The sequence below is a fragment of the Uloborus diversus genome, unplaced genomic scaffold (assembly GCF_026930045.1).
Source record: "Uloborus diversus isolate 005 unplaced genomic scaffold, Udiv.v.3.1 scaffold_1118, whole genome shotgun sequence".
NCBI lineage: Eukaryota > Metazoa > Arthropoda > Arachnida > Araneae > Uloboridae > Uloborus > Uloborus diversus.
In genome coordinates this window covers 1-63,464 of record NW_026557786.1, presented here as the reverse complement: position 1 = coordinate 63,464, position 63,464 = coordinate 1, and the positions used below count along the sequence as shown (strand labels likewise).

The following is a 63,464-nucleotide window of genomic DNA, read 5'->3' as shown; positions in this document are numbered from 1 at the left end:
GTGCTATGCAACAAGATATTATAATCCATCACTATACTTAAGACAAGTAATAGCGTACTTACGGGGTCTGGTACCCCTGGTGAACTTAAGAAATTTCGCCGCCCCCCCTCGCCAAGGTCACCCCGAAGGGAAGTCACAGGAGGTCACTGTGACCTCTTCAAAAGAATTTTTCGGGGAACATATGATTAATTGATTCAACAAACTGGGAGACAGTATAGCAACTTTAATATTCATATTGCCTTTTCTTGAATTGTTTTCAATGACGCCAACATTTTTCAGTTCCATTTATAGCAATGTATTGATTTATTGATAGATTTTTTTCAAAACAGCTTTAACTTTCAACAAAATTTGTTTCAAACCATAAGGAGAATTTGCAATAAATATAATTAACATTTACTAAAAAAAAGGAAGAAGCCTTAAAATTTTTTTGAATAAAAATCAATGCATTTAAAATTTTTTATTGCAGTTAGGAAAGCAAAGCAAATACAAAAAGCACTGCTAATCTGAAATTGACTAAAAACTTCGACCATTTGCATACAGGCAAAATAAAAGTACTATATATTCGCTAATTAAGGCCTCCCAATATTTTGCTCAAATAAAATATTTTATGCTGACATTATTTATTATGATGAGAATAAATACTTAACTTCAAACTACACACGACTAAATATGTTGCTCCCCCCCCCCCCCTGAATGGAATCATCCGGCATAGAACGCCCTCTCCCACCAATCCCTGTTACACAAATTGTGTGTTGTCTTTAGCTAACTCAATGAATCAGAACAGAATTTCACGCCAAGGGTTATATTCACTTTTTCGTTTGTTTTTTTGAGAAATAAGTATTGTTTCATTTTCCTCTATAGCTCTTTTTCTTGCGAGTTTTGTTTTAATTTTTATCCAAAAACCCTTTTTCTACTTATGCGATCAATTTTTTAAAAAAAATTTAAAAAAGTTTTCTCTCTTTTTTTTTTTAACCAGTCGAAATGCCGCCCGCCTGGCTGCTGCGCCCCTGCCGAGAGACACTTCTGCCAACCCCTCGTACGCTACTGGAGACAAGCCTAACCTGGCAGCATTGTAAAGGCTACGCAGATCCCAATCACAGCGTTATGATGCTGCTAGGCTAGGTTAGTCCCAACTAGAGTTGTGTTGACTTTTCTGTAAATAAACACTATAAGTATAACTTAAAAAAATGAATTTATTTACAATAGGAAAAATGTACAAGCCAAAGTTTTCAGTCTAAAACATCTTGGCTTTCTGCTGTTTCAAACTTGACAGCACTATTATCTGAAAAGAAAAGGAACTGAAATATAACTGCAAATTATTTATAACTGCATTTTTTGGAACTTCATTTTATAAACATTTATCAAGGACAAAACAGAGCCTTATCCTTTCACTTAGGACTTCAATTTCGGAAAATTACCAGGGTTGTGCACTCGAATTTCTCTTGATTTAACATCATCTAAGATTGTATAAAATCACGTTCTTTACGACTTTTAGGTTAGAAAAACTTGAAGACTTGAATTTCGAAAAAATATCTGGGAGAAGGCCCCCCAAACCTACGCTCTCCAAAATATCACAAAATAGTGCAATTAAATTTCGATGATTTTCATTAAAAATATATGTACAGTTTCTTTTTTTTTTTAATGCTAAATCTCTTACACGTATCTCAGAAGATACGCCGCTTGCTGATATATATATATATATATATATATATATATATATATATATATATATATATATATATATATATATATATATATATATATATATATATATATATATATATATATATATATATATATATATATATATATATATATATATATATTGTTTCTAGAAATGTTCAGTATCTAATTGCACGTGGACGTAGAGTCCATATTCTTCATAAAGTTCATACAATGAAACAATGATCTAACATATTTGAAATCTTTGATAGGTATTTTGAGCAGTTGCTGATCAGCCTCTGAAAATTGCTCCTCTCCGGTAGACACAGAAAAGGACAACAATTTCGGATTTTTTAACCCCCCCCCCCTCCCCCCAAAAAAAAGCTACAGGGGTAGTACTTTGTTCTCTCTAACAATCATGGATGGAAGCAGCACAATTTTCTTTTCTTTCTTTCTTTCTTTTTACTTTCTTCTATATCTAATATATAGAAGAAAGTATTGGATTCGTGCGAATTTTCGAATTTCGAATTTTGACGGATTCGAACGTTTTGAGGTGTGCTGAGTTCATTTCGACTATTTTTGGAAAATGTCTGTCTGTCTGTATGTGCGTGTGTGACCAGTTTTTTGTGGCCGCTCTACAGCAAAAACTACCGCATGAAATCGAACGAAATTTGGTACACATATGTGCACCTATGTGAACTTGTGCCCATTGGTTTTTGGCGCGAATTCCTCCAAGGGGGGGGGGGTGGAGCAATGGGACGTTTTTTGAGTTACGCGTGTTTGCTATTCCTCAGGAAGTAACTGGCGGAATCAAACAAAATTTGGTCCATATGTTGCCATCAACAGGAACAGATGCTGATTCAATTTTGGTGTCAATAACTCAAACGGGGGTTGAGCTATAGAACGTTTTTGTCGTCAATTGTGACTGCTGTATCTCAAGAAATAATGAACAGAATGAAAGAAAAATTTATCGGCAAGTAGCCCTTAGTGGGTATAAAAGCTGATTTTATTTTGGTGTCAACAGCTAAAAAGGGGGTAGCGCAATCGCCCGTTCTTTTTTTCCATTGTGAGTGCCCTATCTCAAGAAGTAATTCTACGTTCTGGTTGAAATTTGGAATATATGTGAATCCATATGTAAACAGGCTTTGGTTCAATTTTGGAGCCAATCGCTCCAAGAGGTGCTGATTTATTTTTATTATCATTATTTTTTAGCGAATAAAAATAGCTTTATTAATGCAACAATAAGAAAGATAAATCGTAATAGATTATCGTCTGCGTATTTCTCGTGATTTTAATTGTATGGAAATGATCGGAAATATTATCTCAATGATTTAAAATTTTTAACTGTTGCCATCTTATGTTTGTTAACAAATAAAATATTTGTAATTAATTCAAGCAAGACTTTTAAAATAACTTTCAATTTTAGCTCTTTGCTTTGCTTTTGCAGTAATTCAGACATTGGGATGGTCGCCAAGTATTTGCATGTGTAATTTTGATTTTGTTGGGAATATTGCTTCCTCGTCAAGCATGGGGAGGGATCAGAAAAAAAAATATATATATAGAGAGAGAAGAAAGTTTCGTGATGGCCACAACATACTAGTTTCTATTGTAATTAACTATTTTCATGTATTTTTATAAAATCAATGAACAAGTTATTTTCGTTTTCATCATATTTTTAATAATGTGCTATAGAAAAGTTTCAAGGATTTTCTATTATGCAATTTTTTTAAATTTCAGCAAATTATTGTTAAATTGTAAAATTTAATTTGAACTTGTTTGTAGTGCTTCATAAAAGATTTTAAACAATCAAATTGTTCAATATTATGTGTGCGAACATCAGATCAAGTAGTATATGTATTCAGTTATTATTAACTTGGAGTAAATATCGAGTTTGTTTATTGTAGCTGCGTTTTAAGAACCTCACTCTTTTCATGGCTATTTCTTTTTTCAGAAAAAATTATATCACTGTTATTCGGAACTCCAGCGCTCGAATGCGCTACCTTGAGGTGATTTACAAAACTGCAAATGAAACTAAAACTTTGCCACGTTGCGTTCCACATGTGTATGTTGACGTAAACACAGGCAGTTTGTTCTGAGTATTTATTAACGCAATCGATGTGTCTTAGTTTGCTTTCAGCTACAGAAATTAACTCGTCCCTTAGTTGTATTCTCGAGCTTCTCAAAATAATGTTAGTTTTCATTATTTCCTTAATAATTGGTGAAAGCGAAAATTCTGGATTAACAAACTTGGATAACGTTATACAAGGTAAAAAAATTTATTGTTTTGTATGAATTTGTAAGAATATGGGTTTTTTTAACCTTAAATTAATTAAACTTACCATATTTTACAGCAGCATTTAGTTGGAATGGACAGTATGCAAAATATTTTCTTGAATATATTATCGTAGAACAAAATGAATAACCGAGAAAGAATTTACTTTATTCCTTTTATTCTCAGCTGAAAGGTTTCGCCAAATTTGTTTAGGGTTATAGTTTTAGTATAGTGCGAGCAAAGTAGCCTTGGCGAGATTTCGCGTTTTTAGTTAAACCATTTTTAATTTTTATCATGAGTGGAATAAAATGGTAGTAAGATTACAGAATTCGATAAGTGAAAAGAAATAATGGTCAATCAACTGAAAAGAAAACTACCACCATATATCCGTGAGAATTTTGTTGATGATTTGCATAACATGACACAATTAAATCGTAACTCAGAAATTAGAAAAATCAAACAGAAAATTTTTAAATTAACCGATTCGGGAATTCGAGAGAAATAACTCAGCCACAAATGGAAAACAATAAGCGCTAGCCAAGCAAGGCAAAAAAGTATCATCTTCTTTCGATAACAATTTGTAATGTCATATTGAATTTTCTAGCATTAATTGTTATTCTTGTCAGGCCACAATTATTATTTAGTTTTATCAAGAATTGATAAATATCGAATTCAACATCGTGGAAATAGCTGCTTAGAACTACGAACTACGTAGTTTGCATTAATCTTTGACGTTTAGTAATGCTTCTTGAATTCTCATTTCTTTCTACGTGGGCCAGAATATCCACAAGACTTTGAAAATTAATTTAAAAAGAATAAAGCGAAAAAATCATACGTACGAACAAAAATCACAACACTTTTAGCATTTTCTTCGTTACCATGTGCGTTTGTTTTAGTTTTTAAGTCCGCCATTAGACAGTGACTTCAGTGCCCCCTATAGTTCGTTGGAGTTGCGAATAGCTTTCATGAAAAATGCAAATTTTTCTATTCATAAATTTTAAATAAGTACAAAAATATTCCTATTATGATTTAATATTGTAATTTATTTCTTACCTTTATCGTTTGATTTCATGACTAAAAAATGTCTCCGTGCAATCTTTCCACTTTAATTGCGTAATTTGTTGACTGTTTCATATTTTTTTCTTAAATTTTTTTTTGAATGAATAGACAACATAATTTAAAGTTTTTTTTAACTATGTATAATGTACATAATTCATACATTATTATTACTGAAATCTTAGTTATATGTTCAATTTAAAAAAAAACAAATCAGTTGGTTATTAAACAGTGTCTTTGTTATTCTTCCTTTTTTCCTTTTTTTTTTTTTTTTTTGGCTGTTGTTCTTTCTTTACCATTATACAACAGTCAAAAAAAAAAAAAAAAAAAAAAAACAGAAGCATAACTACATTCTATATAGATTGTATGTAGTACGATCCAAAATTTCGGGGAAAAGCTGTATAAAATTTTACCTAGAATAGTTCACATTACCGAAGCACAGCCACCTTCAAAGGGTCACCTTGAGGGACTATGTACTTCTGCCAGTGTTCATATAACTTTTGGAAACACTCCTGGAAACCTTTTTCGCAACCTACTATGATGCAGCTTTATGTTCTCCTGACGGAAGAAAGCGGCGTGCATACAAAGGTTTTTTTCGCTGGGAACAGGTTAGAGTCACGCGAAGCTAAATCCGACGAAACGTTATGTTATTTGTTTGTCATATCAGAGCATTGATCAATCAAACCGTGCATCCTCAACATGCAAGTTGCCTTTTTCCCCACGATGAAGTTAAAGTAGCAGCGCAAGAGGCCTTACAGGAGGTTGCGAAAAATGGCTGCCAGGAGTGCTTCTTAAAGCTATTGGCAGAAGTGCATAGTCTTTCAAGGTGATTATTTTGTAGATAAATGTGCTTCGGTAATGTGAACTATTCAGGGTAAGGCTTTATACTGCTTGTCCTCGAACTTTTAGATCATACTACGTACGTATGAGTTTTCAACTTACTATTTCATAACGTTTCTGAGTGACGCACGTTTGCGTGTATGAAGACATCACAAGAGAACTTGCGATAATTAACTGAGGAGATGTTCAAATGGATATTTTGGTAATCTATATGTTCTTGGGTACATATGCGTGTCCAGATGTGCCGAAAAAAATTGTGAAGTTTAAACTGAGTGATCGTAAAATAGAAATTAGGTAGACATTTGATTTTTTTTTTTTTTTTGATTACAATTCCTTATCTCAGAGCAGGAATATAAATGGAGGTAGCAATTCCAATCACTGGCTTAGCAAAAGCTGACCCAAGGATCCCAAGTCACGTGACTCACCAACGACGAATGGTTGGCACGTTTTGCGTGAAACAAGTGAATGAAACCTGATTTCTTCGAATGATTTGCTTTAAATACTTCACGTGACTGGGGGTCTGGGTTTCATGAATGAAAGCCTTCACTCCCTCCATTTTATCTCTTCTCAGTGGTCCTTATTCGTAGAATGGAAGTAAAGTGAAATGAATAAATGATCCGTTAAATCCCTGACAATCTTATCAATTTATTTCCGTTAGATTTTTTTTTTTTTTTTTGTGCCATCGGCCAACGGCATCCGCCATCGGCCATCGGCAATCGGCCATTTGGAGGAAAACAATCGGAAATCGGCCATCGGCCATCTTTGAACAATCGGCATCGGCCCATCGGCCAAAAAGTGCCATCGGTCGAGCCCTACAACATAGGGGAGAGGAGATAGGAATGGGACAGTGGGAGGAGTGGGACAGCTAAAATTATGGGAAAATAAATCACTTTATCTTATTGTCAGTTTGACCACTAGAGGGCCTGTTTATAGCTTCTTTTTGTTTCATACTTGCAGTTTATCCAGCAGGAAGTTTCAGTTAATTGTTGGAAAAAGTTAAATTTATCACTTCCAAACTAAGTTTCTAATCTATTTTTAGTTTTATTTCTTTATTTATGTAATTTGTAAAACTAACATAATATATTATCATTGTAATTTTAAGTATATAATGTATGCTTATCTGCAATTTAATTAAGTCTAAAACCAGCATGGTTTATGTGACAAGTTATTTTTTAGAAGCAATGTGTAGAGGGAGGAATGGGACATGCCCCATAAATATGTCCCTTCTGTAAAGGGGCTGTTCAAATATTACGTAAGCATGTTTTTATCAATTTTTGACCTCTCCTCCCCCTTGTCAGCAGAAATAAGCAAATCGCAAACCCCCCTTAATAATAACATAAGGCACTGGGCCATATAATTCACCAAACCAACAGTTCAAAAGATAATCCAATTTTGTTAACACTGGACAACCATGACAGCCATGTTACAGTTGAAATAATCAACAAGGAAAGAGACAATGGTGTTTTTTGTTAACGTTTCCGCTCATTGCAGTCATAGGCTTCAACCACTAGATATATCGGTATATTCCTCATTTAAAAGCCGGTATAATGCAGCTTGCAATGATTGGTTGATAAACAATCCGGGAAAAACTATTAACCTCTACCACACAGCAAAGCTTGTTGGGATTTCCTACCAGGCATCATTCACACTAAAAAATATTACTTCCGAGTTTAAAAAACCTGGAATATATCCATTTAACAGCGAGCCGTTTGGAGATGAAGAGTTTTTGAAATCGTATGTTACAGACCATCCCTTGCCGGTAAATAATGATAATAACAGTAGTTGTCTTCCTTCACCATCTAACCCACCTGACAATCCTGTTAATATCGTTGTTAGCATGCCATCCTCATCTCATATTTTGTCGCTTAGTCCTGCAGACATACGGCCATTTCCCAAAGCAGAACCCAGGAATCCTCTGAAGAAAAATAAAGGAAAGAAGAAAGGACGCGCGAACAAAGATATTGACAGATACCCCAGAGAAGATAGAAATTGAAGAAGCAGAAGCTGCCAGACTAGAAAAAAAAAGCATCAACTAAAACCTGTATGCAAAAAAAAAAAAAAAAACTAAAAGTTAAAAAAACATTTGAGTTTAAAGATGAATCCAGTGATAGTGAAGGGTCAATTTCTTTACACGACACTTCAGATGAAGAAATATTTTATCCTCATATGCATGATGACGTGGAAACAGCACAAGAGATTGACTGGATGGAAGACAAATCTAACATAGGAGAAAATGAATTTGTGCTTGTCAAATTCTTTACCAAACGGTCAATTGTTTACTATGTTGCAAGGGTGGAGAGCATTTCTGATACTGAAAGCTACAATGCAAAAATTTATGAGAAAGGACCTGAAAGGAAATTTTAATTTTCCTCAACAGGATGAATGTAGCATTATAGATAAAACAGATATTATCATGAAATTACTGCCACCACAATTGGTTGGTGGGACTAGTAGAGCACAGTCTTGTTTTTCTTTCAATGTGGACCTTTCTAATTATGACATTTTTCTGTAATTTTCAAATGTGTCCCACTCCTCCCACCCATCAGGAGGGAGGAATGGGACAAAGTTCTTGAAATTTGTAATTAGTCAAGTGGGAAAATAATAAACTGTTTAAACATTGTGTATATTTTTAAAATGTAGTTATAGTATGCAAGTTTATTGTGTGAATTTTTGCATTTATGTATAAGAGAGAATTATGAATAAGAATCATTTATGTGAAAAGTGTCCCAATCCTCCCTCCTCTCCCCTAGTAGTTTTTTTAATGAACCCAAAAATAGGACTTTTCGTAACATTTAAAATTTTTTAACTGGTTTTAAAACATTCTTAATTTTTCCTTAGTTGTTCAATCATATTTTTGCAAAAGATTGAAACTCATTTTTGAACGAATAAACATGTTTGTGCTGTGCCAACAAATGGGGACACCAAACACTGCGAAAAAGAATTAAAAGAAAGGGGGAAAAAATGTTGACCGCAAAACCTGCGTCTAAATGATCAATTACACTCACTCATAGTGCTTTTTACTTTCTTTTATATCTAATACATAGAAGAAAGTATTGGATTCGTGCAAATTTTCGAATTTCGAAGGATTCGAACGTTTTGAGGTGTGCTGAGTCCATTTCGACTATTTTTGGAAAATGTCTGTCTGTCACGTCTGTGTGTGACCAGCTTTTTGTGGCCGCTCTACAGCAAAAACTACCGGCTGAAATCGAACGAAATTTGGTACACATATGTGCCTCTATGTGAACTTGTGCCCATTGGGTTTTGGCGCGAATGCCTCCAAGGGGGGTGGAGCAATAGGACGTTTTCTCAGTTACGCGTGCTTGCTATTCCTCAGGAAGTAACTGGCGGAATCAAACAAAATTTGGTCCATATGTTGCTCCTAACAAGAACAGGTGCTGATTCAATTTTGGTGTCAATAACTCAAACTGGGATTGAGCTATAGAACGTTTTGTCGTCAATTGTGACTGCTGTATCTCAAGAAATAATGAACGGAATGAAAGAAAAATTTATGGCAAGTAGCCCTTAATGGGTAGAAGAGCTGATTTTATTTTGGTGTCAACAGCTAAAAAGGGGGTAGCGCAGTCGCCCGTTCTTTTTTTCCATTGTGAGTGCCCTATCTCAAGAAGTAATGCTACGTTCTGGTTGAAATTTGGAATATATGTGAATCCATATGTAAACAGGCTTTGGTTCAATTTTGACGCCAATCGCTCCAAGAGGTGTTGATTTTTTTTTTTTTTTTTTGAGCAATCACGATTGCTTATTGTTCTCACTTGACTGTTTTGATGTCCTATCATTTTATTTTCCCACCGCCACCTTCCGCACCATCACCGTCGACCGGGTCCTCACGATGCTGCTCCTATAGCGAAAGCCGTCTCCAGGTTGCATCCATGTCCTACACACGCGCATACATACACAACTACACACTCACACACACGCACGCTCACACACACACACAAACACATACACACAACTACCCACACATTCATGCCTGCACACAGACACAAACACATATGCCTACATACACATACCCCCCCCCCCATACACACACGCACACACATTCATATACACAACTACCCACACATTTATGCCAGCACACAGACACAAACACACATGCCTACACACATACACATACCCTTACACACAAACACACATACCCCCCACACACAAACACACACGCCTAATACACACACTCGTGATTACGAAAAACATAATTTGAATTCAAGATGTCAAAATTCAAATTATTATTATTATTTTTTTTTTTTGCGAATAAAGATAGCTTTATTAATGCAACAATAAGAAAGACAAATCGTAACAGATTGTCGTCTGCGTATTTCTCGTGATTTTAATTGTATGGAAATGATCGGAAATATTATCTCAATGATTTAAAAATTTTAACTGTTGCCATCTTATGTTTGTTAACAAATAAAATATTTGTAATTAATTCAAGCAAGGCTTTTAAAATAACTTTCAATTTTCGCTCTTTGCTTTGCTTTTGCAATTCGCAACTCCAACGAACTATGGGGGGCACTGAAGTCACTGTCTAATGGCGGACTTAAAAACTAAAACAAACGCACATGGTAACGAAGAAAATGCTAAAAGTGTTGTGATTTTTGTTCGTAAGTATGATTTTTTCGCTTTATTCTTTTTAAATTAATTTTCAAAGTCTTGTGGATATTCTGGCCCACGTAGAAAGAAGTGAGAATTCAAGAAGCATTACTAAACGTCAAAGATTAATGCAAACTACGTAGTTCGTAGTTCTAAGTAGCTATTTCCACGATGTTGAATTCGGTATTTATCAATTCTTGATAAAACTAAATAATAATTGTGGCCTGACAAGAATAACAATTAATGCTAGAAAATTCAATATGACATTACAAATTGTTATCGAAAGAAGATGATGCTTTTTTGCCTTGCTTGGCTAGCGCTTATTGTTTTCCATTTATAGCTGAGTTATTTCTCTCGAATTCCCGAATCGGTTAATTTAAAAATTTTCTGTTTGATTTTTCTAATTTCTGAGTTACGATTTAATTGTGTCATGTTATGCAAATCATCAACAAAATTCTCACGGATATATGGTGGTAGTTTTCTTTTCAGTTGATTGACCATTATTTCTTTTCACTTATCGAATTCTGTAATCTTACTACCATTTTATTCCACTCATGATAAAAATTAAAAATGGTTTAACTAAAAACGCGAAATCTCGCCAAGGCTACTTTGCTCGCACTATACTAAAACTATAACCCTAAACAAATTTGGCGAAACCTTTCAGGTGAGAATAAAAGGAATAAAGTAAATTCTTTCTCGGTTATTCATTTTGTTCTACGATAATATATTCAAGAAAATATTTTGCATACTGTCCATTCCAACTAAATGCTGCTGTAAAATATGGTAAGTTTAATTAATTTAAGATTAAAAAAAACCCATATTCTTACAAATTCATACAAAACAATAAAAATTTTTACCTTGTATAACGTTATCCAAGTTTGTTAATCCAGAATTTTCGCTTTCACCAATTATTAAGGAAATAATGAAAACTAACATTATTTTGAGAAGCTCGAGAATACTACTAAGGGACGAATTAGTTTCTGTAGCTGAAAGCAAACTAAGACACATCGATTGCGTTAATAAATACTCAGAACAAACTGCCTGTGTTTACGTCAACAGACACACGTGGAACGCAACGTGGCAATGTTTTAGTTTCATTTGCAGTTTTGTAAATCACCGCAAGGTAGCGTATTCGAGCGCTGGAGTTCCGAATAATTCAGACATTGGGATGGTCGTCAAGTTTTTGCATGTGCAATATTGTTTTTGTTGGAAATATTGCTTCCTCGTCAAGCATGGGGAGGGATCAGAAAAAAAAAGAAAACTATAGAAGAAAGTGTCGTGATGGCCACAACATACTCGTTTCGTTAGATTTCAAAAATTTTAATGACTCGCGTCGGAAAGGGCTGAATAAAAAATTGACCAAAGTTATACTTCTTTTTTTGATTCACGTAATCGAGTTATTATAAACAAGGTCAGAATAACTCACCACAGTAAGGATATCGCATTGCAGTGTTGAGATAAAACTTTCGGGGCAGCTTTGAGTTCGTAATATTCCTCTTGCTGTAGTAGTCTTCATGGTTCATACCCATAACTGCACAATTTTCAAAGTCTTTATGGCAGGCCGTGCACCTTCCTGATGAGAAGCTCTCGTAGTCTGGACATTGAACTCCAACGAACTCACAGCTCTTAGGATTTATGCTTGCTTTGTAGTATTGCACTGCTTGCATATGACTGCATATCCTTGGCACTAAGGATATCGTGGCTACAAAAATATTAAATTGTGCAATTAAAATCTTAGATGAGATGAAGAGTATTGCGAAACTTTAAAAATAAATAGGGAAAAAAAACAGTATAAACTTGAACTCGCTTCTGACAAATTATCTGACAATCTGGTCTGCCTGTCTGTCCTCCCGTAATAACCCTTGAAGAAATAAAGTAAGATAACGTCAAAAGAACAACTTGCAGATTACTGCAGACACGTGTTTTGGCGTTACAAAGAACGTCTTTTTCAATGCAAAAGAAATGAGCATACGGATGAAAAAACATCCGGCATTTATTTATATTTATCTTATCTTTGAAGCCTTCGATTTGAACGAATTTTTATATTTATTTATTCACAACATAGTTTTTTCAGCTTACCACTTTGCTTTTACATTCCCGAACGAAATGAAAACATTTTATTTTATTTTTGCTGTTTCCATAGTAACTATTTATGTTTACCCTTATTTTGTTTTAGAGAATGCAATAAATGAATAAAACACTAGTGACATTAAAAAACGCGTGAATCAATATCCCATCGCTATTTTCCCTTCTCCCCTGCCAGATTCATTCAGATGGAATCGTCTTTACTTGGCCGATTGCCAAATTACATACAATCCGTGGTCAAACAGTACATCAAGTTTTGCAAGGGTTATTATTAGCAGGAAGGTTTTATGGCGCCATTTCGCCACTCGTCTGCTTTCATTTGTGCAGTCGTCGCGGTTTTCCGAACATGTTAAGCTTCCCTTGGAAAAATGAGACGCGCCTTGTTACTATAGCAGTAGACAGGCGCAGACATTTTGGCGGTGACTTTTCTCGTGATGGTCGGACAGTAATTCACAGAGTTAATTTTTTGATTTGAACAATTTTCCGCTCAATTTTTAACAGTTCAAATAAATAAATAAATAAATAAATAACATTAGCGCATACGGGGAATTTTTTGGCAAATATAGAAACATAGATCTCGAGCTTAAAGGCGGGTTTATCAAACAAACTTTGTTGGAAGAAGAGCATGTACAAAAAGAACCTTCTTTCTTGACTAAGGAACAAAATCTGTCTAAAAATCATTTTTTAGTACCAGAAAATTGAGCAAACTCTGAATATACTCTTAGTTTTTGTTTTTGAGAAATAGTAAAGTTATTTATAAAAATCAAAATACCATTTCTCGTAGACTTAATATTGACGCAAGTCAGATGAATGAATAAAATGAAGGGAATTTAAAGCGCAAAGTTTTTATTGTGAAATAATGATTGTTAAAATTGGAAATTTTTTATTTAAATTACTTTTTGGCAACCAAAAATAAAGGAAATTCGAAGTGCTATATTCTTTACCCGAAGGAATGAACAGCAAATGATTTTACTTTTCATAAAAATTATTTAACTAGGCGGACCTCTTTTTTTTTTTTTTTCTTTTTTTGCAACGGGGGAAAAAAATCCGAGGCGTTATTTTTCTACCTATTCGCGTGTCACATATGAATCGTTTTTTGGTAAAAGGGTAAACATTGTTTGCAAGTTGTATTATTATGTTTACTTTCAGCGAAGTTGATTCATATGTCCCAAGGGCCGTATTGGAAATTTTTTATTTAAATTACTTTTTGGCAACCAAAAATAAAGGAAATTCGAAGTGCTTTATTCTTTTTCCCGAAGGAATGAACAGCAAATGATCGAGATGGAATTTTTTGTTCTTTCATTACTAATTGGTTCGCACAGAAGATAAAATTCAATATAAAAAATCAAAGAAGAAGAGAAACAGTTAATGATATTGATTGAGGATAGCCTTTAGAATTCATGTTAAACCATTTGTAACTTTACTCCCAGCTATCTCAGAAGTTCAAGTGCGACTTACGCAAAAAAAATCTGCTGATTTGATTGATATCGACGTTTTAGATGCGCAAATACGTTATCATTCCCAAATTTGCGAAAGAATATTAATTGCTCATTTAATTAGCAATTTAATTAACATAATTGTCAATTACAGTCCTATACAGACAACTGAGTTTTTTGAAAAGTTCTGAATTTTTTGATACCTTATTTGTTTTGTAACTCTCTATCAATCCCAACAAAACAGCATAGAAATTTGTTTTTACATTTGTTAATTTTTACGTGATTTGCCTTTATCGTAATCACGAAGACAATGGTTTAAAAGACGTTTACCGGGTGAAGTGAGATCAATAAGCATTTTTGATTGCTCAACAATGAATTCCTCAAGAAAATTAAGTGTTTAAGTTTAGTTCAAAGTACAACTTTGTCTATAGCTACCTTTCTCAGAACTATTTTCAGTCTTCAGATTTATTGTTCTTTGAGATTCGTCAAGGAACAATTCACTGCGTAACAGTTAAAATGATGGAAAAGGCAGGATCTTTCTTTCATAAAAAAATTCAGGTTTTCAATACAGAAATTTCAGTAGAATTTTTTAAGTAATTAACTTACCATAAAGAAAATCTAAAGACAAGTAAGACTTTACAATGAGTCCTCTGCAACTTTCTTGCTTCGTTCCACCGTTTGGGTAAAAATCTGCATGGCCCAGAGGGTTGATGTCGCCGAGCACTTTTCCTTAAAAATTCATATTAATTTTCTATTAAATAAAAAATAATCATAAGTACTTTACGAAGCTAAGTCTACAAATCATATAATTTCATTTAATTTCGAAGAAAATTGTGTTTGACTTTTAATGAATATGATACAAATGGTAATTAGAAAGAAACCATCATGTTCAGCCTCATTATAAAACTTTCTTCTATGCTTTCGGTTTTATGTATTCTTGCAACGACAACTCAAATTTGCCTATTAGGGCAACATAGTAGGCAAGATCTGCTGACATGTTTTGTCTTAAGTTCAAATTTTGTAGTATTATCGTTGCCAAGTTGCTGCGATTCTTGTCTTTAGTTCAAATAAAAGGAGAAAAAATACGATTGCGCAACCCTTTTTTCAGTGGTTGATATCAAAAGCGAATCAGCTCCTTTTCCAGGAGCCCTGATGGGAGGTTACGAGAGGTCACTGTGACCTGCCCAAAACTTACTTTATTCAGCGAATTTTGCTTGACGATTTCGAATTTTTATAGTTGAACCCAAAATACTGGTTAACACAATTTGTTATGTAGGCAAAGTTTGAAATTTTTTGTAATATCATAAGTCGGTGAGATCCTTGACATAAGCTCAAATAAAAAGCTGTAATTAGCGCAAATATTGCAATAATGAACAATAATTCTTCCATTTTTCCTTTGACGGCGATAAGGACGACAAGCAGTGACTACCAGTTAATAGAATCAGAAAATTTGTCAACAATTATATTTAAAAAGCATTATTGAAAAAATGCGTGTTTAAAAAAAATATTGGCGTCCGCTATGTGGCGTGGTGGTAAGAAGTTGCGCTGACCTCGTGCGTCTTTAGTCCCGGGTTCTGACACAAGTGGCCAGTCAGTCGATTTTCGAGATGCAGAAAATCGACAATGCCCATGTCGTATGATTATGCGGTTTTTAAAAGATCTCTTGGGTATTAGTTTGGCTTCGAATATCCTGTGCAAAATTAAATTCCCCAGTTCAGTTTCGCATCGAAGAGAGCACAGGTGCCGCCATCTGGTGTTCGACTGGACGTCAAAACATTGACAACCGCTCCTTAATGGTGCATATGAAAGGTTGGATGCCATATGGTCATACTAAGATTGCTCGTACTAAGTCTGCATAAGGCAAAAAAAACTCTAATACAGCAACCTCCTTAGAAAGAAAGAAAAAAATCTTGGTGTTGCTTATTGAAAACTGCTAGATTAGAAATGTATACCTATGCAATATACCGATAGCCCGGTTATGCCATCAAGAGACTGCAGTTTTGTCCTTGTTATGGATTCATCAGACTGAAATAGACAAGAATCGAGGTGTAATCGTTCTTGCAACGATTAGAAAACTTGCCCCACCCAACCACTCAAATTAAAAGGACAGAGTAAGAACAAGTAAAAGCTTTTAAAAAGAAGTCATCATGAAAAGTAACATACCATATTCAGTGCCCCCGTTTGTATGGATGACGTCCACAAGATGTGCGTCTGAGGAATCCAACCTCTCTTCTTTTGATTTATTTTGAAATGGAGACAAAGCTGGATCTAATGCTATTTGGCAAAAGAAATGAATGTTACTTACTGGAGTTAACTAGAACCATTGTTACTGTGTGCTTCTAAATTGAAAGATTCAGAACGATTAGCAGAGAAATCACTGTTCCTAAACGATAAAAATATTGAATATTTTTGATAGATTAAACATTTCGCCATCAAGGATTACTTGATAGAGTATTTTGTTCATATTTTTCGAAACGATTCCATGTTCCATGGTTAACGAACTGAAATTTAACAAAATTCATGATTGTAGAATTGAAGGTCCCCAAAATTTATTAGTCCTCTATCAAGAGCATAAAGGTATATAAAGCGAGCCTTTCTTTTCAGAACGAAAACTTTACAACTGTTTCCATTTGTAAAAGAGGCGTCGTGTCGTGCTGCAACAATTTTTCATAAGTATGAAATTAACACGTGTTTCAAATTAAATGTTTTCGGCAACGTACGAAAAGTTACGATAAGTTTTTTCTGCAACTTTTTCTAAAGTATTTCACTGTTTTTTAAAATAAAAAAAAATGTAGCACAATTGAGGACTGATTTATCAAAAGGGAACATATCCATTTTCCAAAAATTTTCAGGGGGTGAAAAAAACGAATTAGGATAAAAGCGTAATAGTTTTGTCATTTTTTCTGTACACAGAATTGAGCACAAATGCACAGCAAGAGTACAGAGTGAGAAATGTTTACATGAAAAGAAAAACAAGGAGATATCGCCATCTTAATTTTGGATATGTGAACGAAAACCCTTTTGAACGAAAACCTAAATGTTGACAACCTCAATTTTACCAAAACCATTAATACTTCACTTTCTCATATTCTCTTATCAAAGTACTTGAACCCAAAACTAGTGGATTAACATTTGAAGATTTTGGACATGTAATCTTCTGAACTAAAATTTTTTCGAACTACAGATTCATTCAGGATATGTCCCCTTCTGTTAAAAATAAAATGTGTAGAGGACGGATTTGTTACCTTTTGATCAAAAAGTAAAACTTTACACTGAAGAATTTGAAACGTTTGGACTTCTTGAAAGTAAGTGATTCGATTAAGGTCATCTGAAAGATTTAGAAAATGTCACAAAATGAGTTTTTCCAAAAAGTGGATATGTTATCTTTTGATAAATTACTCCTCAGTTAATATGGGATGTATATATATATATATATATATATATATATATATATATATATATATATATATATATATATATATATATATATATATATATATATATATATATATATATACATCCAGTATCAGTTTGATACAATACCGATAAAAATTTCGTTAAAATGAAATCCCAGGTGTTGTAGTCTATCTAAAGAAACCAAAGCTACATAGAGATGGTGCAGTCTGATGTTGAACGATTAATCAGCCGCACCAAGGGCTCTGTGCTGAAATGGTAAAAAACTACTCTAATGAAAAATCAATGTACAGTCCGAGAAAAGAAAGTATCGCGCACTGATTTTTCTACCGGTAGAGTATAGTTTTTACCATAAAAACTTACAGCCCTAGGAACTATAAGCTAAATTTTCAGTAAGTTACCGCCCTTTAGCCCGGGCTAAGGCAGAAATACATGAAATACACCTCCAACTCAGTCATTCCAGCCGAAAACTGCAGTTTCGTGCTCATTAGCACTCATCAGCCCGGCATAGGAAGTGACTAAGCTGGAGGTGGAAAACCTCTTAAAGAAGCCAAAAGTGCCAAACAAACTGGTAGCTGATATAAAATTATCACTGACCAGACGAGTGACCGAAGCAATGGTTCGGTTCAACTCTAAGATTGAAGGCAAGGGAGTGGTATTTTCAGTAAGTTATCACCCTATAGCCTGACTTGAAATTAAAGGAACGGAATTATTAGTATTCGCAACTCCAGAGCTCGAATACGCTACCTTGCGGGGATCAACAATACTAAGCAAGTTATAAGTTACGGCATTTGTTTGTTTTACTTTTTTCATCCGACATTAGACAGTGGCTGGAGCGCCCCCTATAGTTTATTGGAGTTGCGAATACATTTTTTTAATTTTAATGTTGATCGAGTAAGTAAATTTTAAGTTGCCTTAAATTTCTGGCTTAGACGAATTAGATCACATTTTTCTAGAATTAGGTAAATACTTTTTTTTTTAATTTTATAATTAGATATACCAAACAATAGAACTTTATGTGAAAATTGTAATTAATTTGTTGGTTTAGAATTTTAGCATAGCAATTCTTTTTTTTTTTTTTTAATGTTAAAATAACTGTTTATTATTCACAGAGTTAGCTATTCAGAGTGAATAATATGAAGAAACCTATATAAAGGGAGTGGGACTCGAAGAGATGTTCGTTATTTGGGAGAGTCCGTTAAATGAGGTTTTACATAGATTTTGTTTTGCCATGCATTAAACATACTTTTTGATTAAGGTTACAGTTCTTTCTTTATTACTAAAAGTTAAATTTTAGATAACCTTTGATGAAACTCCTTTTGTCACGCTCCTGGTGCTGCTTCTCACACTGGTGCGTGAAAATTTGGCGCTTGGTTTTGAGAGGTGTAGCAAAGTTGATGAGAGTTCCTATTTTCTCTCAATAAGTTCCTAACATAGAGTAAGTATAATTTTTTTTCAGGTATTTTTAAGCATTTTTATTTTTACTAAATTAATTTGAAATTAAATTTGTCAAGTTGATAAAAAGTTGTCGATACCGACAGGGCTCGACCGATGGCATTTTTTGGCCGATGGGCCGATGCCGATTGTTGGCCGATTGTTTAAAGATGCCCGATGTCCGATGGCCGATTGTTTTTCTTCAAATGGCTGATTGCCGATGGCGAAAAAAAAAAAATCAAACGGGTATAAATTGCTAAGATTGTCAGAGAGTTGAAGGATCCTTCTCCCTTCTTACTCTTGCAAACATTTTCCTGATATTAAACAAGAAGTTCCGTCTAAAACTAAACGAGCCTACTTTCCCGTATGCCAATATCAACTTTCTAGTATCTTATCAATATTCTCAAAATTGGCTAAAAGCGCAAATTATTTCAAACATAATTTTTAATACTTAAGGCTGCTTTCTAGGAATAAACTATGCCTCGCTCATCTAAAGAATTAGATGTGTAAAAAATAAATAAACAAACAAATAAAGTAGAAGCCACTTTTCAACAAAGCAACTAATAAATTTTTTTTTCCATTAAAAGAAATCTTCAACCGCTTTCAAAAAGAAAAAAAAAAGAATTAAAATTAATATGCTCATTAAAATAAATACGTCACACCAAAAAAAAAAAAATCGTTCGTTTTTTTCCCCTGCTACCAAAAAATAAATAAAAAAAGGAATAAATGTTTTTTCAAAAATATATAAACAACAATAAATATTTCAATTTCTTTATCTTTATCTTTACTAATAACTAGTGGTACCCGCACGGCTTCGCCCGTAATAGCAAATTAAAAGGTCTTCTGGTTCGCCTGTATATTTACAAATGATGTGTGGTGAATTTTCTCGCCAATTGGCTAGTGCCCACGTTACGGTTCCACGTTATGATCATTTCGTATCTCGCCCATTGGCTTGTGCCCATGTTACGGTTCCACGTTATGATAATTTCGTAATTGACTCGTTCATCTTATGATATTTTTTTGTTCTTAAAATTGGAATAGAAAAAGAACAAAATCGAATTTTCGAAAAATCACTTCGAGGTGCACACCCCCATGCTACATACTAACTTTGTGCCAAATTTCATGAAAATCGGCCGAACGGTCTAGGCGCTATGCGCGTCACAGACATCCTACAGACATCCTACAGATATCCTACAGACATCCAGACATCCAGACATCCTCCGGACAGAGAGACTTTCAGCTTTATTATTAGCTAGTGGAACCCGCACGGCTTTGCCCGTAATAGAAAAATTAAAAGGTCTTTTGGTTCGCCTGTATATTTACAAATAATGTATGGTGAATTTTCTCGCCAATTGGCTTGCACCCACGTTACAGTTCCACGTTATGATAATTTCGTATTTTATCATATTTTTTTTCTTAAAATTGGAATAAAAAAAGAACCACATCGAATGTTCGAAAAATCGCTTCGAGGTGCACACCCCCATGCTACATACTAACTTTGTGCCAAATTTCATGAAAATTGGCCGAACGGTTTAGGCGCTATGCGCGTCACAGACATCCTACAGATATCCTACAGACATCCTACAGACATCCAGACATCCTCCGGACAGAGAGACTTTCAGCTTTATTATTAGTAAAGATAACTAGTGGCACCCGCACGACTTCGCCCGTAATAGAAAAATTAAAGGTGTTTTGGTTCGCCTGTATATTTACAAATAATGTATGGTGAATTTTCTCGCCAATTGGCTTGTACCGACGTTAAAGTTCCACGTTATGATAATTTCGTTTATCGCCAATTGGCTTGTGCCCATGTTACGGTTCCACGTTATGATAATTTCGTAATTTATGATAGTTTTTTTCTTAAAATTGGAATAAAAAAAGAACCACATCGAATTTTCGAAAAATCGCTTCGAGGTGCACACCCCCATGCTACAAACTAACTTTGTGCCAAATTTCATAAAAATCGGCCGAACGGTCTAGGCGCTATGCGCGTCACAGACATCCAGACATCCTCCGGACAGAGAGACTTTCAGCTTTATTATTAGTAACTAGTGGTACCCGCACGGCTTCGCCCGTAATAGCAAATTAAAAGGTCTTTTGGTTCACCTGTATATTTACAAATGATGTGTAGTGAATTTTCTCGCCAATTGGCTTGTGCCCACGTTACGGTTCCACGTTATGATAATTTCGTATCTCGCCAATTGGCTTGTGCCCATGTTACGGTTCCACGTTATGATAATTTCGTAATTTATTCGTCCATCTTATGAAATTTTTTTCTTAAAATTGGAATAGAAAAAGAACAAAATCGAATTTTCGAAAAATCGCTTCGAGGTGCACACTTCCATGCTACATACTAACTTTGTGCCAAATTTCATGAAAATCGGCCGAACGGTCTATGCGCTATGCGCGTCACAGACATCCTACAGATATCCTACAGGCATCCAGACATCCTCCGGACAGAGAGACTTTCAGCTTTATTATTAGTAACTAGTGGCACCCGCACGGCTTCGCCCGTAATAGAAAAATTAAAGGTCTTTTGGTTCGCTTGTATATTTACAAATAATGTATGGTGAATTTTCTCGCCAATTGGCTTGTACCGACGTTACGGTTCCACGCTATGATAATTTCGTATCTCGCCAATTGGCTTGTGCCCATGTTACGGTTCCACGTTATGATGATTTCGTCATTTATGATAGTTTTTTCTTAAAATTGGAATAAAAAAAGAACCACATCGAATGTTCGAAAAATCGCTTCGAGGTGCACACCCCCATGCTACATACTAACTTTGTGCCAAATTTCATGAAAATCGGCCGAACGGTTTAGGCGCTATGCGCGTCACAGACATCCTACAGATATCCTACAGACATCCTACAGACATCCAGACATCTAGACATCCTCCGGACAGAGAGACTTTCTGCTTTATTATTAGTAACTAGTGGCACCCGCACGGCTTCGCCCGTAATAGAAAAATTAAAGGTCTTTTGGTTCGCTTGTATATTTACAAATAATGTATGGTGAATTTTCTCGCCAATTGGCTTGTACCGACGTTACAGTTCCACGTTATGATAATTTCGTAATTTATGATTGTTTTTTTTTTCTTAAAATTGGAATAAAAAAAGAACCACATCGAATTTTCGAAAAATCGCTTCGAGGTGCACACCCCCATGCTACATACTTACTTTGTGCCAAATTTCATGAAAATCGGCCGAACGGTTTAGGCGCTATGCGCGTCACAGACATCCTACAGATATCCTACAGACATCCTACAGACATCCAGACATCCTCCGGACAGAGAGACTTTCTGCTTTATCTTCTTTACTAATAATAAAGCAGTAAGTCTCTCTGTCCGGAGGATGTCTGGAGGATGTCTGGAGGATGTCTGTAGGATGTCTGTAGGATGTCCGTAGGATGTCTGTGACGCGCATAGCGCTTAAACCGTTCGGCCGATTTTCATGAAATTTGGCACAAAGTTAGTATGTAGCATGGGGGTGTGCACCTCGAAGCGATTTTTCGAAAATTCGATGTGGTTCTTTTTTTATTCCAATTTTAAGAAAAAAACTATCATAAATTACGAAATTATCATAACGTGGAACCGTAACGTCGGTACAAGCCAACTGGCGAGAAAACTCACCATACATTATCTTCTTCTTTACTAATAATAAAGCAGTAAGTCTCTCTGTCCGGAGGATGTCTGTAGGATGTCCGTAGGATGTCTGTGACGCGCATAGCGCTTAAACCGTTCGGCCGATTTTCATGAAATTTGGCACAAAGTTAGTATGTAGCATGGGGGTGTGCACCTCGAAGCGATTTTTCGAAAATTCGATGTGGTTCTTTTTTTATTCCAATTTTAAGAAAAAAACTATCATAAATTACGAAATTATCGTAACGTGGAACCGTAACATGGGCACAAGCCAGTTGGCGAGATACGAAATTATCATAACGTGGAACTGTAACGTCGGTACAAGCCAATTGGCGAGAAAATTCACCATACATTATTTGTAAATATACAAGCGAACCAAAGACCTTTAACTTTTCTATTACGGGCGAAGCCGTGCGGGTGCCACTAGTTATTAGTAAAGAAGATAAAGATAAAGAAGATAAAGATAAAGCTGAAAGTCTCTCTGTCCGGAGGATGTCTGGATGTCTGTAGGATGTTTGTGACGCGCATAGCGCCTAGACCGTTCGGCCGATTTTCAGGAAATTTGGCACAAAGTTAGTATGTAGCATGAAAGTGTGCACCTCGAAGCGATTTTTCGAAAATTCGATGTGGTTCTTTTTCTATTCCAATTTTAAGAAAAAAAATTTCATAAGATAGACGAGTAAATTACGAAATTATCATAACGTGGAACCGTAACATGGGCACAAGCCAATTGGCGAGATACGAAACTATCATAACGTGGAACCGTAAGATGGGTACAAGCCAACTGGCGAGAAAATTCACCATACATTATTTGTAAATATACAGGCGAGCCAAAAGACCTTTTGATTTTTCTATTACGGGCAAAGCCGTGCGGGTATCACTAGTAAAGAAATAAATTTGATTATCAAAAAAAAAAAAAAAAAAAAACGTCTATGCATATCTTTATGTAGAAACATAAAGGTCTTATGTAGAAACATAGTCTTTATTGGATCCAGACTGAAAAATTATTTAAAATAGCATGGACAAATTATATAATCATCTTTATGTACAATTTACCATTGAATATCATTTACGAACTCTTTAATCATTTTTTACACCACTAATAACTTCATGAAGGATCTATCTTAATTTGTTTTTGGTTTCCTTTATGTTTTTTCTCTGGTAAGATAGTATTTTCAATTTTTAAAAAAATTCTTGAGTATTTTTTACTCATCAGACGATTTTTTGCTGACTTAGTTCAAACTTTTTTTTTTGGTAATAAAAATATTTAAACTTGTTTAAACGCAAAATTATGAAAAAAAAAATCACTTTTTTAATTTTTTTCGTATTGTTCCACCACTTCAAAAAATTCGAAAAAATTCCTGAGGGTAGATGAGCATAAAAGACATTTTCTGACAAAATTTAGTGAGTGACACTTTTTAGAAAGGCATTGAAAAAAGATATTTAAATGTTATTTCCGTCGCCAAAAATCGCGTTTGAAAATTATGACTATTACAATTTTTCATGTAATTTATTCCTAAGAATAAGGAAAAAAATACCATTCATTAATTTTGAATTTTACTTTGAAAAAAAAATAATTAAAATCGAAAAACAGGTTTTTTTGAAAAACTCGAATGTGGTTTGAGATAAAGAGCTGAAAATTTGGCTAAATTATTTTTATTCGACACCAAAATGATCCCCCAAACGGCCGCAAGGGCAAATTTAACATAGAAACCCGGCTACGGCCCTTTATTCGCCCAAAACTGAATGCATAAATTAAAACTTTTAGTCCTAATTATATTAAAAATAATTGTTTCACAGTAAAAACCATGGCTGCGGAGTCGGAGTCGGAGTCAATCTGATTTTGGGACAAAAGAGTCAGATTCGAGAGCCGAAAGTTTTTAATTCAGACTCGGAGTTGGAATCGGTCATTTTCCCTCGAAGTCCGCAACTCTGCCAATATTTGCGGAGTCGGAGTCGGACTTATTTTTTGATACATAAATTAGAGTCGGAGTCGAATTCCAAGAGTCAAAGTGTGTCATTTTTTCTCCGTATATAAATTTTTGCCAAAGCTACGAAGTCGAATTCAAAGTCAGCGAGTCGGAGTATGGAGTCAAGTGCCCCAAAATTCATGGAGTCGGTGTAAGTCGTCAAGAGCTATTTCCAACAAAATTTTCTTGAAATAAATCCGCCTTTAAGTTCGGAATCTATATTGACTTTCAGTTTCCTCGTAGGTGCTTATGTTAAGAGATTTGATCTGTTCAAAATTAAACGGAAAATTGATCAAATCAAAAAGATATTTTCAATACAAGTTCTTCATCAAACTATTTTCCCTACAAAGTTTGTTTGAAAACATTTCGCCTCTAAGTTCAAGATTTATTTTTGTTTGGAATAGGCGCTAATGTTAAGTTTTATTGACCTGTTCAAAATTGAACGAAAAATTGTTCAAATCAAAAAATGAAATGTGGGAATGAAATGTCCTCGCCGAGATCTTTAGAACAAAAATAAATTTGTTCGAATCGAACTAATCACTCGAAAGTTATTAGGGGAGAGGGGCAGAAGGGACAGACCGATGGATCGACATACATTTTCCCTCTTCTCAATAACCTACTTTCCAATTTTTAAATTTTCAATATTTACTTAATTATTTCATTTATTTTTGACTTTACTTTTGGTTTTCGCGAAATTTTAAAAATACATTAAGCTTTCTTTCATGCTTTTTCCTTCTTTTTCTAACTTTTACTGGGAAAGTAGGCTAAAAAGGGAAGTTTTTGTTTTATTAGGAGATTTTCAAGAAACTCTCCTATAATCAAGTGTTAACTTTTTCTTATAACAAAATTAGGAAAATTTCATTGTTTTCTCCCCCCCCCCTGAGTTAACCTCTACAGTAGAAAAAGCATTGATTCCATGATTTTCCTCTGCCATCCCCTCAGAGAAAAACAAGGAATTGTACTGATATGCTATCAAGAAAAACTCTCGTTTGGTATGTAAGTAATTTTATTCTGGTAGTGATACGAAAGACTTCAAGACAATTCTAAGACAAGAGATTTTCTTTTTGCCTGCAAATACAGATTAAAAATATATTATCCTTTTTGGGAAAATACGTTTGTTTTTCCAAAATATTGAGGGTAAATTGGCCGCCCCTAAAAAAAGTGCCGCCCGGGGCAAACTACCTCCTCCGCCCCACCCTAGCTACGTCACTGATCTCACGTATTCCCCCCCCCCCCTATCACTTTAACTATATTTGGTCAATACAAGTATAGTGCAATCGGAAAACCGGAGTTTGAAACTGAAAAAGGCTATTAAGTGAAAGTAAAGTAAGTTCGTACGCAAAATGTATATATTGTTACAAATTCTGTAAATAGTAATTATTGTAGTAACGTAACCTGTAAATAGTTTCCCGTAATGAATATACAACCCCTTTTCATTCGGCTAAAGTATACGACCCCCCTATTTCTTTTTTTGTTCATTGATAAAATTTGATAACGGTTTACTATTTTCCAGAAGCGTTTGGAATATTTGAGAGATTTCTTTCGATGTTTATAAAGGCGTCCCGCATGATAAAAAGTTGAGTTTCGATTGAGATTTCGAACTGAGAGCGTATTTGCTCTGTTTATAGCGAGGCATTTCGCTGTGTTGTTTTCGTATTTGGAAGTAAATACGTGTGTAACCGTTAAGTTTACGGTGTTGAGTGATATTTGCTTAATTGCTGATGATTAATTTAGCAGTTGTTAACGATTTCTATTGTACATAGTGTAAATAAAGCTCCTGTGTTTTTATCAAGAACTGTGTCTTCATTTCAAGAAAGTGGGAGTCGCACCGAATCCGTTACAATTTGGCGCCCAACGTGGGGCTTCTTCTGGACTTTCTTGGAGTAAGTGTGACTTTGGACATTTTTTTCATAAAAACTTTTTGAATTTGGACTTTATTTTTATGGTGATTATTCGCGCAATGGATGAACAATTAAAACAACTTCTTGACGCAATCAACTCTGTGAAGGGTGATATGGCGGCTAATCAAGAACAATTAAAAAATGATATGGCGGCTAATCAAGAACAATTAAAAAATGATATGGCGGCTAATCAAGAACAATTAAAAAGTGATCTGACTGCTAGTATGTTGGCAAATCAAGACCAGTTAAAAAGCGATTTAACGGTGCTGAAAAAGGACTTAACGTCTAACCAAGAAGAAATTAAAAACGACCTTATTTCGGTAAAGACTGTGATGGAAAATAAATTTAATGACATAGAGCATCGAGTTGATGCTATTGAAGAAAAATTTGATACCGTTGAAAGCCGATTCAATGCTGTAGAAAATAAATTTGAAAAAGAAGATAGAAGATTTCATCTACTTAAAGAAGAGATCTTTAAGGACGTGGAAAGGAGATTGGCGACCGCGGAAAGCAGCTCTGCACAATTTGGCGCTCCCACATCGGTTGTTCGACCGTCCATTAAACTTGCCACATTTGATGGGAAAACTTCGTGGCAGGTTTACAAAATTCAATTCATGATAGTGGCGGAAGTGAACGGATGGGACGCTGCTACCAAGGCCTGCCATCTTGCAGCATCCCTGAGAGGTGACGCAGCGGACATTCTTCAGACCCTTCCGGACAGCCAGCGCCTGGATTTCGCCGCCCTCACATCTGCGTTGGAGCTTCGCTTCGGCGAGAAGTGCCAGAAAGATTTCAGCCGACTCCAGTTGAAGTCCCGTTTCCAGAAAACCGGGGAAACCCTGCAAGAGCTAGCGGCGGACGTCGAGAGACTGTCTCATCTTGCTTTTTGCGACTGTCCTGCGGATGTTCGAGACAACCTGGCACTCAACTACTACATCGACGGGGTTCGAGATCCGGAAATCCAGAAAGCTCTACGGATGGCGGATGTCAAAGACCTGAATTCTGCTGTTGTGTATGCGATGAAGTTGGAGGCCGCCCAGCAAGCAACCCGTGTGGATCGCCATCCCATTTGAACTCTGGAAGCTGATGAGTCTGATTCCAGGTCGTCCCATCTCGCTGAACTGGAGAGACAACTCGGTGACTTGGCAAGACATCTGAACAGCATAACAGCCCAAAAGAAACAAGAGCAGAAGTGCTGGAAATGCGGTAGTGAAGGGCACCTGCGAAGGAGTTGTCCTGCTCGCCAAGCTACGCGAGGGAAAGAAATCACCTCCACCAGAGCTCTGCAGATTTCCTCTACTAGTAGTGGCAGTGATGGACTTTTCATTTACGCACATGTAAATGGGAATCCTTGCAAACTGCTTGTCGACACTGGAGCCAATGTGACAGTCGTTAGGACAGATGTGGCTCGTGAATTTGGATTGAAACTGTTGTGGACATCGCCACGCGTAAGTCTCCAGACTGTGACAGGTGACAAAATTGAGATTGAGCGTAAAGTGGACTTGGAAATAGTGTTTGGGAATGCCACCTACCATCATACGGCATTCGTTGCGGATATCACGGACCCCTTCATTCTCGGATTGGACTTTTTAAAGAAAAACGACTTCACCCTTGACTTCAAGACTAATGAACTGCACTCGATGAGAGAAGACATAGCCATCTTCAACGTTGAAAATGATGTAAAATCCGCTCATCAAATAATAGCCGAAACAGATTTATGGATTCCCTCAAGGGCAGAATCATTAATACCTGGCTCCATTGAAGAAAGCAATAGTTTTCGATTTGGACTCATTGAATACCCTAACCTAAGCAATAGCCTAAAGGGAGTGCTGGTGGCATCTACGCTTGTGGACCTTTCTAAGGATGTAATTCCTGTGAGAGTCGCCAACGTGAGTGAAAGGCCAAGGAATATCCGAAAAGGTGAAGTGTTGGCAACTTGTACTCCAGTAAACTGCATCATTAGAAGAATCAATTCCCCTGAGACTGTGTCTTCTGAGTCCTTAACATCGAAGTTAATTGGGAGTGCGCCGTTATCTAATGATCAAAGAACTGCTGCGGAACAATTGGTGGACGACTTCAAGCATCTGTTTTCATCTACATCGGAGGATGTGGGCCGGACGGATTTAACGCAGCATAGGATCTATACTGGAGAACACCCCCTATTAAACAGCATCCAAGACGACTACCGTTTGCCAAGAAGGAAGAGGTCGAGACCCTCCTGAAAGAGATGCAGGAGAATGATGTCATCGAACCCTCGTCCAGTCCTTGGGCCTCGCCCATCGTCTTGGTCCGAAAGAAAGATGGCTCCACTAGATTTTGTGTCGATTACCGACGGCTGAATGAAATCACCAAGAAAGACAGTTACCCTCTTCCACGGATAGACGACACCTTGGACACTCTTTCCGGACACAAGTGGTTTTCGACCCTGGACTTGAAGAGCGGCTACTGGCAGGTTGAGATACACCCTGATGACCGAGAGAAGACAGCGTTTACAACTGGACAAGGCTTATGGCAGTTTAAAGTGATGCCCTTCGGCCTCTGCAATGCACCAGCTACGTTCGAGCGTCTTATGGAGACAGTGTTAAGAGGACTTTCCTACGAATCCTGTCTGGTCTACTTAGACGATATCATCATCGTGGGACGCAGTTTCGAAGAACATCTGGCAAATCTTAGGAAGGTGCTGCAAAAGCTTAAGGAAGCCAATCTGAAGTTAAGCCCGTCCAAATGTAATTTGTTCCGCCGGGAAGTGAACTACCTTGATCACATCATCTCTTCTGAAGGGATTTCAGATGTTCTGAAAGAAATACATAGTAGTGCGACTGGAGGACATTTTGGTGCCTTGAAAACCCTCAATAAAGTTCGGGAGCGCTTCTTCTGGAGCAAGGCGAAGGATGACGTGGAGAAGTGGTGCCATTCTTGTGACGCCTGTGCTGCTCGTAAAGGACCGAAGAAAAGAAGCAGAGGGAAGCTACATCTGTACAACGTTGGAGCTCCTTTCGAACGAATTGGGATCGACATCCTGGGTCCTCTACCAAGAACTGCTGATGGGAACAAATACATTCTTGTTTCCATCGACTATTTCACCAAATGGCCCGAAGCGTATCCCATTCCAGATCAAGAAGCTACCACCATAGCAGAGACTCTAGTCCAACATTGGATCTCGAGATATGGAACACCTTTGCAGATTCATTCCGATCAAGGGAGGAATTTCATCTCTGCTGTGTTTAAGGGCCTATGTCAAATTTTCGGAATTGAGAAAACTAGGACAACACCACTACACCCACAATCGGACGGCATGGTGGAGAGATTTAACCGCACAATCCTGAATAATCTCTCGCTTATGGTATCCAGAAATCAACAGGATTGGGACAAGAAGCTACCTTTGTTCCTGCTGGCCTACCGGAGTGCTGTCCACGAGACTACCGGATATGCCCCATCTCAGATGATCTTCGGACGACAGCTTCGGCTACCTTGTGATCTCGTCTTCGGTCGTCCTCCGGATGCGCCTTCATCGCCTGAGGAGTACATCCAGGATCTCCAGGCCCGGTTGGAAGACGTTCATAACTTCGCACGAGAGCGAATCAACATCGCGGCGGAGAAGATGAAGACCCGATATGACACAAGGTCTACTGGACATGAATTCAACGAAGGCGACAAGGTTTGGTTATGGAATCCCATCCGACGGAGAGGTCTGTCACCCAAATTGCAGTCGCATTGGGATGGACCCTACAAAGTCCTTAACCGACTAAATGATGTCGTAGTGAGGGTCCAAAAACCACCTAATGCAAAACCTAGGGTTGTACATTATGATCGGTTAGCCCCATACTATGGCCATAGTTCATGAGTATTACGTAAACAACCATGGTTGATAACATAAAAGTTGTAGATAATTTTTTTGCTTTTAATGTTTAGTAATATTTCTTGTTATTATTGTGTTTCCTATGCATTATTGGTTATTATTTAATGTGTGTATTTGTGAACTTGTGATAGAAGTTTGCACCCTTTCTGTGGATTGTACTGCCCGGGACGTGCAGTCCTTAGGAAGGGGGCAATGTTACAAATTCTGTAAATAGTAATTATTGTAGTAACGTAACCTGTAAATAGTTTCCCGTAATGAATATACAACCCCTTTTCATTCGGCTAAAGTATACGACCCCCCTATTTCTTTTTTTGTTCATTGATAAAATTTGATAACGGTCTACTATTTTCCAGAAGCGTTTGGAATATTTGAGAGATTTCTTTCGATGTTTATAAAGGCGTCCCGCATGATAAAAAGTTGAGTTTCGATTGAGATTTCGAACTGAGAGCGTATTTGCTCTGTTCATAGCGAGGCATTTCGCTGTGTTGTTTTCGTATTTGGAAGTAAATACGTGTGTAACAGTTAAGTTTATGGTGTTGAGTGATATTTGCTTAATTTCTGATGATTAATTTAGCAGTTGTTAACGATTTCTACTGTACATAGTGTAAATAAAGCTCCTGTGTTTTTATCAAGAACTGTGTCTTCATTTCAAGAAAGTGTGTGTCGCACCGAATCCGTTACAATATATTACTACCACACATATAACTTTATTTTAGGCGTGCTATTATTTTAGAACGCATGAAATCAAAGAAGCAAAGAACTAATGCACATTAGTTTGAGGAAATCTATGATCTAAGTGAGATTGGCATATAAGACCAGCTACGTTAGTGGGAGGGCTGCCATTGTTTGTGACTGATAAATTTCTGAATGTTAGGTTGTAATGAAAGCAGTGCATCAGAGATTACTTTCAAATACCCTTCTTTCGATGCTTTGACTTTGTATATGGAGCTAATGCTGAAAATTCAGATTCACTGATATGTGGATGTAAACTACATCAATAACCTGAAAAAGGCGATAATGTCGAAAATATTCACATGTGACCACAAAATTGTGCAAATTATAGTTAGTTGAACTTTTTCATTTTATTTTTTTTTTAAACATGCACGCCTCCCAGGACAGTCTTCTTCGCCCACTAGGGAGGAGTGCACCTACCCCGCCTCAGTTTGAGAACCCCTGCCTTAGAGCGAGCGGAAAAACCCTTTTAAAACTTGCACCCCAGTTTGTTTCAACGTGAAGCGGCGGATTTAAACTATCGCAAATGTTGCAATTGCACAAGAGGCCCCATAGGAGCCCCCCCCCCCCCCCCGTATTAGCAACAAAAATGCTTATGATAAATGTTTTACAAGTTCCGTGATAGAGAAAGAGAGCGCCAAAATAAATGTCGACGGGCCCCAAACTTGTAACTCCGCCGAAGCGATACAGAAAAGACTGCATTACTGTGATTCATATTACAAATATCGAAAAATTAAAAATTACCGTCGGTTCAACGGGAATCTAACAAAATGTCACAAAAACCGGCTTTGTCATCTCATATTTGTTTTCCAGTTGGTCTCCAATTCGGCAATATATCACCAAATGATCAGTCTAAGACGCTATATCAGTTTTGCATTGAAATAAGTAATTGATAGCCACAAAAAAATTAGTAAATAGGCCTTTTAGAACACCCGATTGAAAACAAAAAGGGAAGTGCACAGCTGGAACGTACGCAGGCCCAACATACGAAATTTTAACCTTCTACAGCTTAACTATTTTTGAGTTATGACTTATGAGAGATACATACGTACATCCAGCCGCAAAAAACAACGCAATAATTAACTTGCTTGTACCTGAATGCAGTATTAAAAATTCTTTCATGGGTAACTAAATTAGAAATTCATACTGAAGTTCAAGTAAATATTTTTATATGAAAACAGTAACTTCCTTTACTTTGTATTAAAAAGTAAAAGAGCGAATGTCCCTTTTTTTCGAAAACATCGGCCAATTCCATCGGCTTTTCGATATTTTTTAAGGCCGATGGGCCGATGTTTCCTCCAAGTTAGCATCGGATGCCAATGCCGATGGCTAAATTGCTTAACCATTGGCGCAATGATCGCCTGACCTCCTGACCGATGCATCGGTCGAGTCCTACATACCGATCCCACATCTTACATAACAAATTTTATCCGAATCAAAAATTATTTAGGTGTCCCGCACGAGGCTTAAAGTTTTAAATTTTATTCAAAAAATAATTTTTTTCTAAAATATTTTTTGAGCAACAGAAAAAACGTTAAACTTTTTTCAAATTGAAAATTGTGAGAAATAAAGCCAGGAATTATCGTCAAATAAAAGGTTTTGCTCTCATGCGGCATTTAGATTCCCAAATAGTACGCAAAAATAAGGATTTTTTTGAAGTTCAAGTTAGAATTTTCAATTGTTAGCTTTTAAAAATATTTTTCGCAAATGTTGGTTTGAAATTTTCTTCTTCTTTACTAATAATAAAGCAGTAAGTCTCTCTGTCCGGAGGATGTCTGGAGGATGTCTGTAGGATGTCCGTAGGATGTCTGTGACGCGCATAGCGCTTAAACCGTTCGGCCGATTTTCATGAAATTTGGCACAAAGTTAGTATGTAGCATGGGGGTGTGCACCTCGAAGCGACTTTTCGAAAATTCGATGTGGTTCTTTTTTTATTCCAATTTTAAGAACAAAAGCTAACATAAATTACGAAATCATCATAACGTGGAACCGTAACATGGGCACAAGCCAATTGGCGAGATACGAAATTATCATAACGTGGAACCGTAATGTCGGTACAAGCCAACTGGCGAGAAAATTCACCATACATTATTTGTAAATATACAAGCGAACCAAAAGACCTTTAATTTTTCTATTACGGGCGAAGCCGTGCGGGTGCCACTAGTTGTTAATAAAGAATTTTCGATACATTTCTTTATGTTTTAAAGATAAAAATTATTTAAATTTATTTTCTGAATATATTGTAAGATTAGTTTTGTGAAGTTTTAAATAAATTAAAAGTTATAAAATAATTTTGCAAACATCGTTTTCATTTTATTACATAGAAGTATGTTATTACAAAAATTAAGTATAAAAAAATAAACATCAAAACATACGTTGAATACTATGTATTAACGTATAAATGTTTAAAAGTTTAAACGTATAACGTTTATACGTTGTATTAACGTATTAAATCAGGCTTTTCCCATACTACTCTTTTTCAACAGCTCTAAAAGGATGCGTGAGTTTTGCTGGAGGCTTTTTCAGTACACCATTTGTAGAGTACTGCAAAGACACAACAATAAGCAACTATCGTTTGGTACACAAAAGTGTGCCCTTCGCTTCGTATGGGATGGGAAGGGATTTTTGCCTTAAAATAATGCGATTGATGGAAACGCGGGCTATGGCTGCACAGCAGTTAGTTTTACAGAGTTTAAATAATTGTGGACATTTAGCAAAAAGTCTCCACAAACCACATGACCTTTTAATTCTTTTAATTAAATTTTTTCTTCTCTTATGGGAGTCATGCTTGGCTTTTGCTCAAGAACTGCAAAGTTCCAGACAATTACGATGTCTTTGATTTGTGTATCCAATTTAACTTACAAATTTAATTAACATTAACTTTGGTCATTGTATCAATGTATTTGATTCATTAGAGCAGAATGCGAACACTGATTGGTTGCACCAAGCCACAGTCTCAGCAAAAGTTTTTATATAACTTCGCTAATTTTACCTCTCACTTAAAGGAGACATTTAAAAACTTGAGCTGCTTAACGTACTGCTAGTCATACTGTGTTTCATACAAGTTTCTGTCACCTCTTTATTGAATACTGCAGATTAGTCAGCTAATTCATGCAACATAATTTTCAAGGTACCACCCACATTTATAATATCATATCCATGGTGACAAAAACATCGGCAGGCACTTTCTACGGTTTAGAGACCATAAATAATGATAGGTTTTTCATTGCTTTTTTCTTCGGAGAAAAATATGGTGCTGTGCACTTTTAATAAGTTAAAGGTTTAGGGTGTTTTCCTTAAGCTTACTGAAGCGTTCCAATATTGTATTTTAGCTACTCCAGCCAATCAGTCTGTACTGCACTTTCTCTATTTTTTTCTAAAGTGTAAATTTCTTGATGGTTTTAAATTTTATTGACGGTTTTCGAAAACGTTTATAATTTCTACGCATTGTTTCAATTGCTGAACGTATGAAACTGAAACCTTGAATGAGATTACAAATTCTTTTTCATCGTTCATCATATGAGAGAGTTTTTCTTGCTCTTCTTGCAGAAATATGAGGAAAGTGATTCAAACTTCAAATGATGCATGTGAAAATACTCGTTTTATGAGCGGGAAAAGTTGGAAAACGTTTGCATAGAAAATATTTGTGATATTGGAGATTTTGCTCTCAACCCAGCGGGATAAATCCAGCAGAATATCATGCGGGATCCCGCAGGATTCCATATCGGGATTGGAAACCCTATTTCTAACCAAGCCACATGGCCTTTGTAAAATGCTTTTTTTTTTCCTTTTTTTGTGAAAATCACTGAAGTTTAGAATGCAGGAGATCTTCGTACTGTTTATGATAGTTTTTTTCCCTTACTTTTTTCTCCGACTTTACCGTGTACATTTTTCAACTTAAAAAAATTTTAACAGTTTTTTTCTGTTATTCAAAAAAAGAAAAAGATTTTTGAAGAAAATTATAAACTTAAGGCCTCGTGCGAGACACCTAAATATTTTAGGTTTCGGATAAAAAATTTTATCCGAATATTCAGATTAAAAAAATTTTGTGGATCGGTAGAGGCAACTTTTCATCAACTTGACAAACTGAATTTCGAAAAAACGTTTTTTTTCAACACACCCTAATATACAATGACTCCCAAAAGTGTTCGAACACTTTGAAATTTTGTAGTAAAACCAAAATAATGGGAAACTTAATTCGAATATGAAGTCCAAAATTTCTTCATATCATTCCTATGTCATTCTAAATAAAACCCAGTAGTTTTTTTCAAAATATTGACGGGTTTTCTTTTTGAAACGAGTCAAAAAGCCAAGAGACAGAGAAATAACAGCCAAAAAAGTCATTGTACACTGAAGCGTTTTTCAAAATCTCACGATAAAAATTATCATATGTCGTTTTTTTTTTAAATTAATTTTGCATTGTGTTGACCCTTTAAAGTCATTTGGTTTTAATGTCTTGTTTATTTAATCCCTAATATTGTGCTTGCCTTAAAATGACTGGTATTCGTAAAAAACAGCAAACATCATTCGAAATTTGATTTTTTTTTCATCATAGTAGCGGTAAGTCGGTTTGAAATATTACTAAATTACTTAATTGATACCATTTCATTGTGAAGTGCGCGATTAAATGCTTTAAAGAAAAGAATCGGATCGAAAACAAGGTAAGAAAAGAACAACCAGCAAAGTTAAAAATTTCATAAAAAATACACATTTGAGTGCCGTTAAAGTTTCTACAGACAACGAAGCATTTTGCTTTTTAATTTCATTTAAAATTGTTCGCCGAGTTCTTTGAGGAGCTGGATTAAATGGTTGCTCTTCCCGCAGAAATTTTTTTGTTCGAGTGAAAAACAGAAATTTTACGGTTTCCATCGAAAAAAAAGTGATAACTAAGCTCAAAACGTTTTGGAATAACGTCTTATTTACAGATGAAAATTTTTTCAACATTATGGTTCCAATGTGGTATAATTGTAAGGAGAAGAAAAAAAATGAGGAATTAATCTTAAGAACTAAGTTGGATCACTTAATCTTACTCTTGTGTGAGGGTGCACATGAGCATCAGGACTTGGTAGTTAGGAATTTATTGATAAAAGCATGATTCATTCTGCTCATTTAAATATTTTAAAAGAAAATTTTAAACTATTAACCCAAAATTTGGTAATCGGAAACAACTTTGTTCTCTATCAAGAAGCACACGGTTTTCAACGTTTGTGTCTGGTGCCTCAAAAATTGTCCTCCTCATTCGCCAGATTTAAACTTAATACACCATATTTAGAGATATCTGGTAGCTTGATTACGAAAATACAGAAATAAAACGAAAAGCGAACTAGAAACAGTAAGGCTCGAAGTGTGGTTGAACACTTACTCAGTAATCCCCCCCCCCCCCAAATGAAAAAACAGCAAAATTTATTCCCCAGACTTTTAAATGCTGTTGTGTTGTGGATGTTGAATGATATTCTACTAAACAAGACCTTAATAAAACGTTAGATTATTTACTAATATACAGATTTTTTTTTAAGTGTACGAAGACACTTTTTGATTATTGATTTCTTAAAAATCAAGTATTATTACATTAAATTTTTTCATGTAATTTTGTTAAAAATAGATTATAGATCTTATAATTAAATACCTATTCAAAAATATTAATGTAACGGATTCGGTGCGACTTCCACTTTCTTGAAATGAAGACACAGTTCTTGATAAAAACACAGGAAATTTATTTACACTATGTACAGGAAAGATCTTCAACAACTGCCAAATTATTCATCAGCAATTAAGCAATTATCACACAACACCGTAAACTCAACGTTTACACACGTATTTACTTCCAAATACGAAAACAACACAGCGAAATGCCTCGCTATAAACAGAGCAAAAATCCTCTCGGTTCGAAATATCAAACGAAAACTGACTGTTTATCCATCGCTAACGGCTTAAATACACCGAAAAGAATTTTCTCAAATATTCCACACGCTTCTCGAAATGCGTTGACCGTTATCAAATTTTATCAATGAACAAAAAGGGAATAGGGGTCGTATATTTTAGCCATATGAAAAAGGGGTTGTATATTCATTACGGGAAACTATTTACAGGTTACGTTCCTACAATAATTACTATTTACAGAATTTGTAACATTGCCCCCTTCCTAAGGACTGCACGTCCCGGGCAGTACAATCCCCAGAAAGGGTGCCAAACTTCTATCACAAGTTTACAAATATACACATTAATTAATAACTAACAGATACAGAAAACACGATAATAACAAGAAATATTACTAAACATTAAAAGCAAAAATTATCTACAACTTTTATGTTATCAACCATGGTTGCTTACGTAATACTCATGAACTATGGCCATAGTATGGGGCTAACCGATCATAATGTACAACCCTAGGTTTTGCATTAGGTGATTTTTGGATCCTCACTACGACGTCATTTAGTCGGTTAACGACTTTGTAGGGTCCATCCCAATGCGACTGCAATTTGGGTGAAAGACCTTTCCGTCGGATGGGATTCCATAACCAAACCTTGTCGCCTTCGTTGAATTCATGTCCAGTAGACCTTGTGTCGTATCTGGTCTTCATCTTCTCCGCCGCGATGTTGATTCGCTCTCGTGCGAAGTTATGAACGTCTTTCAACCGGGCCTGGAGATCCTGGATGTACTCCTCAGGCGATGAAGGCGCATCCGGAGGACGACCGAAGACGAGATCACAAGGTAGCCGAAGCTCTCGTCCGAAGAGCATCTGAGATGGGGCATATCCGGTAGTCTCGTGGACAGCACTGCGGTAGGCCAGCAGGAACAAAGGTAGCTTCTTGTCCCAATCCTGTTGATTTCTGGATACCATAAGTGAGAGATTATTCAGGATTGTGCGGTTAAATCTCTCCACCATGCCGTCCGATTGTGGGTGTAGTGGTGTTGTCCTAGTTTTCTCAATTCCGAGAATTTGACATAGGCCCTTAAACACAGCAGAGATGAAATTCCTCCCTTGATCGGAATGAATCTGCAAAGGTGTTCCGTATCTCGAGATCCAATGTTGGACTAGAGTCTCTGCTACGGTAGTAGCCTCTTGATCTGGAATGGGATATGCTTCCGGCCATTTGGTGAAGTAGTCGATGGAAACAAGAATGTATTTGTTCCCATCAGCAGTTCTTGGTAGAGGACCCAGGATGTCAATCCCAATTCGTTCGAAAGGAGCTCCAACGTTGTACAGATGTAGCTTCCCTCTGCTTCTCTTCTTCGGTCCTTTACGAGCAGCACAGGCGTCACAAGAATGGCACCACTTCTCCACGTCATCCTTCGCCTTGCTCCAGAAGAAGCGCTCCCGAACTTTATTGAGGGTTTTCAAGACACCAAAATGTCCTCCAGTCGCACTACTATGTATTTCTTTCAGAACATCTGAAATCCTTGATCGGGGAAGTAGTAACTGCCACCTAGATGTTTTTCCGTCGTCAGATTCCCATTTCCGGTACAGTACGCCGTTCCGTAAATGGAGCGAGTTCCATAAAGCCCAGTATCTTTTTGTTGCAGGACTGAAGATGGAAACGTCCTGCCAGCTAGGTCGCCGACTGTCACTTTCCATGAACTCCAAAATTGGTTTTATGTCGGGGTCTTCAAGCTGATCTTTTCGAACTTGGTCGTCACTCCATGGATCAGGTTCTGATGATATTGGAGTCACTGTCACCTGATAGGCGGTAGGGCTAGTCGTTCCATACTGTTTCTCGATTCGGGAACAATAATTGCAGTTCTCAGGACAGGGTCTCCTTGATAAAGCGTCAGCATTACCGTGAGATAACCCTTTTCGATGCTTGATCTCCATGTCATATTCCTGGAGCCGCTGTATCCATCTGGCTATCTGGCCTTCCGGATTTTTGAAGTTCAAAAGCCAAGTTAATGAGGCATGATCTGTCCGAAGCAGAAATTTTCGGCCGTAGAGGTAATGATGGAAGTGTTCTACAGCTTTCACTATGGCCAGTAACTCCTTTCTGGTGACGCAGTAATTTCGCTCCGACTTTGATAAGCATTTGCTCCAGTAAGCGATGACATGTTCATTTCCGTCAATTTCTTGGGATAAAACAGCTCCGATGCCCTCGTTGCTCGCATCAGTGTCCAGGATGAAGGGTTTTTCAGGCTGAGGATAGGCGAGGATAGGCGTTGATGTTAAAGCCTCCTTCAGTCGTAGAAATGCATCTTCGCATTCTTTGGACCATTCAAACTTTTGCTTGATCTCCGTCAGCTTATGCAAAGGTCGTGCAATGTTGGAAAAACCCTTCACAAACTTCCTATAGTACGTGCAGAGCCCCAGGAAACTTCGCAGCTGATGGATGTTTTCGGGACGACTCCAACTCTTGACCGCAGATACCATCTCTGGATCGGTTTGCACACCCTCAGAAGAGATGATGTGACCAAGATAGTTCACTTCCCGGCGGAACAAATTACATTTGGACGGACTTAACTTCAGATTGGCTTCCTTAAGCTTTTGCAGCACCTTCCTAAGATTTGCCAGATGTTCTTCGAAGCTGCGTCCCACGATGATGATATCGTCTAAGTAGACCAGACAGGATTCGTAAGAAAGTCCTCTTAACACTGTCTCCATAAGACGCTCGAACGTAGCTGGTGCATTGCAGAGGCCGAAGGGCATCACTTTAAACTGCCATAAGCCTTGTCCAGTTGTAAATGCTGTCTTTTCTCGGTCATCAGGGTGTATCTCAACCTGCCAGTAGCCGCTCTTCAAGTCCAGGGTCGAAAACCACTTGTGTCCGGAAAGAGTGTCCAAGGTGTCGTCTATCCGTGGAAGAGGGTAGCTGTCTTTCTTGGTGATTTCATTCAGCCGTCGGTAATCGACACAAAATCTGGTGGAGCCATCTTTCTTTCGGACCAAGACGATGGGAGAGGCCCAAGGACTGGATGAAGGTTCGATTACATCATTCTCCTTCATCTCTTTCAGGAGGGTCTCAACCTCTTCCTTCTTGGCGAACGGTAGTCGTCTTGGATGCTGTTTAATAGGGGGGTGTTCTCCAGTGTAGATCCTATGCTGCGTTAAATTCGTACGGCCAACATCCTCCGATGTAGATGAAAACAGATGCTTGAAGTCGTCCACCAATTGTTCCGCAGCAGTTCTTTGATCTTTCGATAATGGCGCACTCCCAATTAACTTCGACGTCAAGGACTCAGAAGACACAGTCTCAGGGGAATTGATTCTTCTAATGATGCAGTTTACTGGAGTACAAGTTGCCAACACTTCACCTTTTCGGATATTCCTTGGCCTTTCACTCACGTTGGCGACTCTCACAGGAATTACATCCTTAGAAAGGTCCACAAGCGTAGATGCTACCAGTACTCCTTTTAGGCTATTGCTTAGGTTAGGGTATTCAATGAGTCCAAATCGAAAACTATTGCTTTCTTCAAGGGAGCCAGGTATTAATGATTCTGACCTTGAGGGAATCGATAAATCTGTTTGAGCTATTATTTGATGAGCGGATTTTACATCACTCTCTGCAGGGAAAACGGCTATGTCTTCTCTCATCGAGTGCAGCTCATTAGTCTTGAAGTCGAGAGTGAAGTCATATTTCTTCAAAAAGTCCAATCCGAGAATGAAGGGGTCCGTGATATTAGCGACGAATGCCGTATGATGGTAGGTGGCATTCCCAAACACTATTTCCAAGTCCACTTTACCGTCAATCTCGATCTTGTCACCTGTCACAGTCTGGAGACTTACGCGTGGCGATGTCCACAGCAGTTTCAATCCAAATTCACGAGCCACATCTGTCCTAATGATTGTCACATTGGCTCCAGTGTCAACAATCAGTCTGCAGGGGTTCCCATTTACATGTGCGTAAATGAAAAGTCCATCACTGCCACTACTAGAAGAGGAAATCTGCAGAGCTCTAGTGGTGGTGATTTCCTTCCCTCGCGTAGCTTGGCGAGCCGGACAACTCCTTCGCAGGTGTCCTTCACTACCGCATTTCCAGCACTTCTGCTCTTGTTTCTTTTGGGCTGTTATGCTGCTCAGATGTCTTGTCAAGTCACCGAGTTGTCTCTCAAGTTCAGCGAGATGGGACGACCTGGAATCAGACTCATCAGCTTCCTGAGTCCGGATTAGATAGCGATCCACACGGGTTGCTTCTTGGGCGGCCTCGTATCTCATCGCATACACAACAGCAGAATTCAGGTCTTTGACATCCGCCATCCGTAGAGCTTTCTGGATTTCCGGATCTCGAACCCCGTCGATGTAGTAGTTGAGTGCCAGGTTGTCTCGAACATCCGCAGGGCAGTCGTAAAAAGCAAGATGAGACAGTCTCTCGATGTCCGCCGCAAGCTCTTGCAGGGTTTCCCCAGTTTTCTGGAAACGGGACTTCAACTGGAGTCGGCTGAAATCTTTCTGGCACTTCTCGCCGAAGCGAAGCTCCAACGCAGATGTGAGGGCGGCGAAATCCAGGCGCTGGCTGTCCGGAAGGGTCTGAAGAATGTCCGCTGCGTCACCTCTCAGGGATGCTGCAAGATGGCAGGCCTTGGTAGCAGAGTCCCATCCGTTCGCTTCCGCCACTATCATGAATTGAGTTTTGTAAACCTGCCACGAAGTTTTCCCATCAAATGTGGCAAGTTTAATGGACGGTCGAGCAACCGATGTGGGAGCGCCAAACTGTACAGAACTGCTTTCCGCGGTCGCCAATCTCCTTTCCACGTCCTTAATTATTTCTTCCTTAAATGAAGTCAATTTCTTGTCTTCTTCTTCCAACTTATTTTCCATATTGGCGATGCGCTCTTCCACAGTATCAAATTTTTCTTCCAGGGCATCGACTTTATCTCCCATGGCGGTTAGTTGATTCTCCATCATGGTTTTCATCGACGTTAGGTCACTTTTCATTTCATCGTGACTTGTAGTGATTTTAGCAGTTAAATCACTATTTAACAGTTCTTGGTTAGTCGCTAATTCATTTTTCAATTGTTCCTGATTTGCAGTAAAACTTGCAGTCAAATCACTTTTCACAGAGGTGATTGCGGCAAGAAGTTGTTTTAATTGTTCATCCATTGCGCGAGTAATCACCATAAAAACAAAGTCCAAATTTAAAAAGTCTTTATGAAAATAATGTCCAAAGTCACACTTACTCCAAGAAAGTCCAGAAGTAGCCCCACGTTGGGCGCCAAAATTGTAACGGATTCGGTGCGACTTCCACTTTCTTGAAATGAAGACACAGTTCTTGATAAAAACACAGGAAATTTATTTACACTATGTACAGGAAAGATCTTCAACAACTGCCAAATTATTCATCAGCAATTAAGCAATTATCACACAACACCGTAAACTCAACGTTTACACACGTATTTACTTCCAAATACGAAAACAACACAGCGAAATGCCTCGCTATAAACAGAGCAAAAATCCTCTCGGTTCGAAATATCAAACGAAAACTGACTGTTTATCCATCGCTAACGGCTTAAATACACCGAAAAGAATTTTCTCAAATATTCCACACGCTTCTCGAAATGCGTTGACCGTTATCAAATTTTATCAATGAACAAAAAGGGAATAGGGGTCGTATATTTTAGCCATATGAAAAAGGGGTTGTATATTCATTACGGGAAACTATTTACAGGTTACGTTCCTACAATAATTACTATTTACAGAATTTGTAACATTAATTTTAACCAATGTATAAGGGCGTATTTCATTGAAAATCGTAAGTGTACGAACACTTTTGGGAAACACTGTGTGTTGTTTTATGTAAAAAGCTGATTTTTATTGCACATAAATATTTTGGATATAATCTATCGGATGTAATTCACATTAAATTAAGCACAGATTATTGTGGATAAAGCATATATTTTCATCTTTTGTGCTAATTGAAAATACTCATAATTTGTATCATTGACAACTATTGCTGACGTTAATGAGATATTTGCTAAAAATATGTTTTATTGGTATTTTGCAAACCCTGCATTACACGCATTTAATCTTTAACGTGTTAGGAACTGATGTCAGAGTATTGCAAAAACATCAACTTGACATCTCTTTCATTTTTGAGGTAGCCCGTGCAACGCCGGGCACGCAGCTAGTTAGAAAAACAATTGCTTGTTTTTTTTTCACTCATGACTGCACTTAAAAACCAATTATATTTTTAATTTAAAAGAAAAATGATTCATTGGAATACATATTTAAAATTAAAATTTTCTCATTAAAAAGCGTCGAAATAAAATTTGTTATATCATTTCATTGGAAACTTTTAGACATTTGATGTATTTTTTAATTATTTTTGTTTCATCAAGGAACTCACCTGTAATTCTTCTTAAATGCCGTACACTTTGTCCCGCAAAGCCAGCGACGTGCGCTCCAAGGCTATGTCCAACAATGTGAATATTTTCTGGACCGACGCCGCTTTCGTTCTGGAAAAGAATACTAGTCTGAGGAAATAAAATTGTAATGAAACATGCAACGTGTACATTTAAAATGTAAAATTAAATTTCAATAAACAGGAGTAACCTTTTTGTATCAACAAAACACAGCTGACGCATAGTAGTTCTCAAGAACCTGAGACAAAAACTTTTTTTTTTGATCCTCTTTGCTTCCTAAACTTTTTTTAACATTCCAAATAAGCTTTTCTTTAGCGAACTTAAAGTTTCTAAATTTGTGTGTGTGTGTGTGTGTGTGTGTGTGTTTTTATATCGATAGCTGTAAAAATATCCATTATTTATCTACGTTTAGTGTTCATAGTTCAAAAATGGAGAGTTAGAACTTTTAATACAAAAACTAAAAATATTAAACTTCAGCTTTTAGACCAACTGAAAGATTTTCTAAAAATAATTTCCAAATAAATTCTTACCATAATTTTCTGAATCACAAACGCCAGCTGTCTTCCGATTACTTTTGTATTTTCAGCAGCTTCAGTGTAATTCGGGCCGTTTCCCCATGACCAATCCACTAAAATGATATTATACGAACCACGCTTCAACAGTTCATCTTTTGTCTCCTAAAGAGCAATCAAAATTGTACATCATATAAACCGTAGTTAAAATACGCGTCTCAAAATCAGAAATAATGTTTTTTTTTTTTGGTTTACATTTTCGGATGAGATTTTTTTTTTGTATATATATATATATATATATATATATATATATCTGCGTCAAAACGTATGCTAAATAAGTTCATCTTTCATTAAACATACCAAAAAACGCAGTGACTCAGAACGGGAAAAAAAGTCGCTTGACGGTCACAAGACTTTACTGTAAAGTTATCTACCGATTGCAGTAACATACAAATGTCAACGAAGATGTCACAGGCGTCTTCGTAATGGCAAAAAGTGACACATTTACTGTAAATACTCGTATAGGTTTAAAACGACATTTTCGAAAAACATAATATCTGGTTTAAAATTAAAGCTCGTTAAGTTATCTAAACAAGCTTTTTTTTTGTCGAATCAAAATCCGCTCAACATAACATTTACCCTACTAATAGTTTTATTCCGTAACATACTTTTTTTCCCCCGAACTGCAGCAATGTTTTCTACTAAATCTTCTAAGCACAAAAAAGCTGCTTCTGCTCACTGGAAATTTGCATTTAGTAAATGATTAGTAGTTTTGCCCAGAGGAAGTACGCAGGCAAGGAGAAAACCGCAATACAGGGGATGATTTGATAATAAAACCTAGCAAAACTGTATGAAAAATGAAAAGGGTTACAGAATCGAAATTGAAGTTTCGAAAAGGCAATTTTTGATAATCGTAATCGATCTTAATAGCAGGAGATGTTCGAAGATCATGGCCGCGGACCTTTTTCAGAATTTAAGTTATCAAGATGCAGGTGTTGACTATCTCGGGTAATTTTAAGGGAAACAATGGGATCCAGGGACTTTTCTTTCGGTAATTTTGCAAAACTAAAGTCCTAAAAACACAGTTTTAGACTTTTCAATTATGTTAAGAGGATGGGTTTCTGGAACATTCCACCGTAATATTCCAGAAATTGAAGTTCCAAAACATTTCAAGATACCTTCGGTGACTTAAAAAGAAGGAAATAGGTTCAGGGACCTCTTCCTCCCCCTTCTTGGCTACATCTATATAGTTTATTTGTTCCAAGTAAAAATACTGAGGGAGCACCCCATGCATGCGTAAATCAAACACGAGGAAGAAGGTAAGAAATAAAAATCAATCCCCCCCCCCACCGCCTTGAAAAATGTCTGAATCTGCCCTTTACAAATATCAAATGCGTATATCAGACACCCTGCGCATTAATTAGCTTCCAAAAGTTGATAGAGACATTGTTTGAAATACTTACCCTCATCCACGCCGACCTGCAGACACCATCAAGGAATCCATGAACGAAGATTTCCGTTTTGTGTCTGGGATTAAAATTTGTGTTGCTGGGCAGTTTACCTTCGCAAAGATGTAGGAACTCTGGGTATTTGGGATTTCTTCTGGTAAACAGAAAAACTGCAGTATTCGGAAAGGCGCTGGAAGAGTTTGATGACTTGGAAACACTTTCGTTGAAATTCTGCTGTGGATCTCTGGAGCAACCAGTGCCGTTGTATGGTCGAAAGCAGAAAGAAGGATCTTGCTGAAAAATCCTTTTGATAATGGAATTATCAAAGATAGTTAATCCACCTGGGAAAAGATTAGTCTGAGAAATTGCTGCGTAATAATGAATTATAACCTTAAAATATTAGCTTTCTGTTCATTAGAAGCCAAGCGTGCTATGTGGCAAATAGGCAGTGCTTCTCAACTTTACAAATGTTTACATTTTTTGGAATGAGGTCGTTTCCAAAATTTTAAAAGTATTTTTTTTTCTGAAAGAGAATGCTTAAAAACATAGAATCTGACCATTTTTAAAATAATTTCTTTAAGTTTAATATTTTTAAAAATTACTTAAATCGGTGCTCTTTTATCGTTTAACGCTTCTGCCGATGACATCACAAATGATGAAATACCATTCAGTGTTGCCATTCACGGTCCAAAATATTTGATTCGCATCTTTACTCACGTGCATTGGCAACGATATGGTTGATAGCAAGCGTACAGGGCAATTGTAATTCGCTTCTTGATTATCATAACGTGGAAATGCGGTAGAAAAATGCGCCATAGTGCATCATTTGTAACGTCATCAAGACCACGCCTTGTTTGAAGAATCGGACATTTAAAAAAAATAATTAAAAAATAACAATTGGGAAAATAAAAGTATTTTCTGAGTCCGGGTTTTTTTTTTTTTTTGCTTATTCTATCAATTTCAGTGACAAAAAGTACTACTTTTGACTAAAAGAAACAACTCCATTGTTAAAATTAGAAGTTTTGTAAGTTTTTGGAATTGTTGAAATTAAAAGTTACATTTGAGGTAGTGAGAAGCAAAGGGATGCAAGTGGCAAAATTAAAAATTTGGAGATAACCAGTACACATGGTTGGTGAACCTCTCCTCTGTCTTGGGGCAAGAGATGGTACTAGTAGCCCTGGTAGTTGCTGCTATACAGCATGATTTAGAAAAAAAATTCAATGAAAGCCTACCTGGGAGCTAATCTTTAAACGCGTTTTACTCAAAACTTGAAAATGACCACTTGCATCCCTTTGCTTCTCACTGCCTCAGGTGTTGTTGGAATTACGATCTTATCAATTGCATCTTTCACTCTTGCGCATTCAATTAAAATCTCATTAACATCACTTTATTAGCTCTATACCTACCACGCCTTGAAACATGTTAACTTTCTACTCAACTTCTTCACTGCCCTTTACTTTACGAAATGAAAATATCAACAGCACCCGAAATTAGTGGCTTTTTTTCTTTTTGAATGTTTTTAATTTATACGCTAGCAAAAATTACCTGCCAGTAGCTAGTGTTTTAGTTCAAAAAAAAAAAAAAGGCGTTTTTCATTTTGTTTTGAGTTTTTCTTTCTGTCTTTCATTTCTTTTTTCATTTTTTTTTTAAAATCAAGCAATGATATTGCACAGAAGTGGAAAAGAACTTTTGAAAAAAGTTGAAAGTAAACTAAAACTTTGAAAATCTCAAACATTCAAGCTATGGTAATGTATTGAAACCCCCAAGAGATAAAACTAAAATAAATTACTTTTTTAAAGGCAGAGAGAGAGAGAGGTTAAAATGTTGTTACACAACATTCAAATTCACAAAATAAGATTTTGTTCACTTTTCCCCCTAAATTTTTACAGCACGAAGAAAACATGCCCATCAGCACAAACTTTGGAGTTCAATTTCTAAAAGAAGTTCTAAGTGGCTATAAACGGGATATTACGAAGATACCCAGTGGCTGATACAAGGTGAGGGACATGGGGGTTATGACCCTCCCCCCCTTCCCCTTAAACCATCGATAATAGTATCAGTCCAAATTCTGTTCAAACACTTCATGCATAAAACGTAAACAATCACAGTATCTTTTCAATTCATTAATTATTTTTAAGAGTTAGTATTTGAATTACTACTTCATTTCGTTACTTATGAAACTAATTTGCAACATTTATCCCCAATTTATTAATTGCAATTATCAGCATGAGCTCGCCTCCTAAAATGGTTTGTTGTATCTGCCCCTGAGAAACCATACTTCAAAAAAGTCAATTGAATTTAGCTTTGGGGATGGGACTGAAGCTGAGCTACTAAAGTGTGGTTATGATGGAGCTGAATTTCTACAGTCCAGTACAGTAAAACCTGTAATGTTGACCACCCTTGTAAGCTAACCACCTGTCTAAGTTGACCGCTATTTTTAGGCACAGAATTAGATTTTATCATATTGTTCAACCTCTATTAGTTGACCACCTGTTTAAGTTGACCGCTAAAGTAGTGCACCCCAAGTGGTCAACTTACACAGGTTTCACTGTATCTGACAGACTCGGCATTTCAAGGAGCACTAATTTCAAACTTGCTGGTTAAAAAAATATGTATGTTTTGGAAATTTTTTAAAAATTTTACCTATTATTTTAGTAATATGTTTTTCGTTTTATTTTATTTACTTAATAGCGGTACCCGCACGGCTTTGCCCGTAGTAGAAAATTAAAAGGTCATTTGGTTCGCCTGAATATTTACATATGATGGATGATGAATTTCTCGCCAATTTGCTATGTTCATTTGCTTGCCCATGTTACGGTTCCACGTTATGATAATTTGGTAATTTATTCGTCCACGGAGTTTTAATTTGCTCGGTAGAATTTTCTTAAAATTGGATTAGAAAAAGAACAAAATCAAATTTTCGAAAAATAGCTTCGAGATGCACACCCTCATGCTACAAACTAACTTTGTGCCGAATTTCATAAAAATCGGCTAAACGGTTTAGGAACTATGCGCGTCACAGACATTCCGACAGATATCCCGACAGATATCCGGTCAGATATCTGGACAGAGATCCAGACATTCAGCTTTATTATTAGTAATAAATAATAATAAAGATTATTTTTCTACATTTATTTATACATTTTTAATTTTTATATCACCGGCAACTATCATGCTCAGATGAATGGTGTAAAAATTTAAGAATGCATAATAATTGTCTTTATCTTTCAAACACAAGTATAATTTTCACCACTTTTAACACTTTTTAGTGCACAATATTTCCTTTTACTTAAATTTCTTTTAAAAAAAGAAAGAAAAAAGGAATAAAATAGCACAAAACCGAAACAGAAAACGAAACTCTGACATCAGAACTTAAAAACAAAAGAATACCTAATTTCCTTACCTCCTAAGACAATAGCGAAAGAAGACAACAGACAAACAAAAGAGAACATCATCGAGAATTGTTTGTGCTGGAAGCCCCGGTAACCACCCGACAAAGAACTTCCGTGGAAATGCCGAATCGTTTCGAATTCCATTGGCCTTGTTCCACGGAAGACACCCCCGGGCCCAATCACAACTTGCCCTGGTTCACTAATCGAAAGAGAAAGAATATTTCGTGCACATGTCTCGTGTTTGATCTCAAAAGCTTCCGCGAGGAGAAAGTTGTAAACCACGTGTGGGTCAATGAGCGAGAGCGGTTTTTGTTACGTGACAGGGATTTGTAATTAGTTGATGAACGGGATTTAATCGACCTTGCAACTGTTTATTTATTTTTGTACGGAAAAGCTGCTGCTTTTCTAATATTCATCTGAAAGTTTTATTAATTAACTAGAAAATCGCCCGTCAAGGTATGACGGGTGAAATATGCTTCTATTCTTCTATATTTGAGCGAAGCAATTGCCTGTTTGGTGATATTTTGATAGTTGAAATTTTAACCCTTACTCCAGTGGGTTAACACTAAACTCCAGTAGGTAGCGTTCATTGTTGACCGCTTTTTCGTTTCTTCATTGCCCTAAAATGACTTTCTTACCAGTAAAACAGTTAAGTTACCAGATCGAGTTCAGCCTTGTCACAATAAAGCTTTTCCCTGCATGTTAAACATTACCAAAACATATTATCAAATTATCATGCCGTGGCGCAAGTTTAATTGTTGAAGCACGCGGGTTACTTGATCAATGGCTATTATTTATATGAGGCTTTATTTATTCTAGGAGGAAGACCTTTTCAGACAAAATAATTTAGGAATCAAAGGCAATCATAGGGATAACAATTTCGTAACATTTAAAAAATTCGCACTGATCAAGTGAAGACAGTAAGTCATTAATGATTGCGCAAAAAAAAAAAAAAAAAAAAAAAAAATCCTTCACAACTTATTAACTTTTAATTACTTTAACCTGATGCGTAAAAAATTATTCAAATAAATAGATTCTTGTTGTTACTTTAGTATTTTAAATGTACTTTAAGGTGGTTCAAAAATAAATGTAAAAAAAAAAAAAAAGTTTCTCCTAGATAACAGGACACCCCTCAATATTTTTTGACTTGTGGATAGTAATACACTGGAAGAATTTTAGCTTCCTATTTCAACGAAAAGAGGGTGCTCAACCCCCTCCCCTTAACTTCATACGTATGGGGAGGAGGTTAAAAAAATACATTGAACTGAAAAAAACAATGCTACATATTAAAATATACACTAGTAATATGCATATACATAGCAATAAAATATTTGTTTACAAAAAAAAGCTGGGAAAACTAAATGTTTCTAAATTTGTGGCATTTTCTATGCTACGGCTAATGTTAAATTAAGGAGTCATTAAGCACCCTCGTAAAATTTTAGTAAGAAGCTAAAACTTTTACAGCATAATACTATGAGTAAGTCTAATAAAAAATAGGGGCGGTCCTTGCTCTAGCTGAAAAAAAGTTTTTTTGAACCACCCTAATCAATTAAAAGAATGAATTTATACATAATTCACGGAAATTTCGCTGTATACTAAGCAATCCAAAAACATTGAAATTGCATTAAAATTGAAAAATAAAGCAAAAAAATATTTATTTTTCTGTTTGGTTTTCATATTTTAACTGCAAAACTTTGTTGGGGGAAAGTTGGGGAGCTTTCGCCTCAGGTGACACCCAAGCTGGATTTTAGAATTTGTGAAATTCTCCCAATAAATCAAATTTTATCAAATTTGAACAAAAACAGAGCACAACATTGCGAGGAGAGGGGCGTTTGGGGCAATTTTGTAGAAAATGTATTTGTAATTTATACTTTCCTTTTAATTTAATTAGTTGTTTCACCGTAACAATATAACCTCTTTATAAGAAGCAATATTTCAGCAGTGCATGCTTTGTATTTAGTATTTATAGTCAGACCATTTAGTGGTTCGTTCAACACTGGGTTCTCCAAAACATGATTTCAGTTACTAAATAGCAGACGATTACTAACTGCAGTAAAACTTACAAGAAAATTAAAAAAAAAAAGAGCACACTTTTCAGAAACATTAACACATTAAAGTTAATTGCATATTTTCTTTATTCTTCTTTTTGTAATGTTTTCCTTAACGGCCCCTAAAACCTTCACTTTGCCTCAGAGGCGCTCTGAACTTCAACTTTTGAGAGGGCGTCAAGTTTTAATGAGCCGAATGGAGCTCCAAATTTTGCCGAATGGTAAACTATGGGTATGCACACATACACTACATGACCAAAAGTATTGGGACCCTTTGAAAAATTCACATTTTTATGGATTCATCGAGAAATAAAAGACCAATTGCTCTTTAATTTTTTTCACATAAAAAGTATACTCCAGCTATCACTTTCCAATAAAAATTAAATCTGCTATTCATTTAGGGAACCAGCAGTTAATTCAGGAAACAAAAAAGGTTTTTAATCATATTTCATTGCAAATAGCTGGGAATAAGCTACAAATTTCAAAAATAATTTAACATACTAAGTAGATTTTTTTTTTTTTTTTGAAGGTTTTCGGCTCATAACACGCAGAGTTTTCCTTCAAACGTTACTAAACTTTCGGAATATTTGACAACATAAAAAAGAAACATAATAATAAAATTGGAAGTAAAAAGGTTGAAAATTTAATGAAATGTGAACGCTTAAAGCAATTAATTTTTCACTGCACATGCGCAAAATATAGCAATTTATAACCTTCATAATCCAAAGCTCAGATAGATTCTGTTACTCATAAAAAAATTCCACTTCGATATCTTTAGAATTTAAAAAGTTATCACCGATTTAATGAGCAGAATGTCAATAGTTCTTGGATTGGTGACGAAAGGTAAGGGATCGTTCGCAAACTGGCAACACTTAACTGTTATCAAGTAGAGTGTTTCATGATACAGTGAAACCTGTGTATAACGATACTATCTATAACGATAACCTGTCTATAACATTTTTTTTCTGGCCCCAGCAAAATGTCAGCATGAATAATCAAACTGTCTATAACGATAACCTGTCTATTACGATATTTTTTTTTTAGGTCCCAACAGTATCGTTTGTAGACAGGTCGAATTTTCAGCCTTTTAACTTCTAACTTTATTATTATGTTTATCTTGTATGCTGTCAAATATTCCGAAAGTTTAGTAATGTTGGACGGAAACTCTGCGTGTTATGAGCCGAAAACCTTCAAAATAAAATTGTATTTTTTAAAGAAATGCTTATATTTCCGTGGGTGGTAGAGAAACTTTCACGAAAATATAAAAATAAGTTCTGCATTGTATGTTAACTTATTTCTGAAACATAGCTTATTCCCAGATGTTTGCAATGCAATATGATCAAAAACTTTTTCTTTTTTGTTTTCTCAATTTGCTGTTGGTCCCCTAACTGAATAGTAGGCTTAATTTTTATTGAAAAAGGACAGCTGAAGTATACTTTTTATATGGAAAAAATTACAGAGCAATTGGTCTTTTATTTCTCGAGAAATCTGTAAAAATGTGAATTTTTCAAAGTGTCCCAATACTTTTGGTCATATAGTGTATAGGTATATATAATGAAAAGAGACTTTTGGGAATATGAAAATTGCAATATTAAAATTATGTCTACAAATTTGACGAACCGTCTGACGAAATTTGCTGGCTGAGAAATTTTTTGAAAGGTCATAGTGACCTCCCGTAACCCCCATTGAGGCGCCCTTTTTTGCCCTTTGTTTACTTTTACTATTTTCTTTTTTTTTTGGGGGGGGGGTGCAAGAGGTATGAAGGCGCTAAAATAAAGATTGCACTCTAAAAAAATGCATTATGTATCAATTTAAAAAAATGGGGGGGGGGGGGGGGTTGCACCGAAGTTTATGTACGCTACTGGAAATAAGTTAATAATACTCTCGGTTTTTTTTTTCATGTGTAATTCTTGGGGTCCTATTCCTATGATACCATCTAGCATGTCCCCCTTCCATATGGGGGGTCATGTAATGTGAACATGAAAAGAGTTCAAAAAGAGGTATGTTCATATTACAAGAGCGTCTGCTAGGAAAACTACATTTTGTTTACTACAGTGGCCGCCGCTTAGATGAATCACGTTTGTTCTATAGTGTAACTCTGGGTAGTTGAGCTGTAACTTTGATTATGTTTTCCTGTTTTAGGGGAGTTAAGTGAAAAATAGTCGTGTTATTGGCTCGGATTTTAGTTGAAATATTTTTGAAAAACTACTAAGAAAGTTTCTCAACTCAACTTAGCGCCAATTACCCCTCCCTATTTACCGAAACAGAGGTAAACATTGTCAGAGTCGGAGCTCAACTTCTCAAAGCCTCACAATAAACAGTTTTGACTCCATAAAGCTGCTGAATCAATGTAGCGGCACATTCAATAAAACTGGATTTTGTTCTGTTTTTGACGGATTTGATTCATTAAAGCGGTTGATTCAACTAACCAGGGGTGCCCACAGGGGGGGATTATGGCGCAAGTTGCGCCATCAAAGTTTTCGGGGGGGGGGGATTTTAAAAATTATTTATTTATTTATTTAAATTTATTAACGGAAAAAAATTAAATTTATGTATTGATTTATTTTTTATTTAAATTATTTATTTCATTTATTTTAATTTTATTCTGTTTATATTTTAACTCATTCATTTATTTAGTTTGTGTGTGCAATGTGTATATGTTTTTGGCATAGCACACAACTTTTCTTTTGAAATAATATAAATAAAAGAAAAAAAGAAAAACTAATTAAAAAAATACTTCATAAAAAATATTTAAAAAAATAATTTAATTAAAAAAATAAACTACAAAATAAATTAAATTAAAAGAATAAACTAAAAAGTAAGAATTAAAAAAGGGAAAGAGGGTTGAGAAAACTTTTTTTGGGGGGGAGGGATTTGCGCCATTGAATTTGGGGGGGGGGATGGGCACCCCTGCAACTAACCATTGATTCAATTGACCGGCATCCACTGTACTTATCTTGAAAAACAAAAACGTTATTTTCAAAATTCGTTTTGAAACGAAATGTTCATAAGATTTTAAAAAAAGGAAACGAAAACAAAAAGAAACAAGCTCTTAGGCCACCACAATCAGATACGGTATAAGCATTTTCGCAACGTATCCAGCATCCATGTTTCGGATGGGCAAAATTTTCTTAACTCCTGTTTCGATAGGCATTGCGAAAACTTATGTTGCATCAACCGCGTAAAAATATTAAATCGTGAGTGCAAGAAAAATTGCAGTAAAGTTTACCAAAAAACGAGAAGCATAAAATAACAGATAATGCTTGTTGAAAAACGAATATCTTTTCGTTTTTTAAAACCTATAATTTCGTTGCGTTTAGAGGAAGTACTTGAGGATTATTGAGTTAAGCATGCGTAAGCTTTTTTCTTCAATTATGCTGCTTATAATAAGACGATGTTACGATATATATGTTATAACGGTTAATTCGTGAGTGAAAACATATGTTGAAAGAAGCTTAAATGGATAAATCGACCAAAAAATTGCATGTGTATATTTTTTGTTTTGTTGTAATTGATGGAAAAACTGTTTCGGAAGCGTTTAGTTTGCTTTCCTAATACAGAGTAATTTTTTTTCCGCCATACGTTTTCAGCTCAAGCCATGTATCTGTTTATTTTATAATGCCCAACTCTGCGCTGATATATTTACTAAGAAAAGGTATAGGTGACTTAAAAGTAAATTAATTACTAAAAGTTTGTGATTAAAACAATTGTCTCAGATTACCGCATTTTTTTTATTGCTGGGTCCAGTGGCGTACCTAGACATTAATTGGGGGCGGGGGGTGCATATCGTTCTTGCGATGAAGAATTACTTATAAAGAATAATTTTAGAATCTACTCGGAGATTTTTTTTTTTTTTAAATAGGGGAAAAGAGGGCTCATGTGAACACAGGGCACATGTTAACATGGCATGTTTTACTAAGATCGTTTCAAACAAAAAATCTGGAAAAATTCTCAATTAAGGACGGTTCCAGTTGTAGATCTTGGACAATCATTTAGAGCAGTGAGCCATTTTATGTTTCTGTGGTGGCAACTTCTTTGTTTTCGCAGGCGTGGAAAAAAATTTATCACTGTCTTCTTCACGTGATAACATTTTTAAAACTAATTGCTAATCTAAATCTAACTATTACGAACCATTGTATGAACATTCAAGCAAAATTATGACAGTGTTTAATTTTTTTTAAATCAAATTATATATATTTTTTATTTTTGCGAATTAGCTCTAAAGAAGACGATGGGGCACTTGTGAACACACACAGCATCTAGGAGCACAAGTGAACAGTTTCCATAGCCGCTTTCCTTAATATTATTATTAGTGTAGGATATTGTAAGTGTTAAAAAAATGTGTAAATATTTATAATTATTATTTTCCTATTGTTTTATTATTACTAAGCATAAATAAATAAATATTTAATATTTTTATTTTTTAAATGTTTTTGTTACTAAATATTTGATCTATAATTTAGTGTTATATAATACAGGAAATACAAAGACAAAAATATTTTCATTTAATTAAACACTGATGTTCAAAATCATTTTAAAATACATCATCAAACAATGTATGAAGCTTAAAAGAAAAATATATATAGAGCAACCCTTGCATAACAAAATTCTGCGTATTATGTAGTCATATCAGTTTTTGTTTAATCTATCCAGTAATCAGAACAGGCTATGAGACTTCAGAATTTAACAGTGTGCCGTTATATATTCGGGAAAAATATTTTCTTAGTGGAACAATAACTGTACAATTGAAACTGACGCAGTATAGGTGACAAACCCTTCAACGTATTAGTTATTTAGGTATATGTTCTATATTGAAGAATTTTCCTTTAAAATATGATGTTTCTCAGTATTTTTTTTTTTTTACCCGTGTTCATATGTGCCTCAGGCCTGTTCACATCTGCCCCCTTAGGGGCACATGTGAACAACTGCAGATGTTTTTAAAAAATACCATAAAGTAAAGAAATTTTTTTTAAAAAATCCCCGAAAAGTCCAGGATATACAAAGAAAATTTTATTCAATCATGGGCAAGGACGGATTCAGAAATTTTTCAAGGGAGGGGTGATTGATTTTTATTACTTACTTTTTATTACATATACTAATTTTAAAATATTGATCCCAAAGGTTTTGAACTTTAATTCCGAGATAGGGTCCCAAACCCAAACCTCCCTTTACCCAACATCAATGAAAGTCGTTTAAATTTGCGTTTTTGAACTTCATTTTCGAAAAATTACCAGTGAGGATCCCCTCACGGGAGGGGCGCTCGCCCCCATCACCCCGCCCTTGTACCCGTCCCTGATCATGGGGACACTTTTGAGTTGATAAATTGATAATAGTTTTTGAAAAATAAAGAAATGAAAAAAATTGTTCACATGTGCCCCCTTTTCTCCTACTGTATTTTTGTTTCTTCTGTTTCAAACTATCTAAGGATTCGTTTTTAAAATTAAAGTTATAAAAGTTACTAAGATTAATAAAATTTAAGAACAAGAAAGAAACATAGTACAAAGCTTGCACTAACCAAAATCGGTGAAGTTTTTATTGGAAAATTAATGGAAATTATTCAATGACTGAAAATAGAGTTGCAATACAGAAGGATTAAGGCTGAGAATGTATCGAAATGAAAAAATATGTACACATTAGATTTCAAATAGCATTATTATACTGCATTTATACTCATTTTTTGTTTCGCAAAATTATGAAAATTCTTTTGTCACTTTTCTACAGACACATTGTCATATAGATTTATAACAAACATTCGCTTTTCAGATGAACAGCTTTTTAAATATTTTCTTAACATTTAATTGGTAGAAACGACCTTTCAGCAATACCTCAAATAAAAGACAAGTTTCCGAAAATTTACATTATCTAATGATATCCTGAAAATATCTAAGTTGTGCTCTGCAAAGCATCTATAGTAATTCATAGCAATAAGTTTCAGTATTTTTGATTTATTTTTGTTTACATGGTGCAAATATGAGGTCATTCTCGTTCTGTATCGTCAATCTTTCATTCCATGTACAGTAACAACATCCAAAATTTATCAAAAAGCTTAAGGATATAAAATACGGGAAAGGAAGAAAAAAGGTAAAACCATTTCAAATAAAAATCTAAGGGAAGTGGTGCCAACAATGCCGAAAATTGCTGCAATACTCGAGCATCCCACAAAATGTTTGTGAGATGCGAGGTAGCACCAGACTTTACCATTTGAACAAAACACCTGATTAAAAAAAAAAAAAAGTTCCCATCCAGCATTTCTCATTTAAAATATTTGAGGCATATTTTGAGAAATATTATATTTTGAAAATTTTCCGTGTTTTCCAGGGGATTTTAAATTATAAGGGGTTACGAAACAGCGATGTTTTGTCACGAGAGATAACCTCCACTCTTTGTTTTTTTCTTTGAATTCTCCATACTTTAATTTGTTTCTTTTCTTCCCAAAAATTTCGTACGAATCAGAAATCAACTTTGATTTCAATTCCGTGACTAGAACCCCTTCCCCCCCTTTGTTCTATTCTGAACCCCTGACAACGTATATACAAAATTTCAGAATGATCAGTAGAGTAGTTAAGGTGTGAAAATATTACAAACAAATAAACAAACTCATTTTCGCATTTATAATATTAGTAAGGAAAAGATGCTGCTTAAAAATTTGTAATATTGGAAACAAACTATTTACTTTAACCCTTCGGACGGAACATCCGTCTCTTGGACGGATATTGTCTATAAATTTTCCGATAGCTACCGCTGTGGTGTGAGTTGGAAAAGGTGGTTTCAAGGTTGCTTCTTTCATCATTTCCCCTCAACGTTCAGCATGAAAATTTAGTCGTCCTTTGCACTCAAAGCAGGTAAGAGCGTTTTTATTTATACCTACCCCGTTCTCCAGGCGGATGTTCCTTATAACTGGTGGTTGGAATATCCGTCTGTTAGGCGGGTGTTCCTTTTAACGTACGTTTTTAGCATCCGCTTGTCAGACGGGTGTTCCGAAAGCAATGCTTTTGACTTGTACTCGTTTAATAAAATTAATTTAATTATTGTATTTTGTAATTGTGATGATAAATAATTTGTTTTATATTGTTCCAAGATCCACTATGGCTGTTCCAACAAACATATCCACACGAACCAAACGAATTGTTCAACTTGCTCTTGAACAAGAATCCGACTCCGACATTGATTCTGATGATTCTTACGTCCCTAAAAATGATGACTTGCAGGAATCCGATCATGAGACGTCCTCCGAAATTGATGAAGATGAAAGCGACGGACTGCTAGTTTCGCATGAAGAAGAAGGAAGTGGAGAGTACTATGGAAAAAAAAAATGCATTGTTTGGAAAAAAAGACCTGTAGTTGCTTCAAATCATCCAATTCAAAGAAATATCATAAAAGTTCGTCTCTCGAAGCCTGATGGTCCTGCTCGATTGCTAGGAGGTAAGCCAACCCCAAAAGAACTATGGGATCTTTTTTTTACGAACGACATTTTACAACTGATAGTGACGCACACAAACTCAAAACTTACCGAAATGCGTACCACGATAAAACACCAAGATTCAGTGGCATACAAAAACACAGATGTGGACGAAATAAACGCATTACTCGGGGTCATATTGCTTTGCTGCATTTTCAAGTCATCCCGGGAATCATTACAATCTCTTTTTTCAACTTCAATTACGGGGCGACCAATTTTTCGAGCATTTTTGACTGAAAAAAGATGCAACATTCTCTTTCGGGCTCTTAGATTCGACAATTCAAGTACAAGGAAAGAAAGGGAAAAAGTTGAAAAAGCTGCTGCAATTTCGGAGTTGTTAGACATATTTGTTAATAATTGCCAAAAGAACTATGCTCTTGGGGCCCACGCAACAGTGGACGAGACTCTTGTGCCTTTCAAAGGTCGCTGTGGGTTCCGTATGTTCATGCCCCTAAAGCCTGCCAAGTATGGCATAAAAATAATGACTCTAACCGATGCTCATACGGCATATCTTTATAATTGTTATATATACACCGGTAAAGGGAGCGACGGATTTACTCTGAGTGAACAGGAAAAAAAAACCTGAAGATTCCAACCCAGTCAGTAATTCGTTTGACTAAGTGCATTTCGGGCACTAACCGAAATATCACTTGCGATAATTGGTTCTCATCAATTGAGTTAGCCTCTGAGCTACTAAAAAATAAAATAACGATGGTTGGAACGCTAAAAAAAAACAAGCCCCAAATCCCTCCGGAATTTCTTCCCAAAAAGACTAGAAAGGTAAACTCTTCATTATATGGATACACGAAAGATATGATGCTTCTTTCGTACGTTCCGAAACCGTCAAAAGCAGTTGTTCTTCTCTCAACGATGCATCACTCTGAACATACGGACATACAAACAAACAAACCAGAATTGATCTCATTTTACAACTATACAAAAGGTGGAGTTGATACTTTAGATCAAAAATGTAGCATATATTCCGCAAATCGCCGAACAAGACGGTGGCCACTGGCTGTATTTTACCATATAGTGGCAGTGGCAGCATGCAATGTGCACACATTGCACTGTTTGTTCGACGATACTAAAAAAATCTCGAGGAGTGCCTGTATAAATGAAATAGCTCTGGGATTGGCAAATAAATTTATAAGAAAAAGGTTGATGATTTCAAATTTATCTCAAGACCTAAGGAGTATAATCACTGAAGCCGCAGGGATAAAAGATGAAAAAAAGCCTTTGTCGCTTCCTGCCACAGATCGGCTTGAAAAGAGAAAGAATTGCAGATTTTGCCCTTACCAGAAGAACCGAATGACTGCATACAAGTGCATCAAGTGTAATACTCCTACTTGTATGGAGCATTCAAAAAAAATATGTGATACATGTGCTGTGAAAGAGTAATTTTTCGGAATATAAGTTACCTATACATAGTTTCTAAATAACATACTGTGATGTTGAAATAGTCTAAATATAGTAATAAAGTAATAAAAATCATCTTTGTACGTACCGCAAGGTTGATGAAATACTGTAGAGAAGTCCGTCAAACCTTGCCCTCATTCTTTCCATAAAAAACCGGTTTCGGGCTTTGCCCATCATCAGAGGTTTAACAGGTGCAAAACCCGAAACCGGTTTGGTATGGAAAGAATAAGGGCAAGGATTGACGAACTTCTATACAGTACCGCCTTTTATTGTTGTTATTTTATTTTGAGGTAGGATATTATAATAGTTTTTTTTTTTTATTATTATTATTATAGCTTGGGGTATAACTTGTTAATAGTCAGTTTGACTAATATTTGTAAAAGACTGATATAGTTTGTTTTTTTTTTCCAACCAAAAATAGGATAATTTTATACTGTTTTCTATACAAAAGTTTTTCAGTATTGTAAATAAAAAGTTTCTTTATCGTTGTTGATTTGTTTTCATTCACCGTAAACAATACCGCTTAACAATCAGTCATCGAAAATGAGAAAAACCAAGGTGACCGTCTGAGAGACGGATGTTCCTCACAATAGTAAAAAATAAGATGTTCCGTCCGAAGGGTTAAGTCAGAAGAAATAAAACTAACAAATCGGAAATAAATTGATTTAAATGCCTTTTGTATTGGAAATTTTTAGGTTAAACAAGGCTTTAAAAATTATCTTTCACAGTTACCGCATCAATGCCTAAGCGCTTCAAGTTTTATAATATAGTGCAAAATCCTGCAGGAAGAAAAGTGAATGTAAAGAATATTTAATCCGAAAGAAAGTGCCGAAAAAAGAGAAAGAAGGAAGGAAAAATAGAAACTTTTCACATGTGTAACAATTAACTAAAAAAAAAAAACCGACTGAGCATCATCACACTAGAAATTGTCTCTAGTGTTGTGATGGACTGATTGAGTCGCAAATGTAGAATTAACAGGGAAAGTTGAAAATTCTTTTTAAAAGCTTTATACTATTGAAATCAATTACAAGATTTTATTTGTTTATAAATAGAAACTGGCAACAGATAAAAATTTTAAATTTTAAATTTTTACCAATCGCGTGAATAAAGTCTTAGCCGAATTTCAAATCTGCTTTAAAAAAGCGTTATAATTCGGATTCAATGTAACATAGAAGTTCCAAACACATACTATTAGACGCAGAAAAAAAACCTCTTTATTTTGGTACTAAATTAAAAAAAAAAAAAAATGTTTTCCCTACAAAGATCGCCAAAAACCTTTTAGAGGTTTTTAATTAATATATTCGTTAATTAATGTTATCTGAAGACGCAACCTAGCTAAGAACACTCTCCTTTCGAATTTTTTTTTTTTTTTTTCAAAATCGGTCCATCCGTTTAGGCGCTAGAGTGCCACAGACAGATACACACCCACACACACACACACGTGCGCGCGCGCGTCAAACTTATAACCCTCTTCCTTTGTGTGAAACCTTCATGAACTTCATTGATCAAGTGATAAATATGGTTCGATGAAACTCCAATTCAGCTTTCTGAAAATAATTTTTCATGCAATCGAAATGGATCATGTAATTCGCTATCTATCTTCATATATATTTCGCTATTTTTTTTAATTTAATTTTTATTTTATTCAAGCCTGATTGTTGAACACTTGACATAACTTTTATTTTCAAGTTAGACTGTAGGTTTTCCAATCCCGAAATCCCGGTCCCGAATCCCGCGGGATTCCGTCTGATATGTAGCGGGATTAATCCCACGGGATCGAGAGCAAAATCCCGCAAAGATTTTTCATGCAAGCGTTTTCCAATATTTGCCTCTCATAAAACGAATATTTTCACAAACATCATCTGGAATTTGAATCACCTTCCTTGCATATTTGCAAGAAGAGCAAGAAAAACTTTGTGTCGCATATGATAAATGATGGATTTACCATTTAAGAACACGATAAAAAAAAAAAGAGCTTATTGTTTTCATTCGTTTAACTATTTGGAATACGCATAAAAATTACAATCGTTTTCGAAAAACCATTGCTAAAATTTGAATCCCAGAAAATTGAGAAAGTGCATTACAGATTGCAAAATCCATTGGAGTAGCCTAAATGCAATATTGGAACGCTTATGTAAGCTTTAGGAATGCACTCAAAACCTTTAATTACTAAAAGTGCATAGTATTTTTCTTCGAAGAAAAAGCCTGACATTATTTAAACTTTCTTGCCGGTAGAAGGTGCCTGCCGATGTCTTTATCATCGTTAAGCTAATATTATAAATGTGAGTGGTACCTTGAGAATTATGTTGGATAAATTACCTAAACAATCTGTAATATTCGGCAACGGCACGACTCCAAAAAAGATGATTGAAACTTGGATGAAGCACAGGATGACTCGCATGACAGTGCATACGTTAAACTGTTCATGTTTTAGAATGTCTCTTTAAAATGACAGGTAAAATTAGCGAAGTTATCCAAAATCTTTTACTGAGGCTATACTACTTGATGAAACCAATTAGCATTAAATGCACGGATACAATGACCAGCGTTAATTAAGCAACAAGTGTGTTCTCAGTGTAAGTTGAATAGAATTTGTGCCCTTTCTGAAATAATCGATTCAGTTACGTAGCAAAATACGCAAATCGAATAGACATAGTTTTTATCCAAAACTTGCAATTCGTGAACAAAAACCAAACATGACCTCCATTGGAAAAGACATATATTTTAAAAGGTGATGAAGTTTATCGGGAATCCTTTGCTGAACGTCCACAATTATTTAATCTCTGTAAAATAAAATGCAGTGGAACTACACAGCGCGTTTTCATATAACTTTTTGAAGAATAAAGTCAATCCCGCGGGATTCCGGGATCCCGCGTGATTGGCTTCTTACAATCCCGAAATCCTGCGGGATTGAAATGGGCGTGGGATTGGAAACCCTAGTAGGCCGGACAACGCAGCTAATAATAATAATAAAAGAAAGAAAACAAAGTAGTTTTGCTCTCGCGTAAGTGTCTAAAAGACTCAACATTACAGATCTAGGTGTTAATTAGAGCATTTCCTCCATTTAATAAAGCCAAAGCTAAAAATATCAAAAACTACACATACTAGAAGTGAAATAACAAAAACAAAGTCAGTAATTAAATAAAGTTCAGAATGTCGGCCGTCAAACTCGTGCTCTATTTACCTCATTGTTATTCTCTCTTTGCGTGCATTTATAAAAATTGTCCAAATCACTAGAAATCAACTATGCATTAGCGAACATGAAACCGTAAAGCATGGATCGGTACTTAAGTCTATAAATACTGATTTCTATTTCGAGATATTTTCGGCGACAGTCATTAAGTTTTGTGCTCTGATAAATATAATGCCATTTTCCCCACAGATGTTAATGTATGAGAAAGGACAAAAGTTCAAAGGAGAAATGGTAAATTGAGAGCTTTTGAATAAGAGAAACTCATTTCATGGAATGTGACTAGAAATGAAATAAATGCAATAAAATACAAGTTCAAGTATAATTAAATAGTAATTAAAGTACAATAAAATAAGTAATTCCTTCAAATTTTGAAGAAAAAAAAATTGCAATTTGTTACGTGTATTATATATGTATAATTATGCATACATACATATATGAAGGGGGGGGGCATTCTGACACTGCTATTTTTGAATACATACATACACACACACACACACACATATATATATATATATATATATATATATATATATATATATATATATATATATATATATATATATATATATATATATATATATATATATATATATATATATATATATATATATATATATATATATATATATATATATATATTCAATAGAAGTGTTCGAATGGTCTAACCCCCACCCCCAGGTAACCAATGCTGCCTTGTACGAACAAAATTGAAATGTTTTACCTCTTTGGTTTATTTCGTTAATCACCGCAAAAGTGGCGTACCCAAGTTCTAGAACTGCAAACATTCTTGAAAGATTTCGTTTTC

General features: G+C 35.8%; 1 protein-coding gene across 1 annotated transcript; it reads right to left on the bottom strand.

The window, feature by feature from the left end:
• Positions 1-11,861: 11,861 nt before the first annotated feature.
• LOC129232253 (pancreatic lipase-related protein 2-like) lies at positions 11,862-45,172 on the bottom strand (the record flags this gene model as incomplete). The annotated part of the gene is made up of 6 exons (XM_054866460.1): positions 45,167-45,172; positions 43,722-43,868; positions 43,176-43,284; positions 16,120-16,230; positions 14,563-14,685; positions 11,862-12,137 (listed from the first exon to the last, which is right to left on the bottom strand). Coding segments are annotated over exons 1-6 (772 nt in total), but the record flags the coding sequence as incomplete, so codon positions are not given.
• Between the last annotated feature and the right edge of the window lie 18,292 nt (positions 45,173-63,464).